At 47.8% G+C, this 72,089-nt stretch overlaps 2 protein-coding genes across 2 annotated transcripts; both read right to left on the bottom strand.

The window, feature by feature from the left end:
- Positions 1-6,348: 6,348 nt before the first annotated feature.
- On the bottom strand, positions 6,349-7,786 carry LOC144119233 (neprilysin-2-like). Its single transcript, XM_077651904.1, has one exon. The coding sequence runs from the start codon at positions 7,762-7,764 to the stop codon at positions 6,376-6,378; it is 1,389 nt and encodes a 462-aa protein (XP_077508030.1). The 5' UTR covers positions 7,765-7,786; the 3' UTR covers positions 6,349-6,375.
- Positions 7,787-13,196: 5,410 nt separating this feature from the next.
- Positions 13,197-32,620, bottom strand: LOC144120202 (beta-alanine transporter-like). The gene is made up of 3 exons (XM_077652618.1): positions 32,270-32,620; positions 22,696-23,589; positions 13,197-13,280 (listed from the first exon to the last, which is right to left on the bottom strand). The coding sequence occupies exons 1-3, from the start codon at positions 32,618-32,620 to the stop codon at positions 13,197-13,199; spliced, it is 1,329 nt and encodes a 442-aa protein (XP_077508744.1).
- Positions 32,621-72,089: the final 39,469 nt, after the last annotated feature.

The following is a 72,089-nucleotide window of genomic DNA, read 5'->3' on the forward strand; positions in this document are numbered from 1 at the left end:
GTAGCAGGTCTCTGTTGTGACGGGTCAAGTTTTCCTGGATGAAGATGCGTGGATGGCTATCATTTAGCTTGCTCTTTTTACTTAACCAAGATTCCCTTGTCGACTGCCTTGTGAAACGGACGATTATTCCGGGAATTTTGTCTTTCTGTGCGGGTAGCCTGTGTACCGAGGCAACGTCATGCTCGACCAAATGTGGCGTTTCCAGCTGGTCTGCAACTCCGTTTAGCACATTATGCAAGTTTTCACCTTGCACGAGAGGCACCCCATGGATTTCTAAATTAAGCTGCCTATTTCGGAATTCAAGTTCGTTCACTTCCCGCCGAAGCTGAGCCTGAGCAGATTGGTTCTCATCCTCCTTCATCTCCAGTTCCTGTACCTGCTTTCTAAGTACCTTAATTTCATTTTCCTGCACGAAAATAGTTTTTTCAGTTCCTCAAAAATGGCAGACATGTGCGTAACAGACACCTCCATAGTTTCTACTCGAGCGGCGAGGGAAGGTAGGCATTCTAGCTTTAGATTAATAGATCCAAGGATAGCTTTTATATCCATGTCAATCTTGTTTTCATCAGTGTTGCTACCACCTTGTACCGAGCTCCGGCAATTTTGGCATCGCCATGTTTTCTTTGCAGCTTCGGATTTTCCTTTGCATGACTTTTCGGCTATTCCCTCGCATTTTCCAAAATGGTATTCGTGCACACACTCAGAACAAGCTACACGCCCCTCATTTTCATGGAATGCTTCATCACAAGTGAAGCAGACATGGGACATTGTTTCCACTACAGCAGAAAACCACAATAGGCCCGGCAATACAGCAAAATATACAAGTCTTTGGCAGCGACAGCAGCACAAGCACCACTACGCGTACATTAAATAGGGGAACAAACTAACCTGCACAGTTGAAATAGCAGATCAAGAGATGTTCGCTGGATGCTGCCGTCGCTGCCAAATGACTGCCTCCCCGTGTGCTCTTGATTTATCCGTCAGGCGCGCAAGCGCAGTAGGGGCGTGCGGCGGTGATTGCTCCGGTGATCACGGCGGTGACGGTGTACGCGGCAGGGGCCTGGGCGTCACACAGCTCTCGGGAGCACTGTGCAGTTCGAGCGGTAGAAAAAGCCAGGCAAATCCGCAATGTCCGATGGATCCTTCACCGGGCAGCGCTTGACAATCCGGGAAATGCCAGTCGTATTCTATATAATTCTGTAAAATTTGATCAAGAACCTTGGCACTCTGCACAATGATCATATTAACGCAGAAACATGCTCGAGTCATTTGTTTCTTAAAACACTACATGTTTTTATTCATGTTGTCTCTTGCAAAAAAAACGCTTCATAAACATCTTACGATTATGTTCGAACTCTTAAGGCAGCGCTAACAGCAGGCATAAATTGTATTTGCAGGAAGAAAACTAAAAACAATAAGAAGAGGTTATTGGCGGTGGAGAATTCATCACGTGAAAATATGACGGAAGGTTACATGCAAAAAAATTCAGTACCGTTTCAATAATGCTTTTCGCGTTCAGCTTCAGACCTCTCGGAAGCAGCCATGAACTCCCTGAATTTTAAGCTACCAGAAATACCCCTACAAGATTGTGTGTGCATCAATTTCCTTTAGCGCAAGGTAAACACGTTCAAGGATGCTAGTTTGGTTTGCAAGTACGTAGCGCATGATCTAGAAAAATGTCATTGAAATAAACTTTTCTGTGAGCCAGTGAAACGGACTGGTTCTGACATTTTTTTTTGTTAAACATGACAAAACATGAAAAGAGAGGTTGGTACCTAAAGGTGGCTACAACTACTCCTTACCCCTTTAAAGAAAAAAAAAACTACTCTAACTTAAGGCGTAAAAAAACTGAAGTGCCCACACGCAACAAAATAAGACGGCAGCAAAAACCTAACCTCAGTGATAAACGCAGAATAGATACTAAGAAAACCCGAGTAGTCAATAACCACAATTCAACAATTCAACCGGCAGAGACATAAGAACTTAGCAATAAGAAAGAACATAACAGGGGAACATATGAACACAGGTATAATGTTGCAAGCACAGGTACATGAATGCATTACTAAAACTGTCACGAAGACAATGAGCAACTACTGTCAATAGACACAGAAAAGCGAAACCCAGAATGGTATAAAGGGCAGCAATGAATGTCAGCAATAGCTCGGATATATAAGACAGAGCCCATTCTAGACCTGTCGTTGCAGACAAGTATCGCACAGATCACGCAAGGTCAGCACAAGCGCAAATAAGTGGTAGAAGTAAATTCCTTGAGCGTTTCCAATAATGCCCAGAGTTCCGAATTATTGGAGCGGCTCTATCGAGAGGTTTTAGTGCAGGCTGTGAATGACTGAATATTGACATCCATCACAGTGCTTATTTTTAACCTACTTCCACTGGTACACCACCATATCTCTCAAACAAACCCTCTCCTGTGTTTTTTGACATCAGCATAGGTCGAAATTAGCCTACAGCCCTCTAGCACGAGAGTCTCTTAATACATACGCACTCATCTGCAGCAGCACACTACGCATACCATACGATACTGGTTTTTCATTAGAGATCACCTACAAAGGCAGGCGCAAAAGAAATAAGTGCATGCTGAAGAGCCCCTGGGGCATTCCTCATAGCTCGAGTCTCTTTGGGATGTAAATACAGTAAAACCGAACAAAACCAAACCAAACCAAACAAAACAAATGGGATGCAGTCAGGGTTTCAATCCCCATTTTTCTTAACTTCAGGCCCTTTGCTGTTGATAACTGGGTTCTGAAGGTTAACCCGAATGCAGCACATGTGCATTATTGAACTCATATGTGGTATGAGGTCAACAGAGATCCTTGAGTTCAAGACAACAAAAGAGCTTCAAATGCTTGATCATCCTTTCAACCTGTATCTGTACCTGTGCAACATGGTTGGTTTCCTGCAGTTCCCCAGAGGTGAACTGGACATTCCATTTCGAAAATGGGGTTAGAACAACAATTCCTTCTTTGCTTCCGGTTGGTGCCCTAATTACATGAAATTCCTAATCAGCAGGTACTGCATCTCCTGGCTCTATTCGGTCTAGAAATCCCGACTTCAGCATGATGCGGGTATGTGACGTTCGTCCCCCATAGGCATCTGGGATGAATGTAATGCAACCATTTGGCAAAATTCGCACCAAGGATATTAAAGTGTAACCATGCTTGTAGCGGGAAAATAGAGCACATCGCGGTTCCAGTGTTGTTGGTTGATGTGTGCTAACCTCAGTGCAATCTATAATAAAACAGCAACGTGGGTAGTGGCGCGTGAAGTAAGCAGGCACTAATGCATCAACAGTTGCACAAGACGGGTTTGGAATGAAATTCTGCAGTGCAGCCAACATATTAATTAGAACAAAGTAGAATATTCCGCTTACAGCTGTACGTCGGAGGCCAGAGAGAACTGCAATGCTGACAAATAATGTTTCTAGTTTTAATCTCATCAAAAGATTGCCAGCTTTTGAGCTATGTGCACGTCGATTTGCCGGACGGGTATGTGAGAAATACTAGATAAGAGGAGCGCAAATACATATGCGCTCATGCCACAGAGTTCTCACAATGCTTCTTCTTTGCGGTAGAGTGACTGATTAATGATTAATAACCCAAGAAACCACAGCTGCGCTCCTCCAGACCAGCAAGAGTCGACTCTGTAGCCACCTCGGCTTGAACAGTGGTGTCCACGGTGTTTTTGCGGCAGACTTGAGACTTGAAACTTGAAAAGCCGCAGACAAAAAAGGTCTTTTGTCCTTGATGAACACTTCCTTCACTCCGCGTAGCCTGGAAAACGGTAAAAATTTGCATTTGTTTCACTACTCTCCTGTATTTTGATGAGACAGTGCAAGCAACCGTGTTTTAGATTTATTTGGTCGCAGAGCCTCCTTGTTCCTGGCGCGAGCTTCTCTCCTAAAAGATACTTGATTTTCAGATTAGAGAACTTCTCAATAGATTTCTCTTTTGAACAATTCTAAAATGAAATAAACAGTATAAAGTAAAATCCTGATAGTGACACCTTAATTATTAACATGTGCTCTACTTGCAGCATCAATTGCAAGCAGAACGTATAACAACGAATATCGAGTTAAATAGGTAGGCATATACAGTAGCTGGTATCGCTAAAAACGATGCAGAAAACAACATACCACAGATAACACTGCAGTGAAGCTTTCCGACGAACTTGGTGCACCGCCCGCTCAAGAAGCTGGAGCCTTAGGGCGTGAGGCCTCTGCCATGGTCTCTGGCTAGTCGGGTGCCGGCGCTTCAGAGGACAACCGGTCGGCACCCCGAAACTGCAGACTGGGAGCACAAAGCCTCGGCTGCGATCCGTACTTTCCGGGAGTCCACGCTTTTGTAGCCAAGCCTCTGCGCTGAGCTCTTGAAAAGATGCCAAGTTTAACTTCTGATGTGTAGCTCTAAACGGGATGTAACTATCAGAAATACCACACAGGAATGCTCTGCTCTGGAGCACATTTCTTAACACATATGAGCCGCCCCGGCAGTGTTTACGAAACAGCGAACTCTTTCCCGTGATCATGCCGCGCTGCTTACCGCTCCTATCTCCTAATCTTTGTCTCGTTGCAGACGCCGTCGCATCTCCAGTAGCTCGCTGGAAACAGCGCAGGGACGTGTGTAATGTGTCCGGCAATCGTGCTTTTCTCGCTTCCCACAAAATGTGCGCTGCAGATGCGGGTCCAGTAGCGGTTTGACTGCCACGGGCTTCAGTCCGGGCTAATGGAAACAAATACAATAAGACGTTGACAACGCTGACGAGGCGTGTATGCTTACCTTGCACGGCGTACCGCTCTAACCCAGCGCTGCCTTCTTTCCTCCTCATAGGGCCGCCAGGGTAACCTATAAAATTTTACCTTCGGGAACTTTCCGGCGGTGCACTTGTAACTGGTGTCGCAGCCGTACACACAACGCTAAACAATTTCTTTTAGATTGCGTACACTTCGTGCTGCCGCCTGCCGCCACGATGTCGATTACGGCGGCTGCACCTTGGACTTAAGCATAACGCATGTCGCGAACGGGAGGTGGCGCGACATGTACAGTCAAAGCTGCAGCGAACGAGGCGCTCAGATCTTTTTGGCCTACCTCACATGTTGCATCGGTTGCGATGCGGTTGTTTTCGACGTCGTCACGTTGCAACGCGCTACCAGCCGTCTTCTGTCTTTGCCCATGTTCTGTTTATAGGCTCAGGCGTGTTTCCAGTGGCTCTTTCGAATTTAATCCTAATTCGTGTCGGCTAGCTGCGGTGGTCAAGTGGCTGCCGCGTACTGAGCAGTGCGGATTAACTTGGGTCGAAATCGGTTGCGTCTGCAGCATTTCGAGTTGCCCGAAGATTCTGCTCATTTTTAAAGAACCCCAGTTAGCCGAAATTAACATGGATGCTTCGACAGCCGTGGACGTCACGTCTACTTCCTCGTATTTTTTAGATAATTGGTGAACGTAGCGGTGTTTGTAAAGAATTGAAATCCTGAACCAATAGCAATATTGAGGATCTTGTTGAAAAATACGGATTTTTCCTGACTCCAAATGATCAGAATGTACGCCTGCATGCGTATAAAGTCGCGTAGGTTCTCAGTTTTGCGATCCTTCTAATCCCTGACGTATTACGAAAACCTCAGTCGGTAATGTCGGATGAATAATGCACTAAACATGCTATAATATGATAAACACAAATGCTTGTTCCATGGAAGAAAGCTGCTGATTTAAAAACCCCTTTAGACATAGGGCACTGGGAGAACACTACTACAGAGGTGTTCCGAACTGCTGCGAGGTAATGCTTGCACGCCTGCAGTAACAGGAGCTGTTACACGCCTAACCTTTTAGTCCTCCTTACAAGCTTCTGATCAATGGAATTACGTTTTTGGCAATGTCGCCCGGTTCTGCTTCTCCGGACTGTGTCCCGGGTGTGGAAAGAAGAAATAGTTGACATCTCCACACTACACCGGGGGAGGAAAATGCGTACGAGACATTTATTGGAGCTGCTTCCTGTGGCTTTTGGTTTCCTACACTCGATGGGTGAAAGAAGGGCAAGAAATAGAATAGGGCATGAAAAAATACACGTCACGTATTGGCAACCAGGCCGGTTGAGCACATGCGCTTGCAAGTAAAATTAGGCCTCCGTGGGCCTGATTTTATCTTTCAACGTATTTGCCTAATTAGACACCAGAGCGGTGAAAGAGGCGTCCGAGAAAGTATTGAGGGCAAAAAGAAACAAGACAACGGTCTCTGCGTAAACAAATTGTCAAAGAGTTTTGTACAACACAACTAAAAGCGAAATATTGATACATATACATCGTTAGGGGGTCACTTTATATAAAGGGGTCTCTTGATATAAATTATAAATGCACAGGTTCATCTACATATGCACAGAGCCATTTGACTCGAAGGCCTTCCACACTTCGCAGCGAGGCAGCTCAGCTTTCCTCCCGGAACAAGAGAACGCTTTTAAGAAGGGCGGGAAGTTCATCAAGGGCACGTTAACACGCAACTTGCTGGGTGTGATGGCGAAACTCCGCTGTAGCCTCCATGGCGCTTTGTTGCCACCGTCGCAGAAGGCGGACGCGTAGTTGTAAAAGAAAAGCTCCCGGGACGTCACGCGTGCCTCCGGCAGCTGGTAGAAGAGCCGTGTGGCGTTGTGCTTGCTCAGCGCCCGCTCGTAAATCTCGTAAAGAGGATGAAGCACGGCGTGGTCCAAGAAGTAACCGTCACGACTCGCCATGCTGAATTTGCTGGGGGGCCTCGAGTTGGTGACTTCCTCACTGGCCATTGCAGCCTCGTACAGGAGTCGTAAGCATTCCGTGACGTTCTCGTACGCGCTTCCAGAATCGGAACTCCACCACTTTCGGGGCTCCATGCTGTCGTCAAATAGTGAGTTGCTGTGAATAAGCGCCTCGAGCACTGCCCTGATGACGTGGGCGAGGACGACGGGATAGAGCTGGAATGGAATCTTGTTCGAAACCATGCTTAGAAACCCAACAACTCCGTTTGGGATAAACACGAGGTTGTTGGTGGGCTGATACTCCCCGGACCAGTCAAAGGCAGATGCGATGTAGGCATTGTCGTACGCAGCTTTCGCCTTTCCGCTGCTGCTCAGAGCGTCCCAGTATATGGACGACGCGTAGGAAAAGATGGCGAACACAGTGCCGAGTACGCTGTTCTTGGAATCGAGGGACAGCGTGGGCGTTTGTCGGTATCTCTCGTACTGGATGAAGCTGTCCTGCGTTCCGAAGACGATCTTCATGCCTTTCACTTTCCGCTGTGCCGGCTTAACATCATCCTGCGTAAACCAGGATCGCCCTGATTGAAGCAAGTCGTTGATGACCGTGAGCGTCTCGTTAAACAATGCGTCGAATTGCTCGTCGCGGTGCGTGCGGTACACGTTCGCGAAATCCTTGCCCAACGTCAGCTTGGCGGCTATTCCCACTCCGTAGCGGTACATCTTTTCAAGCAGCAGGCTGCAAGCTAAGAGCTGCGGGTCTACTTGGCCGATCTCGTAGCCATGGCCGAATTTGTACAAAAACCTGTAGTCGGATGGAAGGAACGGCGATAACGTGACCATGGCCTTGAAGCCGACATAGTTTGCTACTGCGGTTGCGTAATCCTCTGCGTTGAAGACGGAGCCCAGCTTCGAGAAAAAGGCGGGATCTTCCACGAACATGAAAGTGGCTGCTGTTATTTCCTCCTCTGTTTTGAATAGAAGTTGAAAATATCTCAACCAGTCCCAATGGTCGCTCTTCGGCAGCATGCCGATAGACCACAAATCCTTAATCGCGTATTCAGCGCGCACGTTTTCCAGGTACGTCAGGTTTTCCAGAGTAACTTCCAGAGTAGATATATGGTTGCTTGCTACGGTCGCTATCGTGCTGTTGCGGTACACAGTCAAAGCCCGGGTGATCATGTATTAGTAGTGTTTTGTTCCGTTCGATCTTGTAAGAGCAACGTAGCGTTTCAAGAAAGTCACTGGTGGCTTGAGCAAGACCTGCGACTTGCCTTCTTTCTGTACACTTCGCAGGACGTTCACTCTGAATAAAGTCTGGAGCTTCAGGTGCCTATCTCCGGCGGACACAACCTTCACCGCGTCACCCGGAAATTTGACGTAGGGCCACTCACTTAACTGCAGGGCATTGAGAATCTCCATCCACGCCGGCAGGGCGTCGCCAGCGGAGTGGGCCGCCTTGCATTTCTCGTGGACCCACATCGCTTGAACAAGAAAGTTGCTCTCGATTGGCCTCGGGTACTTTCCCTTGATGGCAAGATATCTCTCGAAGAACAACTCTAGGTCCAAGACCAGTTGTGCGGGGCTCAACTGGGAATACGGCAGCTGATTCAGGTTCTGCTGGTTATACCTACAAACGCATGCAATGCAAAAGCAAGTGTTCAGCTAGTATACGCTGATGTGCGGTAAACCAATGTTATCAAATTCGACCTGCTTTTTTTCAGGTTTTATGTCCCGTATGTGAAGGAGGCGGATCTAGCGCGCATGCAGTATAGAGGAAGAAAACTGCAAAGTTGTCCACCTTAAGCATTTCAGTAAAAAATCCAGCGTTGTGCAAAAAAAAGCACGATCACTAGAAATTCTCTTTCACGTTATTTTTCCAATGCGGAAGTGAATATTTCATTTCCATCGTCGGGAGCGTACGACAGTTAATTCTCTTCAAAACGCTGCAACTGATTCCTACTAACGTGGGTGGCTTTTTGAGTCAGCTTGCGTACTTGGCAAAATGAACCACGCAAGAAGTGTCGGTACACGTACGTGCCACGCAGTCATTTTGCTAGAAACAACAGATGAATTGATTGATATAGGTCACGCCAATGACCCCGTGCATTACGGACATTTTTCGATCGCAGACATTTGTCACTGCTTTGGCGGCAGTAAAAATTACAGCTGCGTAAGAGATATTTATTTCGTAGTATACAGTATGAATGTCAAGCGAGAGAGAAATAAGTCACCGCACATTCCTAATTAATCACATGCATTTTGATGGATGAAAGGCAGCAGTTACTCTAGTGAGCGTTGTGTCACACCCACTTGCAGTGCATGTTCCAAGTTCTATAGTCTATATAATTCTATATGCGTTGCTAAGTTTTTTCTACGCGCTCACTAAAAATACTGACTGCTGGGGCCGTATTTCATATTTTACATCGTTCATTTGTCCATTTTGTTCTGTGTTATTGGCCGCTGAGATGTACACGCAGGTTACCAGTCTATGTGGGCAGCAGCCCGACCATTTTGCAGTTATGACCAACCGTACCCCACCAGTGAATTTATGAGCTGCGATATCGAACCAATGGCGATCAATCATGAAGTGCATCGCAGCGTTCCGTCAGCAGCCGGAGCCCGAACGTCACTGCTGGCTGCCATTGGCTGCCTAACGCCAATGGCAGCAGACGCAAGGTGAGGGCCAGTCGCCAACCAACGCAATCGTTGGGTCGCTTCCTGCAGACGCTCTGTCGGTGACCAATGACAGACGGCGAAATGGACAATGCACAGCTATGGAATGTGGCCCCTGGTTTACCGTTGCATTAGCGTCACAGCTGTCGACCTCAGGCTCATTGGTGAAAAGATGGCAGCTCTTACAGAATTGCCAGAAAATACATATTACACCGAACTATTCCACAATAATAGGGGGTCAGGCTGTTCGCCGTCGTTTGCAGTCTTGAAGACTATTCGTAGCAATCCGGTAAAACTAAAATACTTAATAAGAATTATTATGTGTCCTTGTGGTAGATGCACAACGTCCGAAAGTGAGAGCTCGGTAGCGTCACAAGCTAATGCATGACGCTGCAATATTGCACAAGCAAAAAGTTTCCCGCTGTACCTCACCCAGCCGCAAAAGTTGACTTCATACGCCACAACTAGCTAAGTGCGTTGGGATGGCGCATGCAGAAAATAATGCGCACTTAGCTTGTTCAGTCTTCGTGATGGGACAAAATTATAGCGACTGGCGTTCTACGTGAAAAGCTTTGAACAAAGTTCACTGCAGTGCTTGTGACGAAATTCAAACGGATGCGTACCGGCTACTGATTCGTAAATCGCGGAAAATAAGCGCTGACGTCTTCGCGATGCGTATGAGGTAATGCAACGCATGTACTGCCCAAACTTCGGCCAACGAGAAAAACAATGAGAACCGATGCGTTTGTTAAATGCGTGGAGGCTCGGCATGCGTGGCGTGAGAAAAATTGTCTCGCACTAACCGGAATCTCTCGCAAACATGCTCGTAGAAGTCGTCGCATGGGTGACTGGAGTAATCGTCGGCTCGAAACAGGTAGTCTCGGTTCCAAAGGCACACCGGCGTCTCGCACTGGTTCGAGTTGGTGGGCAAGAAGTACATGGGCGCTGGGTCGTCCTGCCACCGGCGGTAGCCCTGCACCAAGGCGAGAAGTGGTACTGGTGGGCGCAGGCCAGGTCACGGTGGAGCAATGAACCTATTCAAAGGAAGTGGAAAAAATGAAGTAATTATTGCGCTATCGTTAAATTCCCTGTGTCGCAGGAAAACCCTCGTAGGCGTTGACCGGCGGCGAGGCCAAAAACTTAGCACTAAGCGACCAGGTCCTGACTTCAAAATCATATGACCTAGCGCTGGTAATTCAAGCACCCCCAGGCGATCATACTCTTGCTTCTCGCATGTAGGGTGTGTTTCCCCAAACTTTGCACAACCTTTAAAAATAGGCTTTTTGAGTTAAAAGAGCGCTTTTTTGGGCATAGCATTGCCACCGGTGTAATACATCGAAATACGGCTAAGGCGTGCTAACTAGCAGGATGGTTAATTAATATTCAGTAACATTTTGAAATACTACCGTTAGGCTCCTTTATTATTAGCAGGCGTGTACCCCACCGTAAGTAATACCTATGTAGGTTTTAGAATTCTGAAAACGCGGTTCCCTCGGCGCTGTGGTGGAACAAATTTTGGCGATTTCGACGAGTTACGAGCACTGGAGAAGTCGCCTTGCCTGAAAGCTTCTCGAAAGCGCACGTATATTGGCGCGATGTAGCCTAAATTTGCCTTCTTAGTTGTTTTTTTACTCATTCCATTACTGAACGCTTGCTTATTGATTGAAATACATTAGGATGGTGCTGTGTACTACGTCACCGCAACAGATGGGGGCCAAAAACCTGAGCGGTGTGAAAGGAAGGTACGCTGATGCGCTGAGATCTCTCAGCATAAAAACAGGGTGGTTGAAACCGGCCACGACAACTTCAGTCCATGATGTCTCGAAAGCTGTGGGTGAAGGTGCAATTACAGGGGAAAAACGGACTAATCGTTGCCGTCGAAATTCTGAGGGTTTCCAGAAAGACACATTCTTCACCAGCACGGCATTGTGCTGGCTATTTCCGCCGTCTGAGTTCCAGTTTCTTCCTTCACAATACATAAAATGGCGCGAACAGGCTGAAGTAGATGAAACATTCCACTACATTTAGCTCCTGTTCGTGCTCTAAGACGTTTCTAATTACGACTAGCTGCTCATGTTTAGGATGAAACGAAGAATTTGGCTTAGTACAAGCAAATTGTGCGCTTTTAAAGCCGTGTTTTAAGTTACGGAAAGCGCATTATGTAAGTGCCGCGTCATATGTGGCACCAATAAAGCTATATTGAAAGCAGAAAGGAGCCAAACGTCTGCGCTAAATTTTGGTAACTTCTCCGAACATTGCACGATTCTCGGCTTTCTTAAACAACGACTATGGCGTTGAACAGTTGTACAGACGGAACGTTTCCTTAGAAGCAAAATTGTTTTCATCCCTTAAACCTGATGACGCTGTACGTGTATACTCATGGCTATAACCAGTTCAGGCTCATCGCCATCTTTCTTGAATCTAATAGAAAGTAACAGTTATACAATTATCCTGATTAGAGCACCAAAACTGCTGTGTTATGTGCGAAAATGCTACCTGAGAGGGCTAATTTTAAATAAAGCGAATAGGAGGAAATAACAGATAATAAAGGCTACGTGGCTAGAGAAATACAGCATCAGAGAACCTAGACATACTAGAAGGTCACAGCTCCTTTCCCGTGCCGCAGACGAAGTCCGATGATTCACCTAAAGTGCTCGGTGCATGATTCGTTGACTGGAAACATAGTGACAAACGAATCAAAAGAACTTATCAGGAAAGTGAAAGCGTATTGACTCTTCCTCTCAAGGGGGACACAATAGCCGCGCTGAAGATATTGAGAGCGATGAAGGGAGTAAGAAAGAATGAGCCGTACTAATGTTGGCAATATGACTAATTAAGGAACCCCATAACTTGGTGTTTCTGACCGCTGCCTTGCAACCGCCGAACACGCCGACGTTTTCGAGTTTCGCCTCCACTGAAATGCGGCCGCTGAAGCAGGAATTCAATCCAGCGGCCTTGTCCTCGGCAGCCGGACACCTTAGGCACTTAGCCACTGTGAAGTGTCAAAGCTAGAAACGGAAGCCGCTGTGTTCACTCACGGCTTTCCCAGAACTGGCGTCCAGGCCAGCGGTGGGGCGCCGCATGGTGCCACCGGTCAGCAGGATGACCAGCACCAGCACCACGATGGCCACGGCCACTGCCACGGGGAGCGAAAGGTGACGCCACTGGAAGCAGTCTGGGAATTCGGCTCCTGCTGCGGCGGCGCTTGGCGCCTGAGCGTTCCTCATGACCGATAGAGGGTTAATGTCGTAGACTTGTTCGGCGGCGATCCTCTAGGACTATGAGTGGCGCGCGTCTTCTTCTTCTTCTTCACCTTAGTAATTATGGCACCGTTCCTGTTCAGCTTCTTCTTTGTCCTCTGGACCGACCGAAACGAGCCGACTGGCAGGCTGTCAGTTTCGCAAACACTCCTGAGAATCGAGTTAGGAGCGCTCGCTGTACATAAAGTGTCAGGGGATAAATTACTGAACAAAGACAGCATAAATAAATTTAAAGAAACGTTTGAAATTTTCCACACCCCATAAAAAGAATCTCTGATGAATTCCGGAAATACGGCATGAAAAACGAAAAAAAAAGGCGCCGGATTGAGATTGGCTAGAGCAAATGCGAGCTAGGTTCACTAGGACTTCGTTTCAGTTCGAGACTTGGTCTTCAAGGCAAAGCACCCTTCGAACAAAGAATGACGAAATCGGACTTAAGCAACGGCTAAAGAGTATGACGTGACTGCGTTAATGGGTAAACGCCCATATACGCGGAACTGGTGATACTCTAAGTTATTTAGGGCTTCAGAGTGCGGGGGATAACTGCTGGGGGGCTCGAAGCAGCTGCTGCCACACATCCAATGCCAAAATATCGTAGTCTGGGAAGCTCTGGGAACCCCGCAAAAGGCGCAAGGCGGACTTATAAGCACACCTTACGTGCGCTATTAAATTGTGTGCATTTCCAACATAACAATTAGCGAGCGAAGCAGTTCAAAATGATTTAATACTGCAGTAAAACGTCTTAAGATGAAAAACAATATTCAGTTTCGTAAGGCAAAATAAGTATTGCTAACAGCTCCGAGACGTGGCCGACGCACAGTACTACGGGCAAGTTATTCGGCTTCGAGGTTGCCAAATCAAATCGTTCCTTATTTTAAACCACATTTACTAACTTCGTACTAACGTGAAACATTTTTTAGAACACAGTTAATCCTCTTTAAGAGATAAATAAGCATTATTAGTTTGATAATTGCCAAAGTACTAACATTTTTACCTCTTTTTTGGGGATTCATTGCTCTCTAAAGTAACCACCCCGTATACAAAATGCCTTATGACCGCAGACCGTACCAGAACCTTGGAAGAACGCTAACATTACCTTAATTCATAAGAAGGGAGATGTCAAGGACTTGAAAAATTAGACAGATCAGATTACTGTGAGTTCTCTACAACGTATTTACTAAGGTAATCACTAATAGAGTCAGAACAACCCTAGATTTCATTCAACCAAATGTTCAGGCAGGCTTTCGTGAAGAATAATCAACAAGAGACCACGTTTACACTATAAATCAGGTGATAGAGAGATGAGCAGAATATAATAAAACTCTGCAGATAGCTTACACCGATTACGAGGAAGCATTTTTCGCAGTACAAACCTCAGCCCTGATGCAGGGTTTGAGGAATCGGGGAGTGGAAGAGCTTGCATTAAAATAGTGGAAGATATCTATAATGAATTGAGAGCTACGATAGTCCTCCATAAATTCAGCAATAAATTTCATTAAGGAAGGGTGTCAGGGGGGAGTCGAGATCTAGCAAATGCCATTCGCCGTCTGTTTACAGGAGGTTTCCCGAGGCCTGTGATCCACCTGGATCTCCCACCAACGCCCACCTTCACGCCTATTTTGTCAAATCAGGTCCACGCAAACTCGGCTCATGTCAGCCATCGAGTCCCTCTTTAATTAAAAGCATGTTTGCAATCATCCTCATGCAAAGCCTTCAATCTAAAGTGTTCTTGATGATGTAAAAAAATTAGTATGTAAATAAAGAACCAGCAATTGCATGTACACGTAAAACGATTTTAGCGTGTCGACTCGTTATTCTGAACAGCTTTTCTTAGTGAACTGTGACGTGTGCAAGGAAAGCTCAAGGAACACAGGCCGCAAAGCATCGGTGTGTACAATGTACCTTTACGCAATGTCTAGTTCCGTATCACAGCTTCGCGAAAGGGTCGAGGCTCCAGCTCGGATCGGCGTGCTTGTTGCCCAACACGTGGGCGATGTATGTAATCAGGAGCGGCAAAAGTGTTTGGCACAGTGGAGCAGGAAGAAGCAGCCCCGTTATGGAAGCAGTACGGCACCAGCGAGGGTAAGGCGGATATAGCCTCTTTGTGCGACGACACTAAATCTAATAATCTGTCATGTCCAGCGTGGCACACCGGTTACAGGTGAAACAGGAAAACTGGTTTTGGAGTAAAGTCAATGACGCAGTTACTGTCTCACATACTTCGGTGGGCACCGGAACCGCGCCGTAAGGAAAGGAATAAAGGAGGGAGTGAAAGAATAAAGGAAGAAAGAGGTGCCGTAGGTCTCTGGAATATTTTCGACCACCTGGGGATCTTTAACGTCCACTGACATCGCACAGCACAAGGGCGCCTTTTGCGTTTTGCCTTCATCGTAACGCGGCCGCCGCGCTCGTGTTCGATCCCGGGTACTCCGGCTCTATAGACGAGCGCCTTAACCATTGAACCACGACGATGGGTAATAGTGTTTTTATTTTCTGGAACACATCATGCGTTTCCATCTTTTCGTTGGCATCTCTTGTAAGAAAAGGACTTCTATATTCGATAGAAAAAAGAAAACAGTTGGCTTCCCGCATTTTTTTTTTTTGAAAAGATGGACTGATCGACCACCAGCGCATGTTGACGACAAAGCTGAATCATTGGTCAGGTTTACCATGACAGCGGGGAATTTTACAGCCAGATATCCTACTTCAATTCCTTTAAAAGATATCGGAGATGCTGCACAATGCACCTACTTAGCCCAGCAACCGCTTTTCAGCGGGTGATCGTGGAAAGACGAGATGTGGAGCTCGCTGCGGGGTGTCAAATAAAATTATTTTTTGTCTACCACAGCATTTGTTTTGTTAAGTACTTCAAGTGTCGCCAACGATATGACTGCTAGAAAACTGGCGTAAAATACTGGAAATGAAAAGCCTATATGGTGGCCTTGTTGACAGAAAAGAAGAGGTGCCGTAACTCTCAGTTAGGATGGAAACTTGAACGGCTGTGCGAGGGAAGCTAAGGAGGAGCAGGCAAAGAAAAAAGGTCTCCGTAATGCGCAGGCGAAGGAAACTGAACGCCACGGGTTCGGATTTAGGTTTGACCTTCAAAGAAGTCGAGCACTCGAAGGTGAAATTTCATCGCACTGGCATAGAAGTGGTAGTTGCTCAGCTTGCATTGCCAGTGACCGACTGTCTGCTGGGATAATCTTTGCCAACCCAATTATACAAGGTATTGTTATGAACTGGCATACTGTCAGAATCGTCCACCGCGCGTCGTGCAAACAAAATACAGCTTCGTGTTTTTCATTATCATGATTTGTCATACCGCCAATATATCGAATGTGCTGGTTTATTCTTGCGTATTTTTGTCCTAGTAATGATTACTCAAACCATAATTAGTCTCATAATAAGTATCTGAATATATCTATATTAACTTTCTATTCTTTTTTGCTGCCAACTTCCGCTATCGGTCGTTTTTCAATGCTGTTTTGCTGCTTCACCTTTTTGCCGAAATATAAAAAATCCACTGTTGATTGAGAGTCATCAGGATCATCGTCATCTACAGCAGTAGCAGTTAACCATGCCCCGTGGCAGCTGCGGGCACCTCATCTCTGCAGTATTCATAATATCGTCTGCCTATATCACTTTCTGAAGCCCCCTGCTACGTCTGCATTCCCTTGGAACCGAGTCCGCCACCTGTAACGACCGTCGGTTATCTTCCCTTCGCACAACATGCCCTGCCATTGCACAATTAGTATTCTTGAGCTCGCATAGAATGTTATTAACTTCACCTTGTCAACTGACTCGCCGTGCTCTCTTCCTATCTCTTCACATTCACCTATCACTTACCTTTCCGTAGCTCGCTGCATTGCCCTCCGTTTTGGTTCAACCTATTTCAATACTCTTACTTTTCTGCCCCATAAATTAGTGGCCGTAAGATACCCAATTCTCATGCTTCTAGTTATTTCACTCATGTGGCCCGGACCTGTGGTCACTACCTGCCTGAAGTAGGTGCCTTTCCTGACAACATCCAACGCTTCGCCGCCTATCGTACACTGCGGTTGCCTTCCGGGCCATTTCAACATTACTTCAGTTTCGCTCCATAATAATGGTCACACTTACCCATCTCCTTCCCTGTTTAGGTCACTGATCACCTGCGCGGGGATCCATAAAACTGGCAGGAATAGATTGATGATGCAGAGGCTAAAGCCGACTTAAATCCGGTGATGACGCCACGAACTGGATAAAATTCAGAACAGTTGCAGAGTCATGTGAGTGATCCATGGCTATGTAACGTGCGATTGGTCAGGTAATCTGGTTCCAGCAGCACTTTCGTTGGCGCCGACGACTTGCAAACGAGATTTTGGAGAGTCTTACATAGCGCATATGTAATCTTTTAACGGATTTACGTATGTCGGCTCCTCAAGCACTGTTTCGTGGTGTGGAGCCTGCTTGGGCGCGCAAATGGAACTGTGCACGCGCTGGAGGCTTAAGCTAAGACGTTATACGTGGACGATAATACACTTTCGCTATGCTAAAAGTCCTTTTAACAGATCCGCTCTAAAATAGGAATAAAATTAATGACGCTTAGAAAAGAAACTTCACGCCTTCATAACACGCATTCGACAATCACAAAATAATTTACGCCACGCTGTTGAAACCAGTAATAAAGGTTCCCGTTTTTGTTATTTGTAGAAAATTTTAATGCAAATGTCACAACTGCTGTGACTTAAGTAGCATCGAGAGGGAATAGCTTTATTTTCTGTGTCATATACGACCAATACATGAAACACAGGTGCTGCGATCAAACTATGTTGTTGAAGATTTCGATTCGAATGCATTCATTGTATCAGGCAGTTGTCACACAGCTGCAGGCTGGCCGTATAAATTGTAGGAGATCCTTAAAGAATGCGTACGCTACTACATGCAGAGGGCGGAATTAAGCACGGCCCGCCGAGGTGCCTCAGTTGGCGCGGGTGCGATCCTGGCTATGAGGACGGAATTTTGACGGAGATGGATTACAAAAAAAAACCCTGCACTGTGCAATGTCAGTGCACTTTACATTCTAAGTTATTCCGAAGCACCACTACTACAGCGTCGCTCATAGCCCATGTGTTGCTCTTGGGCGTTAAAGCCCGCAATTAACAATTCACATTGTTTGGAATAAGCACGGCTTGGGGTAGCATAGAGGTATGAAGACAAAAAAGAAAAACAATGGCGGTGGTTTAGCTCTGGTTAAACCTGGAGTGACGCGATTGCTACAGCTGGCTGAGTGGAACTTGATCACGTGACCAACCACGTTACGAACCGCGTGCTCAGCCACGGCGCCGCGCCGCCGGTAGCAGCTCCGCACCACGTGACAAACCACATGAGAGTGTGCAGGCGCCGCCACACTGCAGGCTCGAAATGCTACCGTAATGTAGCTATCGCTACAAAAATGCCAATTTTCTTCGCGGGGTTCTCGCCACCAGAGGACAGTGACTGAGGGGCTGCAATCTTTTGATTAACTAATACCGCCTCTTAAGACCCTCAAATCGAGGATAGTATCGTTACGCAGAGGGGTACGGATATACTCTGATTATTGAAACGTCGGCTTTATTAAACAGCTGTGAAAAATAAGTAAATAGAAACCTAAAAAAGGAAAAATCATTTTAAGGCGAACCAAAGGAGGAAGACTACAGTAGCGATGTTAAGGACATGAAGTTTCAGTTTATCGATTTTAATTTTTAACCCCCCCCCCCACATCTGGCGCATGAGCTTGATAGGAAGACAATGTCAAACTTTTAATTACACTCCATCAATTTTTAACTTTTTATTGAAAGTCAGTAGGTTCTAACACTTAAATAATTGAAGAACTGATTTCTGCACTGCATGAAGGCATCGGCGATAATATGGATTTTTAGTACAAATTTAGGCACCAATTCTATAAATTCTTTTTTATAACAATATAGTCCTATCCGTGCTACGATAGCGCTGTGGCATGGAGTCAGGAAAGCTGTGAATGATTCTCTAGTCTATGTTAGCCCAATCGTGCAACACCTGGTCGAATTTCTCCTCGGCGCTGCTAGCTTTATTGTCCCTCTGATGACGCCAAAATCTGGTCTGATGTTCAATTGCAAACATCTCTGCTCACCACCTAAGTGAAATTAAAAGGTCCAACCTCCTACTCTTCAATTCCTTTTTCAGAAGCGTAGAAGAGTGCGTACAGAATAAAAATATACGAAGACGCAGCCGGACCAGTTGACGGACGTTTTATTGTGCTACCTACCTATTCAGGAGGTTGATAGCACTCATAGTGTGCTCTCCTGGACACCAGTAGGTTCGAAGTAACGAATTTGGCCATGAATTGACCGCGAAAACCGTCGCAGAAGGATCATAACTATGATGTGCCCCTCTACACCTCTGCTGAAATCCTGCAATACCAGAGGGTAGGACGATGAGAATTACCCAAACCCTCGAATGGATTAAGCAAGGAAAAAGAAATTAAATTAAGATCGATACAAAGCAACACCTTTAACATCTTATAATCACTACACACGCGTTACCTAGAACTGTAAGGGCGAAATGACGGCGCAATATAAGCGGTGCGGATATGTGCCACATGCAATGGTCCTGCCGGAAAAACAAGGCCGTATCCTCCATCCCGAAACTATAATCAGTGGGTGGCCACCCTACTCACTGAGGATCCCATTTGGCTCGTAAACAGAGACACTGCGGCAGCATGGACCAATCTATTACTGAAAAAGCAATATAACCATGAGGTTGATAGCCTTCATAAACGAAAGAATTGTCAATTGCACACTGATGTACGTATGCGCACACATGATTTGTTAAAGGAACACAGAACCCGTCAAGCTGCATCCACAGCTTTTTGTCTCTGCTACTAACGTCTGTAACAATGTCGAATAAAATACAATGTAATGAAATGAGCAATGTTTGTCAGAAAACCTTTCAAACAAATCGGACCGTCTTTCTGTAGAAGCGTAATATCCAAAGTCGCGGTTATTGCGTGCCTATCGAATTGACCCTTTCAAAAATTATCTGGCAAACCTCTTTCATCAACCTAATTTATTGAAGGAGACCAACGCCACTAGTAGAGAATCACTACCGTGTGGTTGCATTCCCGTCGTTATGGTTTAATGTAGGAATTTGATAACGATGTCTATACACGGTGTTTCACCCAAGAATTTACATAATTTTAAAAATAGGCTTTTTGAGTTAGAAGAGCGGTTTTTCGGCATAGCTTGTCTGTGGTGTAGTACATCCGAATACAGCGAAGACGTGCTGACTAGCAGGCTGGTTAACTAATATTGAATACTTAACTGTTAGGCTTCTTAATTGATGGGAGGCAGGGAGCCTACCTTACGTAGTACCCATATTTTTTAGAATTTAGGAAACACGGCTACCGTCGGTGCATTGGCCGAACAAATTTATACGAGTTACATGCGCTGGAGTGGTTGCTTTGTCCCAAGCTTCTCGACAGCGCATGCCTTTTGGCACGATGTAGCCAAAAATAGTTGGTCGACAATAACGAGGGTAATCGCGTTTTTGAAATTCTGAAGGCTGATATGGATATTATTAAGTTTGCGCTCCACGCCTCCCAGTAATTTAAGAGCGTAACAATAATAGTTACAAGAAAAATAATTCATTATTAGTTAACCAGCCTGCTGTCTTAGCTGTGTTCTGATGTACAACAGCGCTGAAAATGCTGTGCTGAAACAAGCGCTTTTCCAAATCAAAAAGCCTGCTTTTAAAATTTGTGTAAGACTTAATGAAACCCTGTATAGTGCGTTTGGGGCAACGTGTAAAATAATGCCATAATTTGCACACGACAAGAACTTCAAATTCGTCTAACGAAATCCCTCTTCCCCGTTGGTTGTCTAACCACGCAAGGTGTCCCTTTGCCTATATCATCCTGGAAACCAATTATTTTCCAGATGAACGGGTTTAGATTTGGGCTGCGGTGTTTAGCTCAGAAAATTGCGCATGATGTCTCATAGCTCACGGGGCCACTGCACAGCCTGACAGCAAGGTCCAGTGAGTGGATATGTCGATCACAGAGAGTTATGACTTTTTTCCGCTCGTCCGAGTAAAGCGCTATCTTTGACTTTCATATTCCAAAGCAGGCTGTTCCGTTTCTTTCTTTTTTTTTTTTTGGGGGGGGGGGGGAGTTGTAATGTTAAATGTTGGCAGCTTCACTTCCCATGGTGGCCTGTCTAGAGCCGCAGATTTTTTCCGCCCTCCAATGCGCGACTGTTCTGACCGCCGCATTCGTCATCTGATCCGCAGCTGCCGAAAACTGAGGGCTGGCGGTTAACTAGTGCGTTTGTGCAGTCGGTGGGTGCCACGCACAGCGAGCTGAGCAAATGGTGTTCTGCTTAGAGTGTGTTATCGGCTATGGTCGCCGAAATCAGGCTGCACCCCACGCGCATGATTCAAGTCCATCACCACTGGAGGTATTTTTTTTCAACAACCAGTTACGGGGGGACCGGAATTCTAAGCGCATTCCTGTTGCGCCTGAGGCGGATGCTCTACCTACATCTCATTGCTGCTATCGACGTATCCAGAAATAGAAAAAAATATGCATATATGCGTCAGTTTGTTTTGTCAAGCACAGGACACAAACACACAAAACACACTAAAAATATATTTCCTTACAATCTTCAGATGTGTGCGTTCTGCGAGAGCCATCGAGGAGCAGCACATCTAGACAAAAAAAAGTTCCTCTAACATATCTATTGCGGAACTTGAAGAAATTGCCCACATATTTACACGTAGTCCTGGCCCTTACGACTGGCTCAAAACAGATAAAGCACAAAATACTGTCTTCGGGTATCACAATATCAAGAGAAGCCTGCTTCAGAAATGTCACAACGTCAAGCACAAAAATGCTGCAGCACAGCCAACGACGTCAAGATATACTGTCAGCATGTATTGCATTCTCGTATTACATTAATGTTTCTCGTCAGACATTCGAATACCAATATAAAACAGTGAACATTAAGAAGGACACAGAACCGTCTAAATTGATTTTGTGTCCAGAGGTCAACACTGTAGAACAAAATGTATCTAGTCTTCCAAAATTCGTTTCCTCAGGAGACTCCGTCAAAGAGGAAAAAATGAAGTACATACGAAAGGATCAATACCCTATTCGCAACTGTAACGCGCACCTTCAGTGATTTTGCGGCCTTTTGAAACCTTGTTTCTTTTTGCGCTTAGAAGGGACTTCTGAAGGTGATCCAATGTTTAGAGATTGTGACTCGGCCTTTTGGAGGGGTGATCCAACTTCTTCGGAAGTTGGCACAAGCTTTTGCTGGGGTAGTCCATTGCTATGCGAGGGTAATGCAGTCGTCTGCTCTGGAGAACCGGGAGACCCAGCGCCTTTCAAACCCGATTCAGCATTTTGAGGAGATGAACCAAGCTCTTGTAAGGGTGATGTAGTCATACGCTGCGGGCAAATGACAGACGCTGGGGAGGTCACCCCAGACGTAACTGCGCTTGGAGCTGCAGACGCGCCAGAGCTTGTCGGCTCCCGCTTAGACTTCCGATGTTCTTTCGAGTGGCTTTGCTTTGCCGGCTTCCCAAATGCTTGAAGGGGATGAAGACGTTCCTTTAGGGCTTGCTTTCGCTGCTTTTCGTCTAAGGTGCCCGGATCGGTGTCTGTCTTCTGGTGGACGAATATCTCAGGTAGCCACTGGACTGCCAGCCCGCTGACCAAGCTCAGCACTGTCATGACAATATTCAGGGCTAATATTCGGTGGCCTTCAGCGTAGGTGTCAATCAATGTGGCCAAAAGAACTCCCGCATGGCCGATGGAATAGGATATGCAAAACCCAATGCTTCGTATTGCAGTGGGGAACACCTCTGCGGTATAGACGTAGTTGACGCACATAGCGGCAGCAGTGGTACTGTAGACCGTCAGTGTAGACACCGACATCCCGGTTCTGAACCTCCATTCGTACGAGACTGTTTGAAAGACACTGCACAAAAACATCAAAGCCAACACGGTGGATAACGTGACTCTTACGCCTCGTTTCTGCATGCCGTAGTAGACGGCGATGAGGAACCAGATTTTGAACAGGTGAGCAGGCACTATCCAGTGGCTTTCCAAATCCATGCGGCCCATCCGTGAGCCATAGTAGGCGAATGCCACCCCTAACCAGGATAGAAATACTGACATGGCGCGCCGCCGAAAGGAGGCGGCTAGGAAGATGCGCGCCGAGCCACCTGTGCCCGCTTCGGAGGCTGTCTCTCGCTTCTCCAGCTGTCGCCTGAGCGCTCTGAAGGTGGCTCTGGCCTTGGCCATGTCCATGTGGTTGGATTTTGCTGCCTGCAGCATAGTGCTCTCAGCCTGGCGAATTTTCCACGTGGACAGCAACCAGACGGGGGACTCTTCGAGTGAATAGCACCAGGCCAGCACAGCTGCCGTGGCCACGACGAGGAGCGCGTGCGACAGCGTCCGGCCAGGACGGAGCGGCCGCAGGAAGGTGTACAGCGCAGGCGTTAACGTGGTGGCCACACTATTGGCCAGGAGGATGTACAGGGCACGGTGCTCATGTCCGGTCACTTCGTAGAGGACGATAAAGTTCAACACGTTGGTCGCGCTGGCAGCGGCGGAAATGACGAACCGGGCCGTGAGGAAGACACCGAAGGCCGGCGTCGAACCGGCCGCTATGCTGGCGAACAGCATGATGGTGGCGCTCAGCAGTACGACCGGCCTGCGGCCGACGTGGTCAGCCATTATGCCGGCCACAGGCACCAGGCATAGCGTGCCCAGCGTGTACACGAAGGTGGACATGGAATACAGCCAACTGCGTTCGCAAACGAGGTTCCACATGCTGACGATGCTGTCACCAACGTTCGTCGTGTCGTAGTCCCATCGGGCGCAGGGAACCTCTTGGCGTTCCTCCTCGGCGTCGTCCTTGGAAACCAAAAAGGAAATTAAGGTGGTAGCTGAATTAAGTGACGTCACCATATTAACGTTGAGTGATAACATGTAATAATAATGTAATGTTAATTTATTTAGCATCAAGGGTAAGCACGGACCGCGAACCTGGCCTGAACAAGCAATTAAGAAATACGAGGTAATTTTGTCGAAAAATAAGAATATATTCCTCCCTGCAGCGCAAAGTGGGAAGGGAGAGATATTTTTGTATTCATATAGTCTGACGCCTAATCAAAATGGTTTATCTTATGCAGATGAACATAGGAAACAAATTTCATTGAGAAACCTGAAGTTTGCCGAATGAACTACAAGTGATGCAGATTTATCTGAGAGAGTTTCACTGGGAAAAAAAAGCTCATAATAAGAGCGGGTGGTTTGTTCGTTCATCAGGCCCGCTGCTGTGCTGCCGTATTGGCGCTTGCCATAACGCGCCAAAGTTAGCGCCGCCGCGGTTGATGCAACGGCGTGCAAGCATGCCCAGTGTTCTACTCTTTCCGGGATTCCTAGCATGAAAGGTATACCTTGGAAGCCTTCACCTTGGTGAAGGCCTTCAATGTAAATGCTTTTAGGACAAAGGTCGTTAGGTCAAATTACTTTTGGTCAAAGACGTTTAGAGTAAAGACCTTAAATGCCTTCTGGTTGAATGTGTTCATGGCAAATGCCTCCCGGGAAAAGGTAATTAGGTCAAATGCCTTTAGAACGTAACAACCTAAGCGTCCAGTGCAACTAGCGCTATTGCAAAATATTGCAGACATAGGCATGCTAAGCCAGCTGCAATTTTTTTTTGTTTTTGAATAGGCTCCATTTACCACTTCGGAAACGACCGCCAGCAATGATGTTTAAGCCTCATTCCCGATATTCGCAGCAATTTTCGTTTAAAGCTTGGTTCATTTGATGGGGCACCAGGTGCATTCTCACGGGTGTTATTAAAAATTAAAAACCGAAGGAAGTGGCAGAGAGTATTAGCTTTCTACGCCATGGTTATTTTGGCACCAAACTGATTTGCTTTCTGCTTTTATGAATTTAGGACGTCCGGATCTGGCGACCCTCCTCCTATGTGGGCTTGCAGGACTAGCAACGGGGTTAAATTGACACAGCGCCAATCACGGCATAGCTGCGACATTGGCTAGCCCCGATTACCCAAGATGTTTACAAGACTGCTCATTGTAGTCTTGCTTGCTATCCTAGGCACATAAACCTTTTGATTCGGGACACCCGGGGTAAAATATTGGCACGATTTTTGGTGCCCTAGTACAAATAGTGGTCCTTCCCTACATTTAGCGGTTGTGTGCTATGCTTTTTCTTGGGTTCTGCATTGTGGCAGGCTGCCCACCTGCTCACCGCTGGTGGGAAAACTGGCCAGGTGTGTGTGTGTGTGTGTGTGTGTGTGTGTGTGTGTGTGTGTGTGTGTGTGTGTGTGTGTGTGTGTGTGTGTGTGTGTGTGTGTGGTGTGTGTGTGTGTGTGTGTGTGTGTGTGTGTGTGTGTGTGTGTGTGTGTGTGTGTGTGTGTGTGTGTGTGTGTGTGTGTGTGCGTGCGTGCGTGCGTGCGTGTGCGTGTGCGCGTGCGCGTGTGTGTGTGTGTGTGTGTGTGTGTGTGTGTGTGTGTGTGTGTGTGTGTGTGTGTGTGTGTGTGTGTGTGTGTGTGTGTGTGTGTGTGTGTGTGTGTGTGTGTGTGTGTGTGTGTGTGTGTGTGTGTGTGTGTGTGTGTGTGTGTAAATATGCACTTGGCAATCCGCCCAACAGATTGTGACCAAAGTGCCCTCTGAGATAGGCGGCAGTTCCACGAAGAATTGTTCGGGACAGGTTGCTCGGGAAGAGCAGCCTGGGTCTTCCGTCGATGGCAACCTCCGCCATCACAGTGCAGTGGCGCATCGTTTAAAGGGACGCTCAAACGGTTTTAAAATTTCGTGATATTCAGCGTTTGGGAAAAAGCAGCCTTGCAAATCAGGTATTTCAATTTGTAGTCGAATCTTTTCGGAAAGGAGCAGCAGGTGCGGCGTGCGGTTCACCATCGCTGCGGCCGCGAGCCCTCTCCACCGTCGGAACGAAGCGCGCCCCGCGCTGCGTCGCCGCCACGCCGCACGCCGCTCTACCACCCGAACCGCGCGTCGCATGCGCAGCATTGCGTATATAAGGCGGAGATGAAAGAAGCGGCTGTATCACAACGTTTAACGTGGATGCAGAGGAGAGTCCGGCTGCTGCTAAACGGCTGTATAAACAAGATTAACTCTTCCGATCCTGAGGTTATCGCCCGGCAGTTGGCTCTTCAAGAAAGAAATAGGCGTCAGTAGGCAAAGAGCAGCGGAGACGCCCGAATACAGAGAGGAAGGGCTTGCAAACGGAGATGCTAGACTGCCAAGCGTAATAGACGGCGCATGGCCGCCAAGATGGAGCCTATATGTCTCTCTTTGGTAACATTACAGAGACACAAGCTCAGATAGGGAAACGCACCTCTCGCCACGTACATCCTGGCATAGCCGAGCTAAGCCACTGCCAATTATTCTTCAGTTCGGTTTTTTTTAGACAACTAGCTTTGTGCAGCATGCCGGAACTGCCTACGCGGTAAATGTTATTGCATCAATATTTCTCTTTTGGTCATTGTATTTTCTAATCTTTTTAGAGAATTTTTGCCTTTTCCACTTAGTTCACATCCGTACTTACATAGAGCCACTTACTTCACCATTTCATACAGTTGTCACACGGACAGTCTAATCGCGGTTCGCCGTTGTCACAAATCTCGCCATCGTACTCGGTTACGGCGCCCAACGTGATCGGTAGAGCAGCTGTATTTGAAAATACCTTAGTCAGTTAGAGTGCCTTCCGACGCGCCGTTCACTGGCAGCACTGCTTCCACCGCCGTACATCACCGCGCCTCCCGCAAACCGACCGCGCCAAGCTACCGTCTCTACGGCGAAGAAAAGCGTGATAAAATTTGTTGTCTTAACCAATAAGCCCTGGGACAAAGAAGTGTAAACAATGAATCCTTCTGGAGGATCGCTGGCCTGCGCCGAGCTGCTGGTAGAGGTGATGCAGCTCCGAAGGAATTCTCTTCACAGCCGCATAGCAGCTGCCGCCGGCGCGGTCGCCTGCACGCTACCTCCTCTGCTAAGGCGCCGCTAATGCGATCATATCTTTCTTGTAATATGGGACAACGGGGTTCTCTGTAAGGTAGTGCCACGAGCAGACAGACCATTGACTACGGCGCTGTACAAGTCCAAAGCGAAGTCCGCTGGGGCCTCGATGCGAAACAAACTAGGCCTACCGACGACAAAGGAGCAGCGCACTGCCAGAGCAGCGTCGTCAGACGTGGGCAACCTCTTGAGGTTTCGACCTCATGAGGTCAACCTCAACCTCACATCGTGAAGTGAGATTGAGGTGAGGTCGGCGACGGCTCGAAATTTAGTGAGTGAGGTCACCAAATCAAACCTCAACCTCACTCGTGAGTTTTAGGTTGAGTGAGGTCGTCATTCAGTGAGGTCGATATTTTGAGGTCGAGACATTTTGCAGTTGTTGCCGCTTCCAAAGCGGAGTTGGAGCGCAACACCGCAATGTTCATGCAATGACGCTTAGTGTTAGGTTTTGGATGTATAGACAACCGGATGCCGCAGTCCGCTCTTAGCTTTTGGTGCTGCGCCGTAATGTCCGTTGAGCCTAAGACTACAGGTGGACCCACCCCTCTGGCCTTCCTGGAATGGGTGCTGCTGTCACGGCACGCCACTCTCCCTCCCCGTTCTTCCGCTGGCGTAGCAGCCATAGCTGCCTGCCGGTCGGCTCAAACTCCCGGGAGCACGCAAAGCACATAACTCTTGTTGACCCGCGGCAGCTTTCTTTGATGCCGCAAACAAATAAGTTCAGTCCAACAAGCAGGCAATAAATTCGTCGCACCGTGGATTGCCACAAGCAAGATTGCTTCGTGTGCATGCTCGTTGTCGGCGCTGACGCCACGGCTCTTGCCCGAGTAAAGGGGATCCTGCTGTACATTGCAAGCTGACTTAACATAAACTGGAGCAGTCGGCACAGGCAAGAGAATGTGATTCAGGCGGTTCCTAACATGACACATGCTGATTTGATTAAAAAAGCACGAAGCCAGAAAAACCTGTATACCACCGTCGAATCTTCTGATCTGTCTTCACCTTTCGAATCTCACACTGGTTATGTATATTCCCGTTCCGTAATGCAAGCAGATCTAAATATAATTTCACTGTTGTATCCTTCCGAATAGCCTCTTTTTGGTCTCCGGTTCCTTGTTCCTTCTCGGAAATGTACTTCTTATGCCGAAACACCGCAGCACGGGGTGCACGTACCGGCATAGCGGTGATACAGAGGTGAAAAAATGCAAAACTATAATGGAAGTATGGTGATGGGGCAGCTGATTCCTTTTATGTTTTTTTTTTAAATGAAGATGTGCGAATAGAAATGATTACGTGGAGGCGCTGGGCTGCTGCGTCGCTGTTTCAAACCTTCTAATACAACGTTTAATACGTCACACTGCTGTTAACTTCTGTTTTAGTGTGCGATTTTTGGTTGTATGTTTGTAATTATTCTGTTTTTTTTCTTGTCTCGTATGGGATCAGTTAGGTTGGTGGTCTGCCTTACAGACGACCAGCCACTACACGTTATCTTTCCTTTAAATATTTTGCAGAGCCCCATCGTTCACTTTAAACGGTTTCGCGGAACGCTCACACGGTGATCGCAGGTAAACAACTTCGAGGATGCCGGCGTATAATTGATTAGTTCAGTTTTGAAGGAAAACAAGCGATTGACTTAAAGCAGCTTGCATGTCCCAAAGACTGGTTGACGCAATGGTACCCAGAATTCTGTTGAGGCGTATGAGTATTTAGGAGGTGTATTTTTGTGTGTGTGTGTGTGTGTCTGTCTGTGTGTGTGGGGGGGTGCTCGGAAAAAGATTTCGCTGCGGCGAAATTTGAGCGCAGAGCCGTGGTGATCTTCACAGAGAGAGCGGTTGCAGTTGTATTAACCCGTGTGATTTTATAGAGCCGGCACAGTGTTCGAAGACGTAATCTAGCCTTTCGTGCAAAATGCCACGGGATCACCGAGTCATCGGAGAATTCCCAGGATTCCGAAACCACTGCCATCGCCCCCCGGAGGGAAGTGGCGGAAACGGGGGAGTGTCTTGACCTCCCAAGAACATCAACATCATTATCTTAAATGATTAGCTGCAGGTATTCCTGTTTTCCGCACAATAATTTTCTTTGGTTGCTGGGTAACGTACTGTATTTTATGAATCTTCTTGCAACTTTTAATTTGGTAGCGGTATGTCGGACTTCCCCAGGCTCATAGACACACTATTAGCATCATCATGATCATCGCCATAATCTCAAGGGTCAACGGCCTGAGTAATTGCATGCTCATTGCAGTATGTCATACATGAGAACTGGCACGTTTACCTGCTGAACAATCCGAATGTGATTAATGTGGACCGGGTGTTGGGCACTCTTTGTAATGCGTCATGCGCTCATGTGTAGTAATGTGGGATCCATATGGATCTTGAAAATGGGGGTGGAAAAGGGATGGGTGGAGGCCTGGTATGACGTGAAATTACATCGCTGTCACGTGACTAGGTGTGACGTCATATTACATCGTCGTCACGCGACTAGGTTTGACGTGCCATTACATCGTTGTCATGTGACCAGGTATGACGTCACGCTCATATGTTGTCGTCACTAACTATACTAATTAGTCATTACTACCTAATTACAGTATTCAGCATGGATTAATTATGTAATCTGATCATATTTGTCGCATGACTCGTCTGCTCGTGACGTCGCATGGTATCGTTTTTTGCGGATATTACCTTGCAAGTGAGCCACCTAATGCTTTCGCAATAATAAAAGAAGCCGCTCGCTTCTACACATACATAAATACAACGCGCCTCTGTGTGCTGCAGTCGCAGCGCTGCCTGGGTGACAAAATTATTATCTGCGCTTAGTCCTCGCGCTATGCCGGATAGAGCTAGAAATCTAAATATACTGATATGCGTCTACGTAGCCGTCGTATTAGAAAGTACACCGACGACCAGTTTCTTTGCATTCGCTAACTATTCTAAAGTCTGAAAAGAGTATCGTGAATGCCTCCTCCCCTCCCAGTTTCTGGTAGACGGCGTAGTAGGTGTGTGTTTGTCAATTGCCGGTTTGTGCGTGAATGAGCGAAAGGCTTCCAATACGAACAAGTATACACGAAGCAGGTATCAGAACATTGACACTGATAAAGTACTCTCCGACGTACCGGTGGTAACCGCGTATGGGACACCCCTGCCCGCAGAACAAAGACTCTTCGACGGTTCATCCCAGATTATTAGCTTCTCCTATTGCGTGCACCTCAATAGTGTCTGAACACACCTTATTAAATAATACCATCACCATTTTGTCTTTCTTGTCAAACAGGTTCCTCAGAATTCTTTTTAACTCAAAAACTCAATCGTTTCTGTCTTTTTTTTTTGTTTTCTGAGGTTGAGCAGACGAACTCCACCTCACAATTTGAGGTTGAGGTGAGGTTGAGTGAGGTCGGCAGTGGCCTCAGGAAAAGTGAGGTGAGGGCGTCTCAGGAGGCCTCAACCTCAATTGATGAGGTTAAGGTTGAGTGAGGTCGGCAAATAATTTTTGAGGTTGAGGTGAGGTCGAGATTTTTGATGTCAAAGGCCCACCTCTGAGCGTCGTACGTGGCGCTCGTGGGCCTACCACTGCAGTAAGTTCGCGAAATTCGCTGCTGCGAGCGTTGCATACGTGTCGCTTATGCATTCGTGCTGCGGCAAAAACCGTAGCTTTTTCCACGGTACGGCGCTAGAATGCATAGTTTGTGCACCGTGGGGTGGTGCTGCAATACACTGTTGCTGCGCCACCCAACCGCGAACTCACTCCCCTTCACCCAGTTTAGCATTTTATTGCAGTTCTAAAAGACAATCGGGAGTAAGTCGGCACCTCCTAATAGATAAATAAACAAACAAATAAGCTGCTTTACCATGCGTTATTCTTGTAAGCATACCGGCAATATTAAATCGATCATGTTTACAAGCCATCACGAAGTTGATGCTCCGGCTTTTTTGTAGCAGCGAGTGCAAAATAGCGCTTCGACACTATTTCCTTCTTTCTTTTCCCGTCCCTTGCACATGCAACTACGCAAAACATATGTACAAGTCGACACTTCCGACACGTCCAAATGTGGCGGCTTCGCTTTCGCTGTCGACGCACACAAAAGTCTCATTGGTTACTCCGGTTTCTGTATCCGCTGAAGGCTCGAACATGTACTGTACGGAAAGCGTTCAAGCTGTTCGCTTGAGAAATCCATAATTTTCTATAATTACTTGCCAAGCCATCCGAAGCAACGTGCTTCGATGCAACACAATCGGCTCCAGCCGGAGATCACGCGAATGTCAGGACGGTCCGGCCAATCACGGGCAACAGTGGCGTTCGCTCGGTGCGCTGATTTACTGGTGAGCGTGTGCGTGTAAAAAACAGCCTTTGCATTTTATTACCGCACACGCTCACCAGTAAATCAGCGCACCGAGCGAACGCCGCTGTTGCCCGTGATTGGCCGGACCGTCCTAACATTCGCGTGATCTCCGGCTGGAGCCGATTGTGTTGCATCGAAGCACGTTGCTTCGGATGGCTTGGCAAGTAATTATAGAAAATTATGGATTTACTGGTGAGCGTATGCGTGTAAAAAACAGCCTTTGCATTTTATTACCACCCGCCGCGGTGGCTCAGTGGTTAGGGCGCTCGACTACTGATCCGGAGTTCCCGGGTTCGAACCCGACCGCGGCGGCTGCGTTTTTATGGAGGAAAAACGCTAAGGAGCCCGTGTGCTGTGCGATTTCAGTGCAAGTTACAGATCCCCAGGTGGTCGAAATTACTCCGGAGCCCTCCACTACGGCAATCTCTCTCTTCGTTTCTTCTTTCACTCCCTCCTTTATCCCTTCCCTTACGGCGTGGTTCAGGTATCCAACGATATATATGAGACAGATACTGCGCCATTTCCTTTCCTGAAAATACAATTATTATTATTATTATTATTATTATTATTATTATTATTATTATTATTATTATTATTATTATTATTATTATTATTTTTACCCTCATTTTAAAGGAAATATTCGTCTTCAACAGAGAGAAAATAACAAAATGCCGCTGAGAACCCAATTTTTTCGAAAGAAGTTTCAGCTTCCCTTTAACCGCTGCACCACTGCGGTAGGTGTGGTATGGGGACTCCCAGCGATCTATGAATGTACAAGAGAGAATGATCAATTCCGCATATATAGGTATTAACGCATTATCGCTATCCAAACAGCTTCCATCCTTGAAGATGGGCTCCGAAGGGCAGAACGAATTGTAAAACAGAATTTGTAGCACGCCTCTATTTTGTATTTGGCCTAACTACTGAAATCGACCGTCATTGTTTTTTATAATATATGGCGGGAGTTCATGCAACAGTGTTGCCGTTTGCAAGTTAAAGCTGTGCTTAAGTTACTCAAATCTCTCAAATTCTCAAATTCTCAAATTACTTCAATTCTCTCTATCTCAAAATTTTTGTGACTATAAGGAAGAAAACCAGGTTAGATAAAGGTGGCACCACGACGGCGCCTGTTAGAATTAAGTGTGGCGAAACAGATGGAAGAAGCTATGCAAAATATGAAGCTCACCTGGACTGGCGGGTCGTACATGGTGCACTTGCTGAAGCTTCCGTCGTTCAGGACTGGAATACCCACGTTCTTCCAGTGCTGGACGGGCAAGTCGCGCCAATCTGGAGGCGGCAGGCACCAGTGGTCCACGGGACCACCGATGAGTAAATAGGCGAACGCGTGCATCAGGAGAACGGTCAGGCTGAGCGTTGTGCACAGCAACACCGACTCTTGGAACTGTCCGTGGCCCAAGATGACGTAGACGTTCTCCTGAATAACGGCTCGCGAGTCGGCGCCCACGAAGCCCTCCAGGAGGCTAGGAGGTCCTGACTTGGGACCCGCGTCCGCGGCGACTTCCGCATTTGACTGCATGGCCTTATTAGGATTAGGCAATTGCCGTTGAGAAAACAAAACTCGTGCCGGTGCTTGGTGTCACGTCCAGAAGCTGCGCAACTTGGCTTGTGTCAAATGGAGACGCTTCCACCAGCGTGGGTTCAATGCCTCGAGAGAGCATCCATCGAAGGAACCTCACAGCGGCTGATGACTTGGAATATTGACGACGTCGGTAGGAGGGCACTTATCTCTTGGCTTGAGAGGCGACTCAGCTGAAGCCAGACCGCCAGGAAGCTGATCATTCCGACCTCGTCAGCTTCTTTCATGCTCGCACTGTTACGCGCGCGGTACACGCATCCGATGACTAGAAAATTTTTCTTCTTTGTTGCTATCTGTGAAAACTGTACCTTGGTGGCAGCTCATTCGATAGGCGTGGTATCTTGAAATTCTTTAGACACACAAGTTCAGTTCAAGTGCGAACGTAATTTGAATGGAATTGTAGGCATGTTAGACCGGAGTACAACATATAAGAATGCAGGAAGGTGCGACGGGAGACTCTGGGATAAATTAATCTGAGCCTTTCCTTGTCGCTTAAGAACCAAATTTGACTTCTTTTATTCTTAGATGTCTGTGGACCTTATTTATTCACTTGTTTTGCAATTTTAGAGCGCATATTTAGTTGCACCTTTAACTCGCCACATTCCTGTCCTTTGCACTTTTGTTCATGTTTTTGACCGTAAAGTATGTGGTGAAAGTCTCGCTGTCTCCACTTCGCGCACTTTTGCGTGCGCTCCCAGACACCCTTAGAGCGTGTGCGGGTAGCGGTCTCGGTCACAAAGGAGATGCCCTCGACTCAGCATGGCAAGCTCAGCCGGAGACCAGCTACCAAGTGACAAGGGGGTTGGTCGTTTTGTGCCCAGCTTTCGCCGGTCGCAAGCTAGAGAATGAGTCGGAGCCAAAGGTTCACAAAACAAAACAAAGTTTATACAGCTGAGAGACGATACAAAGGATTTCACTACCACTCGTACGAGCAGACACAGGGTGATTTACAAATACAATGCACTCGTGCAAGGTAACAATAGAGAGAGATAACAATTCAACAAAATCTTTCCACCTAAAGTGCATTAACAGAGAGACAATCAAACAAAACACAATTTGTTCACCGGGCACTGCGACAGTCCGACGACCTGAGGAGCTCGACGGGGCCGATCCGCAGGTTGGCGTACGGTGCCTCGCGAGCGGCTGAGCGAGTGGTGTTCTCCCGGGAGTCGAGCGGGCGAGCTTGTCGGAAGCTTAAACGGCGGCTCGGGCTAGCAGACAGCGGTTGAAGCCCCTCATTTATAGGCGCAGACCGCGTCTGTTTGTTCTTCGCGCCAAGGCAGGCGCGCAAATACACATAGCTTCAACTGCACGAACTCCATCTCCTTCTCGCGCCGGGCGCGCGACCCCATTGGACGAGCGCGGAAACCGCCTTCTAGAACAATCTAGGTCATTCGCGGCACGCTGAGTCATCGACGCAGGAGCGAAGGGGAGAGGGTATCATTTTGGCGCGGTCAAGGTTACCCCCTTTCCGTCGACAACCAGCAAAAACTCCGACATTCGAGAAAAATCGACGCCGCGCGCGGCCATGCCCCCCTCGGCCTTGCGCCGACGAGCTGAGTTGCAGCTGTACACAAAGCTACGCACTCTCCGGGGTCCTTCGCCGCTTTTTTTGTTTTATTTTACCGCGCCCCCGGCGTGATTGCTAAGCGCAGCGCCGATTTTTTGTTTTTCAAAAATGCGCCGAATTTTGTGACATTGCCCCTTCCTTTAAGAATATTGTGCAACAATATTCGCAAAACACAAAATTCGTGCGCACATGCTTGCATCAATACAATGATGTCTGCATGCACACAACATTTGAAAACCGTCAAGATTCACTTCAATACATGCCGCAACTCGGCAACACATTAGCATAAAATTACCTTATGAGCACACAAAATTGATACATACTTTAACCGATACTTCCACCTACATTTCCTACTTGCGCTTCCGTAATGCGCCCGTGAGGACCTTCACAGTTGCCTTTTGTCGCAACAAGAGTCTCTTCGACTCGCGGGTCTTTTTCTCGGTCAACATGGGTCTTTTTTCGCCCCACCTGAATCCTCCAGATACATTTGTCGGCTCGGAAATTAATTGTGCGCTAAGATATCCACACACAAACAAGGCAAGCGATGGATTCCAGGGCACCTGCGTCAAAACACAGAGGCTCACAATATTTACCGGTGTGAGTGCACGCTTGGTCACATTCAAGAATTTTCCTGTGGGATCGAAAGGCACTGAAGTAATGTGCACAACAGCATGATGAGCATGTTTACAACCTGCCCTAAGCTGAGCTTAGCCATAGTTTCAGACACCTTGTCCTCTTGAGCTGTCTTTCTTTCGCGTTTCGCTGCTTCCTTGTGACCATTTCGTGGCCTTTCAGTTCCACACGGCTTTCTACTGCAATGCCCGTCCGTTCAAGCGAAGACGTTTTTTCTTCCTCGGAATGTTCATCCGCGGGACTCTTCCGTTATTCATGCTTAACTGCTCCTTTGTTTGAGCTAGCCAGCTCCCGTTCCCTTCGCCACTTCCTTTTTGCTTGGCGATCCCTGCGCCATTCCGAAGAGCAGGATTCGGATTTCTCTATCTCGTGGCTACTTTCTGGGCCCTTTGAAAATTTTGCCCCGTTTATATTTCCCAATATGAGGTCGTATATGGGGCGCTCCATGCACAGTACATTTAGTTTCCCGCTGTAGCAGGGAGCCCCACATGTACTCCAGCTTCCGGCAAGCGCTGGAACGAGCCGTCCACTAGCCGCAGAAAGCTCTTCGTTCCAGTGAGATCCTTATCTCTCACTAATCTTCGTTTTATGATTACAGCGCTGCTTCCCGTGTCTCGCAACATTGTAATTGTTTTCTCTCCTACTTTCTCTTTCAGGACAGGCATTCTGTTCATTTCGGCTCCCGGTAGCGCGTTCACTACGGCGTTCGCGACTGGTACCTTCTTGCCGTTCTTCAGTTCTACAAACCCATTTCCATCTTCTTCCTCCAGGTGGTCGTCTGAGGCGGCCCGTACGGACGATACCTGGGAGATGGGCTTGCTTGGGTTCGGACAAACCGCGGCTCTGTCCCCCTCTGGCCGCACTTAAAACAAGCTGTTGGGCTACCGTTTGTAGCGCTGTTACGGCAATTAGACGCGTAGTGGCCTGACTTGTTGCACAGGTAGCACTTGGTGGAGCCTTTGGGCTAAATCGGGCATCACGGTTGTCGGTTTTCCCCGTGCTCTCCGAATTCGCATTCTTAACCTTGGTCAGATTCGTTCCTCCTTGAGCTTCTAGAAATTGGTCGGCAAGATCTAGCATTTCGGAGAGAGTCTTGGCTCTTCTTTCCTTCAGGTACAGCGACAAGCTCGGGTGACGGCTACTCAGGAACTGTTCTTTGATGAGTAGCTCACGAAGTGTACTGTATTCCTGAGCAGTTTCTGAAAGTTCTATCCACCGATCAAAGTAGTGGCTTAATCTTGCCGCACACTGGGTTGCCATTTCGCCATCTGTGGGCTTCCCTGTTCTGAATTTATCTCGAAATCCCTCGGTGGTGAGACGGAATCGCTTAAGCAAAGCAACCTTTACCTTGCTGTAGCTTACAGCATCTGCCAGAAAAAGTCGCCCGAATACGCTTATAGCATCCCCGTTCAGACATGTGCTAAGAATGGTAGCACATTCACCGTCTGACCAATTCTGACTTCCCACAATCCCTTCAAATCGCCTGAGGAACGTGTCGAGATCGTCCCTTTTTTCATCAAATCGGTGAAGTAATCTGCTGGCATCTATCTGCAGGCCGCTGCCTTCTTCTCTAGTTCTATAAACTTCCGCTGAGTGGTTCGCAGCACGTTGGAGCTCAAGCTTCATGGCAAGCAGTTGCTTTTCGCGTTCGAATTCTCTCTCTCGTTCTTTCTCAGCTTCTCGAACCTTCTGTCTTTCTTTTTCAACCCTCTCTCTTTTTCAGCTTCTTCTCGAGCCCTCTGTCTTTCCTTTTCAGCCTTCTCTCTCTCCTTTTCGGCTTCTTCTCGAGTCTTCTGTCGCTCCTTTTCAGCTTTCTCTCTCTCCTGGTTCACCCACTTCCGTAGTTCAGCCCCGGACATCCCCATCTGGGTGCCAATCTCAACTAGCTCCTTCAAGCTCATTTTCGGATACTGAACTTCTCAAGGCAAAGACTACCTCTGCACGATGAACCTTAATAGCCGCTTCAGCGCGGCACCTCACAATATCGCTCAGCTGCTAAACACTCGTTTTCGCCCTCTTCATAAACTCCTTCCGACTCTTTCTCCGTTCTCTGCGCTTACAAAGCACCAAACGTCCTGTCGCGGACGCCAGAATATGTCAGCACTTTGCGCACTTTTTCGTGCGCTCCCAGACACCCTTAGAGCGTGTGGGGTAGAGGACTCGGTCACAAAGGAGGTGCCCTCGGCTCAGCGTGGCAAGCTCAGCCCGGAGGCCAGCTATCAAGTGACAAGGGGGGGTTCGTCGTTTGGTGCCCAGCCGGTCGCAAGCCATTGAATGGGTCGGAGCCAAAGGTTCACAAAACAAAACAAAGTTTATACAGCGAAGAGACGATACAGAGGATTCAACAATCACTTGTGCGAGCACCTTCGAAGGGATCTCCGGGAGGGGCTAACGGGCGTAATACGGTTTCATGCGGAACACGTGGACGACTTCAGACTTGGGCGGGCGAGAAGGCCGGACAACTCCTTGCGGGTACACTTCATAGTTCACATCGCTGAGTTGACGTAGCACCCCGTAGGGGCCGAAGAAGCGCCGCAGAAGCTTTTCAGAGCGACCGCGCACACGTATAGGGCTCCATACCCAGACGTGCTCGCCGGGTTGGTAAATCACCTCCATGTTGCGGAGGTTGTAACGCCGGGCGTCAGTTGTCTGCTGGTGGCGAATGCGTTGTCGAGCAAGGTGGCGAGCGGCTTCTGCATCGCGAACGAATTGGTCAGCGCCTGGGACAGACGAGGGGGTACAATCCGGGAGCAGCATGGCGTCAAGCATGGTCAGGGCATCTCGGCCATACACCAAACGGAAGGGGGTGAAGCGCGTCGTTTCTTGGAGGGCGGTGTTGTACGCAAACGTGATGTAGGGAAGTATTTCGTCCCAGTTGCGATGGTCAGCGTCGACATACATAGACATCATATCTGTGATGGTCTTGTTCAGCCTTTCAGTAAGTCCATTCGTTTGAGGATGGTAAGCAGTCGTTTTTCTATGACTGGTGCCACTAAGACGGAGGACCTCGTGTGTAAGAGCCGACGTAAACGCGGTTCCCCGGTCAGTTAATACAACCACGGGGGCGCCGTGGCGAACCACGATGTGGTGAACAAAGAACTGTGCAATTTCAGCCGCGGTGCCACGGGGAAGAGCCTTGGTTTCACAATAGCGGCTTAGGTAGTCCGTGGCAACAATATACCGCTTAGGAGAGCAGAAAGTTGGGCGAGTTGGTTGAAATGCATACTGAAGAAGTTGGCGCGGAAAAACGAGGACAAGCGAGACAAACAAAGACGAGCGCTTTGTTTGTCTCGCTTGTCCTCGTTTTTCCGCGCCAACTTCAGTATGCAACAATATACCGGTTTCCCATGGAGGACACCGGGAATGGGCCCAGTAAGTCCATGCCGACTTGTTGGAATGGGATTTGCGGTGGATCAATTGGCTTCAGAAGGCCGGCCGGGTTTGTCGGTGGTACCTTCCGTCGTTGACACTCACGGCAGGTTCTAACTTAGCGTTGGACGACCGCAGCAAGCCGTGGCCAGTAGTACTTGTGGCGGAGGCGTCCCAATGTTCTGGAAAAACCGAGATGGCCAGAAGAAAGGTCGTTGTGGCATGCAGCGAGAACTTCCTTACGAAGCACGGTTGGGACAACGAGGAGATACGCAGTGACGGTCGGACCGTAGTTTTTCTTGTAGAGGACTCCATCTATTAAGCAAAACGACGAAAGTCCGCGCGAGAAGAGTCTGGGCGGAGACGGAGCGGTTCCTTCGAGGTACTCGATTAGAGGCAGCAGTTCGCAGTCCGCCATCTGGTGGTGGGCAAGGTCGGATGTGGTGACAGCGCTGAGGAAAGCAGAATCGTCGTCGGACTCATCTGGTGGGCACGGAAGAGGAGCTCGGGAGAGACAGTCTGCATCGCTATGTTGCCGACCCGACTTATACACGATGGTGACGTCGAACTCTTGCAACCGAAGGCTCCCCCGTGCAAGTCGCCCCGATGGATCTTTAAGGTTCGCAAGCCAGCACAAGGAGTGATGATCGCTGACGACTCGAAACGGGCGGCCGTACAGGTATGGACGAAATTTTGTGATTGCCCACACAACAGCGAGACACTCCTTTTCCGTTGTGGAATAATTCACTTCGGAACGGGACAAAGTGCGATTTGCGTATGCGATCACGCGTTCCACACCGTCTTGCCACTGCACAATCACCGCACCGAGGCCCACATTGCTGGCATCTGTGTGCAGTTCCGTGTCGGCCTGCTCGTCGAAGTGGGCAAGGATAGGCGTAGATTGGAGGCGGGCCTTAAGCTCTATGAAAGCTTTTTCCTGATCTTGGCACCAGAAAAAGGGTTCGGAGTCTTTTGTCAGGCGAGTCAGCGGCTCTGCGAGCTTGCAGAAGTTTTGAACGAACCTCCGATAATAGGCGCAAAGCCCCAGGAAACGCCGCAAGCTTCGTTTATCTGTCGGCTCGGGAAATGCAGCAACGGCTGCGGTCTTTTCTGGGTCGGGGCTAACGCCCTGAGCGCTCACAATGTGGCCAAGAAACTTGAGCTCCCGAAATGCGAAGTGGCACTTTTCAGGCTTGAGAGACAGACCCGCAGAACGAATTGCTTCGAAGACGGCACGCAAACGTTTCAGGTGCTCCTCGAACGTGTCGGAGAAAATCACGACGTCGTCGAGATAGACAACGCAGGACTGCCACTTCAGGTCAGTTAGTACGGTGTCCATCATACGTTGGAACGTCGCAGGGGCTGAACACAAGCCGAAAGGAAGCACCTTAAATTCGTACAGTCCGTCAGGAGTAACGAAGGCGGTCTTTTCTCGGTCACGTTCGTCGACCTCGATTTGCCAATAACCGCTACGAAGGTCGAGTGACGAAAAGTAGGTAGCATGGCGGAGGCGGTCTAATGAGTCATCAAAGCGCGGCAGTGGATAGACATCTTTTTTGGTAACGTTATTGAGACGTCTATAATCTACACAGAACCGTCTTTGCGACGAGAACAACAGGTGACGCCCAGGGGCTCGTCGATGGTTGTATGACGTCGTCGTGGAGCATTTCGGCAACTTGGCGGCGGATAGCATCGCGCTCCTTCGACGAAACACGATAAGGACGCTGACATAGCGGTCTCTGGTCACTGTAGACGATAATACGGTGCTTAGTTATTGGCGTCTGGCGAACCTTGGATGTTGATGCAAAACAGTCGCGGAAAGAGTCAATAAGGCTTTCCACGCGGCGTTTCTGATTGGTCAGAAGGTCAGGGTTCACGTCGGTCCTAATGGCTGTTGCAGTGTCCCGTTCAGCTATTTCGGGGGCCGTTGTTGATAAGGCACATTGGCCGGCATGCTCGCCAAGTTCTTCAAAATGGGCAATCACCGTGTTTTTCGTCAAATGTTGGGGTTCACAACTAAAGTTGGTCACTAAGAGCGTGGTACGCGCGTGAACAAGGTCGACAAGGGCGCGAGCAACGCAAACTTGCCGAGACAGTAGCAGCGACATATTCGCTTCGGCAATGCCCCGAGTACCGGAGCTGGTATCACACTGGACTGTGACAAACTTGCTTGCTCTCGGCGGTATCGTTGTGTGGTCATCAGAGATGCGTAATGGTGCTCTGTGCGGCTCGGGGTCGGTATCAACGGCTCGCTGTGTCGAAAACGATACCAATTGCTCGTGCAGGTTGATGACCGCCCCATACTCTTTAAGGAAGTCCATGCCGAGAATCAGTTCTTTAGAGCACTCTCGTAGCACGGCGAAGGAGCCAGTGAAAGTTGCACCGCGGATCTTTATACGGCTGGTGCAGACGCCAACCGGCGTTACCACATGGCAACCAGCTGTGCGTATCTGCGGCCCATGCCAAGGTGTTATAACCTTTCTGAGGGTTGCGGCTAGGTTACTACTCATGACAGAAAAGTCGGCTCCGGTATCGTCGAGTGCAGATACGTCATAGCCATCGGCGGCAACAAGAATTTCGGCGGCGGAAACAATTGTTTGACAATTTGTCGGCGAGGTTTTTGGTGCCGTTTTCGATGGGGTCGTCGCTGAGGTCGTCGGTGAGGTCGGCGGTGGGATCGTCTTTAAGGTCGGCGGGTGGGGTCGTCGCCTAAAATCCTCGGATGGAGGCTGTTCACTGTATGCGGCAGCGGCGGTCCTACCCCCAGAGGACGCCGTCTTCAGTTTTCCCGGCGGGGAGACGTGCCTCTGAATTGGCCAGATGATGGTGCATGACTGGGTGGAGGAACTCGTCTTGGAGACGGCGACCTAGACTGGCGTCGTGGAGGCGTTGAGGGCAGCGCATTATTGGCCAGGTACTGCTCAATGTCTCGCGGTCTCTCACCATAGCGCGGTCGAGGTGCGCTCGGTGGAAATCCTCTTAATCCCATCCGCCGGTAGGGGCAGTTGCGGAGGATATGACCGGGCTCCCCGCAGTGGTAGCATAGTGGCCGGTTGTTGGGTGTGCGCCACACGTCAGCTTTTCGAACAGGGCGCGGGTCACGCAGCTCGGCGGAGGGAAAGTACCCCTGCGTTTGTTCGGCAGCAGGGCGGAACGCATGTGGAACTGGCGCAGGTCTCCGCAGAGCTTCACTGTAGCTCATGATGTACGGCTCCGGCTGCGGTGTCCGTAGGGCTTCGTTGTAGCTACTGGCGTACGGCTCCGGCTGTGGTGCCGGTGGTGGCTGGACTGCTCACCGAATTTCCTCGCGGACGGCATCGGCTACAGCTGCAACACTGGCAGGTGGAGCATCTAAGCGGAGGTTGCGCAGTTCTTCGCGAACTACACTCCGCACAAGCTCCCGAAGAGCCTCGTCCCCGGCGACTGGCAGGGACGCACAATAGTTGCTGGCCGCAACACTTCCCGGACGACCGTACGGCGCACTGCGTTCCTGTAAGGAACGTTCCATGCCTGTGGCTTCTTTAGCGAAGTCAGCGACGGTTCTTGGTGGGTCGCGTATGAGGCCAGCGAAGAGCTGCTCCTTCACACCACGCATGAGGTGGCGCACCTTGGTAGCCTCTGGCATGGCAGGGTCAGCCCGATTGAAAAGACGTGCCATGTCTTCAATAAACATAGCGACGCTTTCGTTCGCCTGCTGTGACCTGGTGCGAAGGGCGAGTTCGGCATTTTCCTTGCGTGCGTTTGTGCTGAAGGTAGCCAGCAACTGACGGCGGAACGCTTCCCAGGTCGTAAAGGATGCCTCATGGTTCTCGAACCATGTCTTCGCAGAGTCTTGGAATGAGAAATAGACGTTTCGTAGTTTTCGGTCGTCGTCCCACTGGTTAAAAGTGGCCACACGGTCAAAGCTGGACAACCAGTCCTCGACGTCCTCAAACCGATCGCCGTGGAAGGATGGTGGTGAGCGAGGGGTGAGAACTACAACGGGCGGGACAGTGCCGGAAGGCTGGCCTGTCTGACTGCCTGTAGTAGACGTCATGGTACGCACCGGCCTCGTCAGTGGCCGACACTCAGGTTGCAGGCCTCGCAGGCGGCGGCTCGCTTTGTGGACGGGTGTTGTGTCCAAGCGTCGCTGATCAGCGTCAGAGTTGCCCTCGGGGTGAGCGTTCATGGAACGATACCCAGCGGCTCCACCAAAATGTCGCCGACAAATGTAGGGCGGCACGAAAAGGGGCTTTTTTAATCCGAAGGCCAGAAACCCAGCAGCGCGCGTTCGAACGGGAACGTCCTCTTCTTCGCTCCCACACGAGCCCAGTAATGCCGCTCGGCCGAATGGCGGCGCTCGCAGAATGTGAGCAGTGTGGCAATATAATAATGACGTCACCGATCAATCACCATTTGGGTTGCTAAACTGATTTACTTAGGAGGCCGCCATTTGGAATTCCTCGGACTTAGAAAATTTCACGCCGAAGTAGGTAGTAGCAGACCCTAAGAAATCGATAAACGTGATTAGTAAGAGCTAACACTACCCGCCGCGGGAGCTCAGTGGTTAGTTCGCTTGGCTATTGATCCGGAGTACCCGGGCTCGAACCCCACAGCGGCGGCAGCGTTTCGATGGAGGCGAAAAGCAAAGGCGCCCGTGTGTTGTGCGAGGCACTGCACGTTAAAGATCCCCAGGTGGCCCAAATTATTGCGCAGCCCTCCACTACGGCACCACTTTCTCCCTCACTTCCTTTACTCCCTCCTTTATTCCTTCCCTTATGGCGCGGTTCAGGCGTCGCCGCGGTGTGAGACAGATACTGCGCCATTTCCTTTCCCCAAAAAACAATTTTCAGAAACCAATTTAAGAGCTAATGCGCTTAAAATTTATTTTACCTAACGGCATCTGTGCAGAATTATAGGTCATAACATAAGAAAACTTCGCAAATCGCACAAAATATCCATTTTTAGACTAGCTACATCAACAGTTACTTGCTTATACCATGTACATCGAAAAAAAAGTTCTATAAATAACACACTGTTAAAACTTTAGAACTGATTTAGAACTGCGTAGGCCATGCATATAGCATTTTTTTATTTCAAAAGAAATTGCAAAGCAAAACTATATGCATTACTAACCGTATGGAAAGATGAATTTGCACTGATAGTTAAGTTGGCATCTAGAAACCATTTGGAGCGAAAACCTTTGGTGAACTACACACTTATAAGAAATTGTGTGATGTTCACATCCCTGAACTTTTGTTTCCCATCTTGCAAATCAAGCTATAATCCTCTCCAATCGAATATGAAATCACATGGGTAAGCATCTTTGTTGCAGAAACTGCATTATTGCCGCCGGGAAACTTTTGTTCTTTAAGCTGAAAGAGAAACCATAATGCACAATTAGAGTTCGCTATTACACACTGTACTCACGGACATATTGTAAAAAGTAGATGAGAATGTTATTCGCTGTAGATATCTGGACAGGATAACAAGGCATTATTTTCTCATATTTTTTTCTAACAAATAGGAGGTTAGCACAATAGAAACCGAACAATTGATGCATATTGACTGATACCGTACATCTGCCACACGCATAAATTGCTACTGCTAAAAAGGCCATGAGTACGCAGTAAGCAAAAAAACTTTTATAGTTTATATTATGAAATCTAGCCAGCTCGTTTTAGCATTCTCCGCATTCTCATCAATCTCCCTGAATTTTTTAGCTCTTTACACGGCTTGGGGTTAAAGCTGGTGCAGCAACGCTTTTTTCATCGGCTCTCACTGTTGGCACGTTTGTCACCAGGTCCAAAACTTACTCAAGCATGAGCCTGTTCACCTGCAGTTGCCTCAGAACCTTCCTCTAAAATTCTAGCAGCAGGAATAAGAGAACACAGGTTGTGAGGCTTCTACGGAAACGTTATTGTTAAATAATGTATAAGACAGAAATTTGCAATGGTTAAAATGCACTGTGCAGAGGGGAGGAGGAAAAAGCCTAACCGCTTCAGGGATTATATCTGTGGTTGCCTCAAGGGTGTGCGGCTGCACTGCTGAAATGAAACAACATGCTTGCTACAGATATCTTTGCTTAAGAATAGCTCTGCCTAAAACTAACCTGGCTCTCTTTGGTTTACCAGAGTTGCATTTTGCACATCTGAAAATTTAGATTCATTAGAAAGCATAATTGTTCAATCAATAATAAGTAAATGCAAATACCTCCAGTCGACTCAGTGGCATGCAGTGCTCCGCCTAAAATGAAGAGACAAATATCACACTATTAATTCTTCAGGGCTACTAAGTACTTATGGCTTTACCATTTACCACTTTTTACCAATTAACACTTTTTATGTCTCACCACCGCCCAATTAGATCCTACATACCTGAAGTGAACGGCGTCGGAAAGCATTGTGCCACAAGCGGATGCATTTTCTGTGTGCCGGCTTGCTTCCTCGCAGCCTTTTGGAGCGAAAGGCTAACTCGTAACGATTTCGCGATGTTTGTGGTTTTGACCTTCAAGTGAGCCAGAGGTCAAACCCCGTACGGCGCGGTTCAAGCGTCCACCGATATATGTGAGACAGTTACTGCGCCATTTCCTTTCCTCAAAAACCGGTTTTAAAAACCAATCACCAATTTTCTTTGAAAGCAAAGGAAAGTCTCATAACTGGTCCTCTGGGAGACTGGACACCTCAGTCGCGCTTTGGGCTATATGGCGGTAGTGACAGATGTGCGCTGCATGCGTAGGCATTCACAACGTTGTAGCAGAAACGCGGCACTGAAGTTATACTGAGTTTGATACATCAGGTGCAACACTGTAAAAGCTACCGTTCTTTTTTGCACTGCCTGCCTCCGCAACCAAAAGTAGTCCGCTCCTTGGGGCGAGCGGAACATAGTAAATCATTTGCTTGCAAGCTTACTGCATGACACATTTGTCATCAGCTTGATTAAATGCATTCTGATTGCTCATGACACACTGTTACTTTCTCATGCTTTAGACCATTCGAGCACAGAAGCGCACAGTAACACGCCTGCCTTTATTTTCTCCGGCGGACTACTTCTGTAACTTTCGCAGCGTTGCACCTGATGTATGAAACGAAGTAGACCGTCGGCGTTCTTTGTGTTATGTGGCGCTAGCGTTCACAACGCTCTAGACTCCGATAATTTTCAGGAAAGGAAGGCGCCAAACTGGCTCCCTGGGGCAGTGGACGCCTCAATCGCGCTTTGAGGTACGTGGCGGTGGGGAGAGAGAGAGATGTGGGCTGCAAGCATTAACGCTTACAACGTTCTGGCAGACATGCTCCACTGCAGAAATAAGTAGTGAAGGGCTCCGGAATAATTTCAACCACCTGGGGATCTTTAACGTGCACTGACATCGCACAGCCCACGGGCGCTTTAGTGTTTGGCCTTCGGCCGCGTTTCGATGGAGGCGAAACGCTAATTCATCCGTAGGTCTTGCACAGGACTTCGCTAATCTGTTGACTCTGTCGGCGTTTCCGCCAAGCCATACATATGTGTTGTCATCAATCCAGGTCGCTCGAAGAACTTCACTTTCAAGAAGCTCCTCTAATGCGCATGACATATGAAAGTGACAAGAAAGCAGCCAGGATTTTTTTCGTAAGTAAAACACAACAGTCGGAGTGCTTAGAGTATCATCAGATTTCACCAAGAAACACCACCTTACTAATGATATTACCCATGTTCATTCTGGAAAAAAACACCTTGCCAGCTGACATCACTCTCTTCCAAATATATAATAATTTTAACGATTAGATACCCTTAGCTATATGCAGCTATGTGCTTCAAACCTGTGCAAAACTTCCCTGCTGTATGCCCACTCTCATCAAGAACGACAATGCCGAACTGAGCACGTGCCCGTTTACTATTCGTTTATGTATCAGTTAATGTGTTGGCAAACACATTCATCGTGTGTAGAGTATGACGGAATCCCGTCTCACCGGGGGGATACAGTCTAAAAAAAGTGATGCTGAGCGGTAAAAGTAAAAGAGAAAGGTATGACATTTCAGCTCCCAGAACGGTGACCTTGTTCACAGTGAAATCACACCGAAATGTTTGCTTTCAAAAGGTTATAATATTCGCCGCAAGGAGCGTGCGTATATCGTGTTAAGATTACCCTTGTTACGATTGAGCGTACGTGACGCCTGAACAAGCTTGTGAACAAGGCCGCCGTTTGGGAGCCGAATCGTCAAACGAAGACCTTTCTTTTTTGCTGGTCGGCGTCACTGTTTCTTTTTCAAACATATACAGTGGCAAGCAGAACTGGCGATAACACCGGGCGTTCAATTTTTTCTAGCTGGATTGGGACACCATGACAATTGAATCGCAAGTGCCACAGAACATTTTGTGGAGAAGACAGCATTTGCCTTCACATGGCGTCAGAGAAAGAAGGGAAAGAGCACTAACTGCAAGTAGAGCAAATACGTACCTTTAAAAGCAGTGAAACGTAGTGACTATAGTTGAGCTTGTCAGCACCACAATATCGGTATTTGGTGAAATTCGATATGAGCACGTGGCCAAACTTCAATGAACGAGCGGTAAGTGTTGCGTGGTCGACCTCACAAAGAGCACTAGTAGTGGCGCGAGCCGTGCCAATGACACAATAAAGCAAAAGTATGAGCCAGTTTATTCACATCAGAGCCCACAAGGCTCATTATCACCCCATTGCATTGCCCATTGTTTCCACTGTGTACATTTGCCATTGATACTCTACTAGAGCGTGCTTTGGCTACTTACAGCCTCACCTCAACTGCATCGCTATATAATAAACTCCATCTCGACGGAAAAAACCCAATAAGTTGTGCATTTTTGTCGCATTTAATAGTTAAAAGTTTTCTTTTAGTTTTATATACGTAATAGTTTGTTTCTGCCACAATGTCTAGCACTATTTTGGCTGCAATCCGTTAAACGTCAACAAAAGTCAAGCCAATGTTTTACAGTTGTAAACAAACATTCTGGTGGACACGCCGGAACGCATGTCGGAGTATGTGTAAGAGTTGCTCGAGCGACGAAAATCACATCACCAGATTTTAGCAAGGTGGACAGCGTAACAGACTGGTTCCGTGTGTATCGTTCTAGAATTTTTTTACAGTGTCTAGTGCTTCGATAGTCAAATGTGTGTTGCAAGATTGCTATTGTGCGGCAAGTAGTTGTCTTGGGTGGTGAAAAAGGCTGCACCGCGAATTCGAACAGGTGTGAAGGGAAATGTTTTTGACAATTCAGAGATGCTGCAGGAATTCAACTTCTTCAATATGAATCCAGTGACGACTAGTACATCACAAGACAAGGAAGGGTACTGTTTTAGGCAGTAAACATGCCTAAGGCTAAGCAGAAGAGCTCTTTTGAGCGAAGAGCATGCCACCAAACAAATCGGATTTCCTCAGCACTGAGTGGCATTGTAAGTGTACAGACTGAACGTAGTTCTTCCCAAACTCACTCCCATGAATCAGCTGAAGGTCCACCAGCCAAGTTGGCTGATGCATGGAGCGTGTCTGGTGAGGTGCCGACCATTCCTGGAGAAGCTGAACGGCAGGTGCCACGTACAAATGCACCAACTGACGATTGGGACGCTGCCTCCGTTCCTAATCTCTCAGTTACTAACGGTAGGAGTGAAACAGGATTGTTTAACCATGCGGAAGAAACTGGAGTATACTGTTCTGAAAGTAGCATTGCCGAAGAACTTCAGGCCTGGGCTGTGTCTAAGCAGATTAAGCACAACACTGTCAACTCACTGCTAATGATTTTAAAAAAGCATCATTGCTTCAGTGTTTTACCCTGTGATGCCCGTACCCTTTTGAGAACACCTAGAATGAGTAGAGCTAATATTGTTGACGTGGGGCCTAGGCAATGCTGACATCTTGGTTTGCAGACAGGTCTACATCAAGATCTGCAATCAGTAGGAGACATGCCATCCACTCCCTTTCTCCAGTTCAACACTGATGTAGTTCCATTGTCAAAAGCTCTTGCACTCAAATTTGCCCGACATTATGTTTGGTCACAAACTGCAAAAGACTGGCCCCATTTTCTGTTCTAATGTTTGCTGGGATGCCAAAACCACATGACCCAACTGAATTCCTTACGCCAGTTAGGGACGAACTGCTTAACTTGTTGCAGGATTGCATAGGTTCCCATCAATATCAGTAATCAGTTGAAGTGCACAGTTTTGTTTGTGACGCACCTGCAAGAGCATTTCCAATGATGACGAAATCACACATTGGATACTCCAGTTGTCTGCGTTTTCATATTGAAGGGGAGTACATAAATGGAAAGGTTGCTCTTCCGGCAAAGGCCAGCTCTCTGAGGGTAGATTTTTCATTCAAGAACCAGACTGATAAAGAGCACCACCGTGGCGCATTAGTTCTGTTGAAGTCGCCTGTGGATTCTACCGAAAAAATACTGTTTGATTATATTGCCGCGAATTTTTCCAGTGCTTGTTCCTTCTTCAATTCTGCCGCCAAGTCACTTTATCGCTTTGTCGACTAGATTTATCTCTATTCGTCGCAGGCAGACAGAGCTGATTCTACATTGTTCCGGAATGTTCCATTAACTTTGCACGCTTTATCTCGAAAGTCCGCTATCAGCTTTAGATTGAGCACGGCCGACAGCGGCGCGGATTCTATTCGACGACCGCCGAGCACGCTTGTCGCTTCGCCGCCGCCGAGTGAGTCAGTCCATTGTGGGCGCAAGTCAGCCCAATAAACAGTTTTCTTTTGAAGGCCTTTTGTCTGTCTTCATCGCTCCTTCGACTGCCATCACCACTACGTGACATCTGGTGGAGGTGCGAGGTACCTTTCCATATTCCGGACGCCCCCTTCAAGTCCGGACGCAAACACTCTGACGCTGACTGCCTCTCACGAGCCCCTGTAGATGTGCCGTCGCCGTACGACGATGAGGACGCTTTCCTGGGACCCATCAGCTCCAGCTCTTTTGACCAGCAGCAGCGCTCAAACCCCGATCAAAAACGCCTCATCGAGTACTTGGAAGGAAAAGTTTCTTTAGCCCCCGCCTCATTCAAGCGAGGACTTTCTTCCTTCGGTGTACAGAAAGATGTCCTCATGAAGAAGTACTTCGCAGCGAACAAAACAGCCTACCTCCTTGATGCACATGCTTGTCTGCGCGAAGAAGTTCTACAGGCTTCACACGACGAGCCGACAGCTGGACATCTCGGGATTACTCGCACCCTCCGCCGCATTCAAGACAAGTATTACTGGCCCCGACTGTCTGCCGATGTCGCACAATATGTGAAAACCTGCCGAGATTGTCAGCTACGAAAGGCCCCTCCCACCCGACCAGCAGGATTTCTGAACACCATTGAACCACCCCCACCCCCCCCAAGAGCTTTCAGCAAATCGGCATGGACTTGCCTGGTCCTTTCCCAAAGTCAACGTCTGGAAATAAGTGGATGATCATACCGACCGACTACCTGACCCGCTACGCCGAGGCAAAAGCACTACCAAACGGAGCAGCAGCAGAAGTCGCCAAATTTTTCGTGGAATGCATTCTTCTGCAACATGGCGCCGCTAATGTCCTCATCACGGACAAAGGAACAGCATTCACGGCGGAACTAACGCAAGCCATCCTGCGTTACAGCCAAACCAGCCACCGGAGAACAACTGCATACCATCCGCAGACCAAACCATCGCCGATATGCTCGCATGTATGTCGATGCCGAACACAAGACCTGGGACGCCATCCTGCCATATGTCGTCTTCACCTGCAGCACCGCAGTGTAGTAGACAACCCAGATGACGCATTTTAGGCTCGTCCATGCCAGGGAGGCAACGACCACGTTAAACGCTGTTCTGCCCAACGTTACCGAAGAAGAGAACGTCGACGTCGCCACCAACATTCAACGCGCAGATGCTCGAAGGCTTGCCCGATTACGGATCAAAGATCAGCAGCGGTCCGACGCCAGACTCTACAACCTATGAAGACGCGACGAGGAATACAAGCTAGACCAAGTCTGGGTTTGGACGCCCATTCGCCGCCGTGGATTGAGTGAAAAGCTTTTGCGCCGCTATTTCGGCCCTTACAATGTTTTTCGTAGGCTAGGTTAACTGATTATGAAGTAATCCCTGACGCAATGACTGCACTCAGCGACGCCGCGTACGACCAGAAGTTGTCCATGTAGTCTGTCTGAAGCCGTATTATGCGTGCTAAAGGCCGCTGAATTTCCATGCTCTATGTTCGCAAGATCGTTTTTTCTCTTACTAGTCACATTATTTGTTTCAATGCGTCGGGCCGATGCTTCTTTGAGAGGGGAGTAATTCCGCGAATATTTGCAGTGTTTGCTCGTTTTCAAATCTGCCACAACACCACTTTATCGCTTCGTTTGCGACGCAAGACGCGACTAGATTTATCTCGATTGATCGCAGCCAGGCAGAGCTGATTCTACGTTGTCCCGGAATGTTCTAGTAACTTTGCACGCTGTATCTCGAAAGTTAGCTATCTGCTTTAAATTGGGAACTGCCGACAGCGGCGGGGATTCTGTTCGACGACCGCGGAGCACACTTGTCGCTTCGCCGACGCCGAGTGATTCAGTCCATTGTGGGCGCAAGTCAGTCCAATAAACAGTTATCGCTCCCTCGACTGCCGTCACCACTATGTGACAATATGCACTTACGTCTCTCTGGATGTGACGAGAAAGATCATACATCTATGGCTGTCGGGACCTCTTTCCGTTCGCATTGCGCCTACATGCCGCAAGTAACTGTCTGTAGCAATTATGCTTGTTCGCAATCATGTCCCAATAAAATTTGCTCGCAAAGGCAGGTCTATGGTCGACTTTGATAGGTGGAAGGCCACCGAGCTGCGACTTTTTCCGTTGTACACGGGGCCTCACGTTCTTGTAGATGTCTTGCCACCGGCTCTCTATGCAAACTTCCTCGTTCTACACTTTTCCATATCTGTGCTGGTCACCAAACACCTGTGCACAGAACAGTTCTCCTATGCGGCCACCGTTTGGAACACTTTGTATCCGAATTTTCAAGACTGTAGGGGAAAGGATTGGTTTCATTTATTGTGCACTGTTTTTTGCATCTTGTATACGATGTTGGTGTATTTGGTTGTCTGGACCAATTTATTGCATTTCCATTTGAGAATTGTCTTCAACAAATCAAGAGAGAACTTTGCGAACCTGCAGCACTGCTTCACCAGCTTTACAGCCGAATGGTTGAAAGAATGTGTCCATCTGTAGCTGCACGCAAAAACAGTCAGTGAGCTCACTTTTGAGCTGGCCCAAGACAAAGGGCTCCTTCCTCGAGGGTGCAAGCCACTCGAGTATTGTGTTATGAATACTGGCAACTTCAAGTTGACCTGCAGCAAGCGAGACAATTGCTGAGTTGTGGACGGTCACATTGTGGAGACAAAAAAAATTGCATTTGTTGAGGGACCATCTTCTGCTCGTGTTATAGGTCCGGAGTACTTACCACAAGGTAACCTGCACACCAAGCCGTTTGAGTCAATCAGGATTGAGGTCGTCGTCGTCTCCGAATTATCCGGGTTGAAATTCTGCTCGCTTAAAAATGCTAAGAAGGCAGTGCTGTTTCCTTTTACAAGCAGATGAGTTATTTCATTACTGCCCACGTGAGATGTATCAAAGAATGAACAGCCTTTGAAAACAAGGAATGTTACTATATAACATATCTTTAGGGAGGAAAGAAAGTCGCTAAGTGAACATTTGTGTGGTAGATAATTTTGCAAGAAAAAAAAACATTAGGAACCTAAATCTTCATGTCCCATGCAGTGTTTTCCAGTTGTCACAGCAACTGCAGTGAAGGTGTCTGCTTTTGTAGATAGCTATATTTGTTTCTTGTACCTTTATTTGAAAATGCGCACCATTGCTGCATTTAAACGCAGGCCTGGACATGGTACACCCTGTTGTACCACAAATAGTACGTGGAACGTGTTCAGAAAGTGAACAAATGTTTTCAAAAACCACCAGAACAGGCAATTGAGGTTCATATCTCAGTGTGTTGTGGGCTCATAACAAAAAGTCTATGCAACTGCTTTTCTTCATATTTTTTTATATATATCTTCCATGTTCGCTTGCTTTACTTTTCTCTCCTACTATTTATCTGAGCTTGCTGTGCAATATCTCATCGCTTATATATTTATATATTGATTCCACAAACCTCTATCACCAGTATCGTTTCATTTTAGGTCCTACCTTTGCTTGACTTTGTATGTCTTGCTTCTATGAGTGCTAATTCTCTTTCCTTTGTTTTATTGTTCGCGATATTCTCACGACATATGTAGTTCTTTGACGAGTCCTGCGGGCACACAAATAAGAAAAGTAAATGTACATTTTTTTTATGTACTCGGTGCAGTGAACAACTGCAATAGGTTAATGCTGTAACGTGTGGTGATTGTTTGTTATGATTATCTACCCATCCAGGTGGGATTCTATTTTTAAGGTGGAATAATTTTCAGCGCAGCACAAAGCGAACCTCTTTATGTTGCGGCAAAAATTATCCCACCTTAAAAACATGAACTAGTCCTTAGACAAACACTGCTTTTTTATTTTGCCTACAGTGAAACGCAGACGCTTAGTCGCATTTTTACAGTCCTTATTTTGGAATTAAACAGCACATAAATGTTAAATACCGTCACTTGTTTTCTGACATTACCTTGAACTCTAATGAATGTGTCCAAGAGTGCACTGGTACTGCTCAAAAATTATACCATCACTCTCATCAATGTGTTCAGGCTCCACATGCTCACCTCATACTCATAAATTATGCTGCAGTTCCGTAAAAAAATACACTATTCTGTTTTCATTAGAAGTGAGAAGACAATTTTTATTGCATTAAATATGCACAGTCCCTAACTTCCTACAATAAATAAATTCGTCATCCCACTGCCTCACTTTTCAGGAGAGAAACTTTTTACTATTGGGACGTGAATAAGGTCGGTGGAAATGTATAAATCTGCTAACTTTTGTAAGATTTTGTCAAAAAATGATGTCCTATTTCCTGCTAAACACCACAATATTGAGGATCACACAAAAAACAGAACAAGAAACCTTTGCATATATTCATACAGCAGTAGAGCTAGGCTGGATTTTGATGATTTCATCTTAGCGAATTGAGTGGCAATGGCATATAAATTTTATAGGCGTGTTGCTAAGGTGGCAATTTCATGTATTGTGCATGTGGTCACTCCATATTATAAAAAGTTAAAATATGATGATTATTGTAGAAAATGGTTTCCGTGAGCACATTTAATGAAAGAATAAGTGCACAACATCTACTTATGCCCATACTGAAATAATACTGCATTTTTAAGCTGTTTAAATATAATTGCTCAAATACTCAAAGAATACCTCAAAAGGATATCCCATCAATGTCCATACAATATTATCGCCATACAAAAGTCCATTCAATATTCACATGATGTCTGCGAATGGAAAATGGACATTAATACCTTTGCGGCCACGGTCTGAATATTCATGGTTATCTGGAATATTCACGGTTCCAGAAAACGAGGAATTTATTCCGACAACGTCAAACCGATCATATTCGCTCTGAAGGGTCACAAGTCTAGTGGTCTGTATGGTTTAAGATGCGAGTTCCACAAAACGTTTTCCTCTGGCCTGGTATAAGTCTTATAGAAGTTTTCCGTGCTGCTTGTGATAGGGAATTTCAGACTACGTTTTTATGATCTGGATACACTATATTATTACAGAATGCACAAATGCGAAACTGTTGAAGACTATTCAATAAGTTGGGCTTATTTTCTGTGTATTGTAGATTACAACGTCTTCGTGAAAGTTATTTCTTCCTTTCAGCGGCTTGAGGCATTCGGCGTAATAGGCACTCATACAGCAACGCGCTATAAACTTTACAGATGACCACAAACAAATCACACTACAGAGAGCGCAAACTATCAATCGTTTGTTCGTGATGAAGGTTTTAGTTTTTTTGTACAGAAACGACCCGTGCTTCGCTGTAACAACCATAATGTGAGAAGTAAAAACTGAGAGTGCTAAAAGATAAATGAATGGAAGAAAAAGGACAGAAGCCTAACTCACAGAAACCATACTTTCACGGCGGAAGATATCCCCCACAGCATAGATCCTACAAGACACCGCAGTGTCAGCGTTTGGTTTCTTTGGGTTCGGCTTCTATCCTTGTCCTTCAATTCCTTTATCTTTCAGCGATTACAGTTTTTACTATTCACTTTCTGGAAGCAACAGGGCAGCATTGCCGTTTCTGCACAAAAAAAAAATTGCTGATGGCCTAGCTCTGTCAGGCCAGGATATACGTGGCGAAAGCGCGGTGACTTCTGGATCGGAAGAGTTGATATATGACACCCTTGCATTCACTAGATGCGCGTTTATTCATGATTAAACCTCGAGCCGAGTGGCGGAGCGTTAGCGTCTCTGTCTCAAACGCCAAATGCCCTGATTCGATACCCAGCCTCGACACAGCCGTTTTTTTTTTATTCAGTGAGTGTGCGGGGGTTTCAGGGGCTCCCATAGATGGCGCCACCGAATGCGTTGGTTAGAGGTTAAGCGCGTAAGGACGGGTAAGGGTGGCTCCGCGGCGATGCGCTTGGTGACTTCATGCCAGATGGCGCGGCGAGCGCGCGGCGTCCGCCCAGCTGTGGCAGTTGTTAGGCAACGGCTCAAGGTCTGTCTCTGTGCCTCCCCGGAGCACCGCCACAGCCCAATCGCAAGTTCGCGGCCAGTACAGCTTTCGCTATAAGTCGGCAGAGACACGCCTCCTTACGTGCGAGAAGGCGTCAGCCTGACCGCTCACTTCGTGAACGCTGTCGCCGCGCGCTGCAGCGTGAAGTAACCCGGTGCAACGCAGCTGTAAATTCTACCTCTGTATGGCTGTATAGGTAGCCAGCGCCGTGACGCCGCTGCACCCCTTTTGATCTGCGCGTTAATTTTGTGAAGGCAGTCGCCACCCTAACGCGCCCCTTACAGCACAGCTGCCGCATCATGTTGTATTCGAATGGGCCGATCTGCACTAGGTCTTTGTCAACTTTATATTCATAGGTACCTGGGAGCCATACCATTCTTAGCCCAATGGTGCAGTGTTTAAGGGATGGGCCACTGCACCGCGAATGGAGGTGCTGCCAGCACTTGTGTTTGTTCGTCCCAATTAGCGCTTCCCGAGCGACCTTGCGCCAAGAATAATTAATTTAACTAGCAAGGGGAAGTTAAGTAGGTTCCTCTTCCCGTTTAACCTCGGTCGACCAATCATTAACGAAATCTAAGTTTTGACAAAATCTCGTCTGGTCGGACGGCAAGTTCATATTAGTGCCAAAAAAGGAAAACGCTGAGCAAAGGTTTCTGTAAAAAAAATAGTCGTTTCGGCTTCCATACGAAAGCCTTGTTACTACTAATTCGACCAATCATTAATTTAACAGCCGCTTGCCAGGTTGCATGAGGTTGTCTTTTCTGAGTACCAATGAGTGTTAACACATCCAGTGTTGTTAAAACACGCACGCGCACGCACACACATACACAGGCGGGTTTAGCTAAAGGGCTTACAGCTTAAAAAGAAATCATCACGAAAAAAGGGTTGTCAGTTCGCGCTTTGCGTATTGCGCCATTTGATTTTGTGGTCGTCAATAAAGTGTAGAGCGCGCTGCAAGTAAGATGTGAAACCAACTACGCCTAATTCACGCACCTTTGATAGGCATAATTACCAGGATTAGGGAACAAGTGCTTATTTATGTTTTTTTTGGCATCAGGTGAAGCATTGCTTTAGACATCCCAAAATATCCCGAGGCGTAAGAAAGAACGAGCATGACCGGGTCACTGCCATTGAAGCGCCGTTGGAAGCTAGGCTTGCCGGAACTGACTGGGGACTGTCCCAAGCTTTTGGTAATGCCGTCAACCCTGTAGTGTTTGAGGTCGTAGCTTCCAAGCTATTGACCATATCGCACGTTTGGTGTTGGAGATCGCGAGAGATGAAACCGGGCTAATTCGCTGTTATTCAGAATGACATGGCGAAGGCTTTTTCGTTTACTGTGCCGTTGATTTTTTAGTGCCCTAGTACTTACAGTGGCCATCCCCCGGATTTGTATGTTCTGTGTTTGTTCGTCTGAAGCCGATTTTGTGGCAGGCTGCTTACTTGCCCACCGGGTAGCTTTTTTCCCAAGCCCTAGCCGGTGGTAAACAAGTGAGAACCTGGGGCGCTAATTACGCGTCACGGCCGCTAAGCGCACCGAGCTAAGCCGGTTGAGCAGCAGAGATTAGGAGAAGAACGTTATTTGAATGATGCTTGCGCAGTAGCTAAACGAAAGGAGTTGCGGCGGTAGTTAGGTGGTACCGTTGAACACCCTAGTTGGTCGTAGCTCCAAAACGACAACTGACATGATTTAATGATTAGGAAGATTGTGTCCCAAAACACCATCAACCACATTCACCTAGCACAGCAGCGCATCACCGGAACACATCATGCTAGCTCACATATCCGCGTTTAGCCTAATTATCAAAGTCAACTGAATTTTTTTTTACTTTGGTAGGTTGCAGCCAGTGGCGGTGTGTTGCTCAGGGGCATAGGACGACGATTCGGTCTACTACAAGGCTGATCGTGAACTGAGCACATCATCATCATCACCAGGCTGACTACGCCCACTGCAGTGTAAAGGCCTCTCCCATATCTTGCCAATTAAACCTGTTCTTTGGCAGGTGCGGCCACCATATCCCCGCAAACTTCTTGAACTCATCCACCAACCTACCTCTCTCCTACCACCTTTTACGCTTGCCTTCACTCGGAATCCACTCTTAACCTAAATGTACCATCGGTTATGTTGCCTTCGAATTACATGCCCTGCCCATGCCCATTTCTGCGTTTTGATTTCGACCAGTCGCGTTTGTTCTCTGATCCATTCACCTATCATTTTCATTTTGCATATTTCGCTGCGTTGTATTCCATTTAAGTTTAATCTTTTTCTTTACCCTCCATGATCCTGCGTCATAGTTTAGTATCGGTGCTCACAAGCCTATATCATTAAACCCATTTGTTCGACAGTGCTGCTTTTTTATCGTCCTTGATATACGATTTAAGCCGCGAGCAATTATTACTGACTCTCGTAGAAGCACAAATATTTGGGGCTTTACTCCAGCTAAATGTCGAATCATGACTTTCGCCTACTGATTATGTCGCCCTTTCTATTACGATTCCATTCCATTTATGATTTTTTTCTAATTCTGAGTCCAATGACTTTCACTCCTCAATCTATTCCAATTCTAACTTTATTCAAATTCTGATTACGCAACCAAACAACATCAGTCACACTTCTAGATCGCGACGAGTCTTCATACCACCTCCAACGCAAAGGCGCAACGTTTAAGCGAAGTGGCTGCTTCAAACAATGTCACCGGTGGGAATTGTCAGACCCGAGTTGCTGTTCCCGAGTGATGCGAGAAGATATAGCTTTCGCAAGTCTCATTTTTGCACACACTGCTTTTCTGAAGGGTGCATATTGTGCACGTAGCCCTGCTGTTGTCGGACTCTTCGTTTTTACTGAGTGATTCTATTTCCGGTGTCTTTCTTCTCTTCCCTACAAGGGGCTGGGGCAGAAGAGGCCGGCTGGCATGTCAGGTGGAGCGAGAAAAATTCCCCTAAACACCACCTCACCGAGCAGCTGGATGCTTCAGAGAGACAGCAACACCACTGTACATTTTTCGCATTCATTACCATCTTAATGCTGTCGCATAATAAGGAAGCGTGCTCGACGCATTTCATTAACTGTGCCGTCTGACAAGAGTTCAAGCTGGGATATTTGATAAATAAAAGACGTCTTGATCAGTTTTCTCGGATACAATGCGAAGGTAATTCGGTTGCATAGGCTGGAATTCAGAATCCCTGCATTACTGCGGTGTTCCCCAAAATCAGGTTTGCAACAGTGGGTCTTAATTAAATTGCCAAATATTGAGTATGAAGCTACAGATGCAGGCTTGGATAATCGAGAGAACTGCGTACTTGCACACGCAGATATTTCGAACGTATTAACGCCGCAGTGTTAAGAGCGCCGTGTCGCAGAAAAGCTGGCGTTCGAGTTGGCGTCTGTGTCATTGGTCGTGAGGAAAACATCCACGAAAAATCCCCAGCGGAGCAATCTATAGGGAACAGGTGGGCCTCGCAAGTCACTTGACGTTGCGAAGTAATCAAAACCTGCCCGGATTTTGTACAAAACTGGCCACCACGGCAGGTGGCAGTCAAAATAATGGTTGGTTGCGAGAGGTAACTCGTGAGGAGTAACCTAGGTCTCGCAAGGGTAACATTTGGCAGCGCCTGCCGCCGCATGGCTGTGGCGCATCTCTTAACTGCTGCACCACTGTGCCAGATGTGGCATGAGGTCTTCCAGCGATCTATTAACATAAAGTAGACAATGACCAATTTCGCACTAATGTCCAATACCCGCACTAATGTCCAATATCACTCAAAAATTAACATGGTCTATTCATATTGACTACGTGATTAATAACGCTAACTGTATATTAGAATACTTACGTCGCAATATCTCTGCCGCTCCCCCAACCCTTAAACTTGTACTCTATAAAGCACTCATACGTCCTAAACTAGAATACGCAGCATCAATATGGAACTATTCGCATGAAAACCTCACATATTCCCTGGAATTAGTCCAAAATAATTCCGTTCGCTTCATTCTTTCAAATTACAACCGTACGCCAAGCATCACAGCCATTAAATCTAACGTCTCTTTCTCACCCTAGCAATCTCGCCGCAAAATTGGTCACCTAACACTATTTCACAAGCCATATCATTACGTTGCTCTTCACAACTATTTCATGTCACCCCCGAATGCATTTCACGTCGCATCGATCACCGCCACAAGTTTGGCATCCCAACACGCCACATCAAATATTGTTTTCAGTCATATCTTCCCCGCACGTCTTTGGAATGGAACCGCCTTCCCCCGATATTGCAACCATTGCTGGTAATAAAATCTTTCATAGCGCTGTAGCTAATATTGTTTATTGTGAAGAAAGTTGATTGCGTGTTATATCTGCTTCCACTGTATTGTATACATTGTTTCTATGCTATTTACGTTTTCTGGATGTTGTTATTTGTTTTATTCTGGAGGAAATTTATTTTGTAATAGCTACTTTCACTGTATTCTATTTCATTGTTATTTATCCTAATTAACCCACTCCCCTCTGTAATGCCTTTGGCCCTGAGGTTACAATAAATAAATAAATAAATAAATAAATAAATAAACACACTAAGGCTATCGCGTCATACCCTTAAGGCGCAGCTTAAGTGTACTGTCCCATTATATTCTTGGTGGCGCAAACTGCCTACATGCAGCAATGCTGCATTCGACTAGAATTCTGCATTGGGCGAGAAACGAAGCACAAGTATCGCATAGAACTTTTTAAACTTTCGTGTGGTGCTCTGAATAAGAGCTTATGACTAGAAAAAAGTTTTTTGATCTTATATAATCTTATATAAAGATCTTAAGCACTTCTTTTTCCAGCGACTTCTCTCATAGTTTTTCACTTCTAACAGCGACAAATCCGCCTTTAGCAGGAACTGCGCTCATTAAGTGGCTAAGTGCTCATCTGCATTTTCTGTTTGCCCGAAATCGGCTACGTCGTGAGGGTGCTACGCTTTGTGGTCTTAGAGTAGCTGCTATCATATTCTCTTTCTTCAGTGCTTTTTTTTCCCTGTAGAACCTCTTTATAGGGCAGATGACAAAGGTTCTGATTGCGTCGCTACTTTTTATACCCAAGTATCGGGAACGTTACCCAGGCTTCTTAAAACCAGTCTATTAGAGCGACTTCTGCATCACTTGCTTTGAGCAAAAAAAAAAACAGCAATACAAAGCTTTGCACCACTATGAACGCCATGCAACAAAAGAAGTTAGGCAGCTTAGACTTTACTTTTCAATTTTCAATGATAGCTATAAAAGCGTAAAAGCTTAATGGTCACAGTACTCGTAATAGGTCTTTATTTAGAGTTAATACGTTTTCTCATGATCATCCACTCTACGGATTGCTTTTAGTGTCTTCAAAGGGCATATTACCGGGTGACGGGATCTTCGCCCTTGTTCAATGACAATTTCAGGGTAGATTATAGCAGAACAGGTTTTTAGAAGACAGGAAGTACCAGTGAAGTGAGCAACATGCAGCTAAGCGGAAGCAGCTGAAGTAGGATATGATGAGAATGACCGTTTGTGAGGCGCCCCTCTTTTATGCTCTAATGGAGGCGAACTAAATATTTATCATCTCTTGGACGTGGATAACCATCGCCACATACGTAAATACGAGGTATCCTAACAGACCCTGTACACTTGCCTCACTGCGAATTTAGAACAATTATCTATACATAATAGCATGTCTCTCTGCAGAGTATAAATCAAGTTCGCAGGCTGCGTGTGGTGTTCTGAACGTCTCTTTTACACAGAACATCAGTAACCTTGTTAAATTAGCAAAGAAAGCTTAGCTAAGCTTAAAAATATACCTGTTCCACAAGTTTTTGATCGTCTGTATAAGAAGCAGCATCGTCGCACAGAGCTTTAGAAACATGTCGTAGTGCATATTCATGATTTTTTTTAACATTTTGAGGATTTTAAAAGCAAAGGTTTATTGTCGCGAACAAGAATTACTTATTGAACACAGGAAATATCACATAGTACTCACCATGCTCGGGAAAAATAAGCTGCCTTGTTTAGCGTTTGCAGCACCTTTACTTTTGAACAGCTTCGTGTGGCGTGTTTCAAATGATAGTGTCGCAGTCACGCCCGCGCGCGGTAAAATAAAACAAAAACAGCGGGGAAGGACCCCCGGAGGGTGCGAAGCTTTGCCGCCGGCTCAGCTCACCGGCGAGGCGCCGAGGGACGCATGGCCCGCGCGCGGCGTCGATTTTTCTTGAATGTCGCAGTTCTTGCTCCTTGTCGACAGAAAGGGGGTAACCTTGACCGCGCCACAGTGATACCCTCTCCCCTTCGCTCCTGCATCGATGACTCAGCGTGCCGCGAATGACCTAGATTGCTCTAGAAGGTGGTTTTCGCGCTCGGCCAATGGGGTCGCGCGCCCGGCGCAAGAAGAAGGAGTTTGTGCAGTTGAAGCTGCATGTACGTGCGCGCCGGCCCTGGCGCGAAGAACGAACAGACGCGGACTGCACCTATAAATGAGGGGCTTCAACCGCTGTCTGTTAGCCCGAGCCGCCGTTCAAGCTTCCGAGAAGCGCGCCCGCTCGACTCCCGGGAGAACACCACTCGCCCAGCCCGGACCAGGGAGGCAACGTGCGCCAACCTGCGGGACGGCCCCGTCGAGCTCCTCAGGTCGTCGGACTGTCGCAGTGCCCGGTGAAAAAATTGTGTTTTGTTTGATTGTCTCACTGTATTTGTCAACTATAGGTGCAAGATTTTGTTGAATTGTTATCTCTCTCTATTGTTACTTTGCTCGAGTGCATTGTATTTGTAGATCACTTTGTATCTGCTCGTTCGAGTGATAGTGAAATCCTGTGTACCATCCCTTAGCTGTATAAACTGTTTTGTTTTTAAACCTTTGACTCCGACCTATTCTCTGGCTTGCGACCGGCGAAAACTGGGCACCAAACGACCAACCCCCTTGTCACTTGGTAGCTGGTCTCCGGCAGAGCTGGCCACGCTGAGTCGAGGGTATCTCCTTTGTGACCGAGACCACTACCCCCGCACGCTCTAAGGGTGTCTGGGAGCGCACGCAAAAGTGCGCGAAGTGGTGACAAACAGCTTCGTGTGGGATGCTTTAAATGATAGTGTCGCAGTTGCTCCACCATTCTCTTGCATTTTGCACCAACTCGCCCAACAATCTGTTATTGTGATAGCTTAAATGACGACTGTGAAAATGATCATATACTTGTACTCATTAAGGTATTCTGTTCAACACGCTGCATCCAAATGGTATCATACATCCGGAAGATATTGCTCGTTAATTGGTCACTATTTAGAGAAAAGGGCAGAATAAATTGTGAATGCTGCAAGGAGCAAGAGAAGATATATGAATCGAAAGGCTTATAATTTGTATAGTCTGCAACAATGTCAGCTATCCCTCAAATGTCTAGCTTCGTACGGGAGGAGCACAAGCTATGATGGACAAAAAAAAATGTTCTTTGGCGAATAATTAGCGAGAAGCGAGGGGCGTCTTCAGAAGCACCCCACAGCACACAAGGCGCTGACTTTTAGAAGGGCTGTAGCCCCGGTACGATTTGTACGCCGAAATGTTGAGGAACTTTCACGGTAAAATTATTTTTCGTGAAATAATCGACGTCATCAAACAAAATGTGACAACAGGTACGAAATTTAAATTAATCATTTTCTTTCATTTTTTATTCTAGTCAACACACGGGTACTCAAGCAGCCTTATAATAGCATGAAATCTTATCAGGGGGCCATTTCGCTTCAGTTTCGAGTTTCTCCAACTATACAGGTTCTCTTGCAACAAAATTAGCTCAGCAGAAACTCAAAACGTCCCTCAGCAGCAGGTGATATTGAAAACAACAGCCAAACTGCACAAGGAGAAATACACAATGTCCTGCCAGCCGGTCTACAGGCAGCAACAAGAGCAGATAAAATGCATTTCGCAATGATTGCGCACCTCGCCGTGGCAGCCGTAAGGGCGCTCCTAAAATTCATTACTAAGATTTGGCTGCAAGGAAAAATATCTGAAGCAGGGACAAAATTCTTAATAGTGCCCTTCCTAAAATTGGAAAATGACAATAAAGTCCTAATAGCTACAGGGCAATATCACATACTACTGCAAGTATTTTAAATATCCGCCTAATGTAATTTTCTAAATCTCGCCCACATGAGCGTTGTTTTTAAAAAGCATCCTCGGCAACAGGACGTCTACTTTGCGTTGAAATTATGGCCCGGAAGGCATACTAAACCGCCTGAACGTTCGACGTACTATCCCGGCTGGAACTATAAAACGCTTAAATGGCTTTCTGAGCAGGCGTTCAGAGTATGGCTAGTAGCAAAAAGATCCTGTGTTCATTATGTATTAAATCTCTGTAGATGTCTTCCAAACTGTATATCTTCGAGCGCATAAACATGCGAGACAACTACAGATGACCATAAATAAACTGGCTAAACGGACACATACTGGCGGATTTTTTTTTTTGAACAGCTCTGGCTCGGAACAGGATTACACAGCCACTCCACACCGCACCTACATAACCCCAGAGCCGTCGCGAAAGCTCAGTGGTTTTGGCGCTTGGCTGCTGATCTGAATGATGTAGGTTCGAATCCACCCGCGGCGGTGGAATTTCGATGGAGGTGAAAAGTTAGAGGCCCACGTACGGATCGATCTCAGTGCACGCTGAAAACCCCAGGTGGTCGAGATTTCTGGAGCCCTCCACTACGGCTGGTACTGCTACTACCACTTTCCAGGGATATTTAGCTTAATGCTGGTCCTCTCACTACAAGCGAGATGGAACTGCTCAAGAGTTTACAAAACGGTCAGGCAGCTATCATGGCTAAGTTGGATACGATTGATACAAGGATCACGAAGCAGGACGCCATTATAGGTGATATAAGCAGTAAACTCGATAAAGCTAGTGGACAGATTGAAGCGCTTCATAAATTGGTCATAGAACAGGGAAATGAAATTAAACACCTAGCACTACAAGTTAAACATTTGCAGAGCAAGAATACTGATCTTGAAAATCGAAGTCGCCGGCAAAATCTAGCGTTTTATGGTGTTGAATAAGACAAACAATTAGAAACATGAGAAGAATCTGAGAATATAGCCAAAAGCATCTGTCAGTCACAGCTAGGAATTGAACTGACAACTGTGCAAAGGGCGCACCGTGTCGGTTGTTATAGTGGTGAAACTAGGCGACCTATAATTGTAAATTTCGCTTCCTTTAAAGAAAAGCAGGAATTTTTGGGTAGAGCGAAAAAGTTTAAGGGTTCGCCCCATAGCGTGGATCAAGATTACTCACCAGAGACGGGAAATGGCCGGAAGCGATTGTGGGAATACGCAAAACCTCAAGGAGCAGCAAAAAGATAAAATTAAACTGCGATAAACTTATCATTGACGGAAAGGCTTTCAGGTGGGACAAAGAAAAACAGGTAGTTCTTCCCGCCGTGAGACAATGACGGTCCAGTGTGATAAAGAAAAGCCTCCGACGCGACTTCGTTGCCGTAGTGATTAACTGCAGAAGCATAGTAAATAAAGTGGATTAGTTTGCCAGTCTACTTGAGTCAGTAATTGCAGACATAGTTTTTGGTACGGAATCATGGTTAGATGCATCAATTCATGATAGTGAGGTGTTCCCCAAAGAATTCATTTCTTATCGTAAAGACAGGTCCCACTTTGACGGGGGTGTCTTTCTGCTGATACATTCCTCTTCAAGATCATCGTTACTAGAAATCGATTCCGACAATACTGAATCAATATGGTGTACACTCACGCTAGAAGACAGCTCATCATACGCTATCGGATCATTTACAGCCCAGCCAATTCGGATCTGAGCACGTTGCAATCACTTTATGAAACTATTTTCGAAGTCTCTAAACAATCTCTATTGCTCGCGGGTCATTTCAACTTGCCAGATTTGCATTGGTGTGATGGCATTTGTTAAGCTCAACAGGTGCTGCCATCAATACAGAAATGAAGAACATCACAGATAATTCTGGCTTATTACAGTATGTTCAGGAACCAACCAGGGATAAAAATGTTTTAGATCTTTTCTTTTCGAACTCTCCGGATCGAGTTAATAATGTTTCGGGCATCAATGATCATCATGCTGTCATTGCATATTGCCACAGTGTTAGATATTTACTGGCGCCACCACGCAGTGGGACAGCACCCGCTGGTCTTTGTCTTCCCCGGCTCGTGCATTCGTTCGCTGAGTGCGTCTGCCTGGCTAGTCCTGGTGTGCCCTTCTGCCCTTTCTGCCGGCTTCCGGTGACATTTTGGTGCAGGTGCTGGGTAGGTTCCCAGTGCATGAAGAGCTCCCGGGAGCCTCCAACGACGCCCAGCTACACCCCGTGGAAACGACACCTGTCCACAAGGCAAGCCGCCCCTTGCGAGGCTTAAATCCTAAGTTCCGACCCTTGACGGCCCGACCCCGCGCAATGACGCCCACTGCGGCAAGTCAAACCACCCAGCATGCCGTAAGTTTCCCATCGCTGCTTCTTCATGCGCATCGCACTCCCACGTCATTTTATGACGACAATTTCGAAGACGTGGAAGACTGGTTGGCCAGCTACGACCGAGTCTCTGCGTTTAACCTGTGGGACGAGGACCGCAAGCTACGCAAACTCTATTTTGCCCTGGAAGACTCCGCCAAGACAGGGTTTGAAAACCACAAGTCCGCTATCCCCACCTGGCGAGACTTCCGGCGACAGTTGCTCGACACCTTCGGCAGCAACGAACGGAAGGAGCGAGCTGAAGTTACCCCGCAGTCCCGAGCGAAGCGGCCAAATGAGAGCGTCGCCATATTCGTAGAAGAAATGACGCGGCTCTTCAACTGCGCAGATCCTACCTTGTCTGAAACGAAGGTGCGTCATCTTATGCGAGGAGAGAAAGAGCAGCTTTTCGTACGACTTGTGCGCGACCCTCCTAGCACAGTGGTTGACTTTGCTCGGGAGGCGACGAGCATAGAGCGCGCCTTGCAGCAGAGGTTCGTACATTACGGCCGTCCGGCGAATATAACTGCTATGGACGCCAACATGCCGCTGCTTGGAGCCGAGAGTGAGGCCCTCCGTGAGGTTGTCAAGAGCATTGTGCGCGAGTAGCTACAGAAGCTTCGGTCGAGCAACACCCGGGTGTCGGAGCCATCTCGGATGTCAAACGCGACGAAGTCCGTCGAGCGGTGCAACCAATGGCCTGTCCCCAGCCGCTGCCTGAGCCGTATGTCATGACGTACAGTGAAGCGTTGCGCAGCTCTGCGCCAGCACCACCGGCGTTTTACTGCTCTGCTCCTTCTGCACCGCATCAATGCTTTTCGACTTTGCCTGCCCTCTCCGACGCACGACCACCCCTCAGCAAAGCACACGCGTGGCGCACATCGAACAACCGACCCCTGTGCTTCCACTGAGGTGAAGCCGGCCACATATTGCACCACTACCCGTATCGCCGGATGGGCCTGCGAGGGTTTTCACCAGACTCACCCCAGCCACGCTAAGGTGAACGACCGCGTGACATCAAGCAGTACCTGTCGGCCAGCGTCCCCCATGCGCCTTCGCCACAGCGCCCGTCCAGGTCGCCGTCGACCCGTCGGTTCTCTTCCCCAGGTCACCAGCCATCCATCCGGCTGTCCGTAGTCCACGCCGGAAAACTGAAGACGGCGACCTCTGGGGGTAGGGCCGCAATTGGAACAAGATCCTCGGCTCGCCGACTTGACCCTTCAACCTGATCTTCCACCTGCTCCGACCCCCTTCCAACGCTCAGAACAGCCTTTGCTCGACGCCCCATTTCTACGAATACTTCGACCCTCCACTCAGGAGCCTTGCACTGCGCGATTTCCAGAAAATGAGGTTGTTTGAGCCGAAATACCGGTCCTCGCTGACAACCACCATGTGACTGCCCTCGTCGATACCGGCACAGATTTCTCAGTTATGAGTCGTGGTCTTGCTACCCTCATGCGAAAATTGCTGACACCCTGGGCACGGGACACAAATTCTAACCGCTGGTGGTCACGTGTTGATGCCGCTCGGCGTCTGCATTGCTAGGTTTGAGATTCGGGGTATCATCTTCACTGGTTGCTTCGCTTTGCTGGCTGAGTGCTCACAGGACCGGATCCTCGGTCTCGATTTTCTTCGCGAAAATGGGGCGGTCATCGACAACCGCGAACTCATGGTGGCATTCTCCGCCCCATGCACCGTAGCTGACGACAGTGCACCAGGAAGACCCGTTTTTCGTGTGCCCAGCGACCACGTGTCTCTACAGCCGCGTGCCAGCTTATTTGTTACGGTGCACTGCGACAACCCCCGCGCGTCCAACGGCATCGCAGGAGCAAACTTGTCTTTACTGGTGAGCCAAGATGTCTGCATCGCACGGGGTGTCGTTGCCTTGCAGAACCAGCGAACTGAGCTTCTGGATACGAACTTTAGCTCCGAATACCGCCACTTGGCGAAAAATATAGGCATCGCCTATTTCGATGAAATTAGCCAGCCCGCTACCCACCGCGCCTTGTCGACTCCCAGGGATACCCCTCCAGGAGCACCAAGTCGAAAAGTTAAGGCTGACGTGAACCTTGCTTTGAACACTGATCCGCATCGCCGCTTGCAAACCATCCTTGACTCTTTTCATGACTGCTTTGCGACCCCCTCTAAGGTCAGGCAGACGTCCATAACGAAACATCGCATCATAGTTGATGACAGTGAGCAGCCTGTTCGTCAACACCCCTATCGAGTGTCGGCGAGAGAATGTGAGCCGACACGACTGCAGGTAGACGAAATACTCCGGGATGATGTCATACAACCGTCTACAAGCCCATGGGCTTCGCCCGTTGTGCTGGTCGCCAAGAAGGACGGGACACTGAGACTTTGCGTCGACTATCGAAGACAACAAAATTACCAAAAAGGACGTTTACCCGTTACCTCGAATCGATGGCTCTTTCAACCGGCTGCGTCATGCCCGCTACTTTTCTTCTCTTAACCTTCGCAGTGGGTACTGGTAGATTGAGGTAGATGAACGGGACCGCGAGAAGACACCGTTCGTTACTCCTGACGGGTTGTACGAGTTCAAGGTGCTCCCCTTCGGCTTGTGTTCCGCTCCTACCACCTTTCAAAGAATGATGGACACTGTCCTCGTTGGCCTCAAATGGCAGTCCTGCCTCGTCTACCTTGATGATATCATTTTTTCTGCCACATACAACGAGCATCTCAAGCGATTGATTGCTATACTGGAGGCCATACGATCGGTTGGCCTCTCGCTCAAGCCAGAGAAATTCCACTTTGCGTTCCAACGGCTGAAGTTCCTGGGCCATGTCGTGAGCGCTGAAGGTGTTAGCCCTGACCCCGACAAGACGGCTGCCGTCTCGGCGTTTCCGACCCCCACTGATAAGCGTGCTGTGCGCCGTTTTTTGGGTCTCTGCTCCTATTACCGACGTTTTTTGGGAGACTTCTCCCGACTAGCCGAGCCTCTAACTCGCTTGACAAAGGACGGCCAACCTTTCATCTGGGCCCAAGAAGAGCAGGCGGCCTTCGACGACCTCAAGAACCGCCTCCAAACTACGCCCATTCTTGGCAACTTCGACGAGGAGGCGGGCACGGAACTAAACACCGATGCCAGCAATGTTGGTCTGGGTGCCGTCCTCGTTCAGTGGCAAGATGGTGTTGAGCGCGTGATTGCTTATGCAAGCCGCACTCTGTCACGATCTGAAGCGAATTATTCTACCACGGCAAAGGAGTGCCTTGCTGTCATTTTGGGCGGTAACGAAATTTCGCCCATACTTGTATGGTCGCCCATTTCGAGTCGTGAGCGATCACCACTCGCTTTGTTGGCTCGCGAACCCTTAAAGACCCGTCGGGGAGTCTGGCGCGTTGGAGTCTCCGCTTGCAAGAATTCTATGTTACCATCGTGTACAAGTCTGGCAACAAACACAGCGACGCAGACTGCCGGTCCCGTGCTCCTCTCCCGTACACCATTCCTGACACGGAAGACGATCCCGCTTTTCTTGGCGCTTTCACCACGTTTGTCCTTGCTCAGCAACAGCGAGATGATGCCGAGCTACGACCCCTCATAGAGTAAGTACCTCGAAGGTCGCACCTCGTCGCCGCCCCGCTCCTTCACATGCGGCGTATCGTCGTTCTGCTTCCGCGGTGGCGTCTTCTACAAGATAAACTACGGTCCCACGGGCACTCCGTACCTGCTCGTGGTTCCAATGGTGCTTCGAGACGAAGTTTTGCACGCATGCCACGACCACCTTTCTTCCGGCCACCTCGGCTCTTCTCGCACGTTAGCGCGGATACGGCAGAAGTATTACTGGCCCCGGCTTGCTACAGTTGCCCAGCACTACCTTAAGTCTTGCCGCGAGTGCCAACGTCGGAAGACACCACCTGTGAAGCCGGCCGGCCTATTGGAACCCACTGATCCGCGTAGAATCCCTTTCCACCTGGTCGGCATGAACTTACTGGGACCATTTCCGACATCATCATTAGGAAACAGGTACATTATAGTTGCCACCGACTACCTCACCCGGTATTGTGAGACGAAAGCCCTTCCCTGCGGCACCGCTGCCGAAATTGCGAACCTTTTCATCTTTAACATTGTCCTCCGTCACGGTGCCCTTGCCGTCGTTTGAACTGATCGAGGCACGGCTTTTACATCAACCCTTACTAAGGAAGTTATGCGTCTCAGTGGCACCAGTCACCGTCGAACCACTGCCTACCATCCTCAAACAAATGGACTGAATGAGCGACTCAATAAGACCATTGCCGACATGTTTTCCATGTACGTCGACACCGACCATAAGAACTGGGACCAGATCTTGCCTTCCGTCACGTTCGCATATAACACTGCTTTTCAAGAGACGACGCGCTTCACGCCGCTCCGTTTGGTGCACGGTCGCGAATCCACGACTATGCTGGACGCAATGTTTCTGCCGGAGATTGCACGTCCCTCCGTCGCTGGCGCTGAAGAGTTCGTTCGGCACGCAGATGCCGCCCGCCAGCTAGCTAGTCAGCGAACCCGTACCCAGCAGGAAAGCGACGCTAAACGTTACATCCTTCATCACCGGGCGGTGCTTTACCACGCTGGCGACCAAGTTTAGGTTTGGACCCCAATCCGTCAGCGGGGTCGCTCCGAAAAACTTCTGCGCCGCTACTTCGGCCCCTACGAGGTATTGCGCAAACTTAGTGACGTTAACTACGAAGTGCTCCCGCAAGAGTCTGTTCGCTCCTGCAGGCGGCAGGCGGCATCCGAAATCGTCCACGTTGCCAGTATGAAGCCCTACCATGCCCGCTAGGACTTATTCTGCCAAGTCCGGCACCACAGACTTTATTCCGGATTTCCGTGATTCCGCGGCATCGGGGCGATGCCCTTTCCAAGAGGAGGGGCAAGGCCACAGTGTTAGCCATTTACTACCCATGATTTGGGCCAGCATGAACTTTGGGACACAAACGAAGAGAGACACGTGGAACACGGAACACACTGCTTACTAACAACTTTAAAGAAAATGCGCGGAACGCGCGGAAATATATACAGTGGTAAAGGTGGAGAGAAGGATGGAGTGAAGGCAAAGCGCATGGCGAAAGAAGGCCGCACCAAAAGCAAATGTAACAACAATCCTTAGAACAGATGACGAAACAGCCGTTACCGGGAAAGCGAAATCACTGAGCCCCCCACAATCTTAGGCCGCGTTGCAAAACTGTGCGCACGTGGTGGGAACCAAAGCATGATCGAGAATCAGTTCTAAGAGTAGTCACAGGATAAGATCTAGGCCACAACAAGGACAGTGAAAGAGCAAAGTTCATGCTGGCCCAAATCATGGATTCATACCAACTGGCCCAGAAAAATGCCATTTTGCAGCCATTTACTGGCGCCGCCATGTGGTGGGACAGCACCCGCCGGTCTTTGTCTTCCCCGGCTCGTGCGTTCGTTCGCTGAGTGTGTCTGCCTGGCTAGTCCTGGTGTGCCCTTCTGCCCTTTCTCCCGGCTTTCGGTGACAATATATAAAAGCAAACAAACAAATGTAAATCTAGGCGTGTCTTCTTTTACGAAAAAGGTGACTGCACTAAAATTTCCGAAAAACTACTAGCTCACCTGCCCGTTTTTCAGTGCTTTTTTGATGAGTGTGATGTCCACGAATTATGGCGTTTATTTGTGATGAAACTTTTCGAACTTAGTGATGCACACGTGCTAAGTATAGACTCATCTAGGCTGAAAAAGCGTAAAAAGCCATTGGTGATGTCCAGTATTGTCAGAATGATAAGAAAGAAAAGGCGCACGTATCTCAGATTTAAGAGAACAAAGAGTGGCGATCACTTCGGAAGATTGCTTGAACTAATGCGAGAGCACAAGTTAAAACTCAAAAGTGCGAAAGAACAATATTTTAAAACACTAGATGTTAAAATGAAGAAAAATCATAAACTTTCTTGGCGCTACATAAGGGAATGTGAGTCAGACTCAGCTGGAATCGGTGAAATCACTTGTAATAATCAGATCATATCAGATGACACAGAAAAATCAACTTTCATCATCTCTTCCCTTGGGGCTGGAAGCGATTTTAAATGCCATACCAGTTTTAGCTGAAGACCCTTCTTTTAACGAGGTGCACCTATTTACTCATTCACAAGAAGCTCTTAAGCATCTAAAGAAAGTCCGTGGTACCCTTTGGGCTTCCCAGGCCATATATGTTGCTTGTAAATCTTACCCGGTGCCTATACTCATCCACTGGTTTCAAGCTCGCACAGATGTCGATAGCATCGCACCTGACATATCTCGTTTAACGGACGTCCCACAAACTCCCCCTGCCTCTTTGCCACCAGATCCACTTCTGACACATTTAGCATCTTCAGCCTCCCTCAGGCAGCGTACACGTGCTCTTATTCCCCCGTGTACCTACTCCCTTCCCTCCAACCTATCACGGGTGGAGGAGGTCTCTCTGAGGCGACTGCGGGTCGGCGTGGCCCTTACGCCTGCAGTTCGCCACCAGTGGCAAAGTGAGAAGATTCCTGCGCCGGAAAAATGCCCTCACTGCGAAACACCTGCTTCTGACACCACTGTCTATCTCTTATTGTGGTCATTCCCAGGAACTTCGCTGGTGCGCGCTCGCGTTCTTCAAGAGGCAGGCCTGTCCCCAAACAATGACTCCGATTTCCATTTGTGGCTAATCGAAAACATTTACGCCAGAAGATTAAGTGACTTTTTATACGTAACCGCACCTCATGCCTTTTTGTAACGTGTTATAAGGTTCGTTAATG

Source organism: Amblyomma americanum, chromosome 2 (assembly GCF_052857255.1).
Source record: "Amblyomma americanum isolate KBUSLIRL-KWMA chromosome 2, ASM5285725v1, whole genome shotgun sequence".
NCBI lineage: Eukaryota > Metazoa > Arthropoda > Arachnida > Ixodida > Ixodidae > Amblyomma > Amblyomma americanum.

Bases quoted from the DNA above. Each gene is read 5' to 3' on its own strand.
- LOC144120202 (XM_077652618.1), bottom strand. From the start codon at position 32,620: ATGCAGTCAAATGCGGAAGTCGCCGCGGACGCGGGTCCCAAGTCAGGA. The intron at 23,590-32,269 runs GTGAGCTTCATA...TTGGTTTCCAAG, and splicing joins TGTACGACCCGCCAGTCCAG to GACGACGCCGAGGAGGAACG. The intron at 13,281-22,695 runs GTAAGAGTCACG...CGGGGTTCCCAG, and splicing joins ACGGCATGCAGAAACGAGGC to AGCTTCCCAGACTACGATAT.
- LOC144119233 (XM_077651904.1), bottom strand. From the start codon at position 7,764: ATGCTGCCGAAGAGCGACCATTGGGACTGGTTGAGATATTTTCAACTT.